This window comes from Apium graveolens, chromosome 5 (genome assembly GCF_009905375.1).
Source record: "Apium graveolens cultivar Ventura chromosome 5, ASM990537v1, whole genome shotgun sequence".
NCBI lineage: Eukaryota > Viridiplantae > Streptophyta > Magnoliopsida > Apiales > Apiaceae > Apium > Apium graveolens.
Window position 1 is genome coordinate 33,148,007 of NC_133651.1, and position 72,089 is coordinate 33,220,095.

The window sequence follows — 72,089 nt, forward strand, 5'->3', positions numbered from 1 at the left end:
ATAATAAATGAAAATCCAGCCAAGTCTAACATGGGAATAATATTCCTCACAATCAAGGGAACAAAATAACAATTATTTCAAACAATAGTCTTGCCCGTAGGCCTATGTAAATGAAATGATTCTACATCTTCAGCAGCAACTCTTGCTCCATTTCCATCAGTAGAATCACCTCCTCTTCCTCAAGAGTCCTACTTCTCTTGGTCCCTGCAACAAATTGCAGATTTGAGAACCACAGGCGGTATCTAATACCCAAGTAGAAATTTGATTTAATGACATATTCATTTCTATCATGAACATACCTGAATCAGAAGCGGTAGTCTCACTACCCTTCTTCTTCTTCAATTCTGCAAGGTAAACCTTGCAGTTCCTCTTCCAGTGCCCCACCTTGTTACAGTGAAAGCAAACAATTTTGCTCTTGGGGTCTTCAGCTTTTGGTGGAACTGGCATTTTCTCACCTACTTTCTTCTTCTTGGAAGAGTTCCTCTTCCTTTTCTTAGGATTGGAACCTTCACCAATTAGAAGAACAGAACTCTTCTTAGGGGGAAAATTCGATTCCGCAGTCTTCAACATGTTGTGGAGTTCAGGCAGGCTGACATCCAACTTATTCATGTGAAAGTTCACAACAAACTGCGAGAACAAACTCAGAAGCGATTGCAAGACCAGGTCTTGGCTCAGCTCCCCATCCATGGCAAAACCAAGTTGTCAAAGACGGTTCAATCAAATTGATCATCTTAAGTACATGTCATTCACAGATGATCCCTCAGACATCCTAAAACCGAACAGCTCCGTCGATATCTCATATCGAGCTGTCCTCCCCGCCACATCATACACTCTTGTAGGTGCATGAGGATAGTGTGAGCATCCATATGCCTCATGTTGCTTCTGTAGCTCATGTTTCATAGGAAGCTATCATGATGCATTGAGCAACATTTGCATCATCGAGCCACCTACGATACACAACATGTTCATCATTATGTGCATCACTAGCAGGTTCAGTAGGCTTAGGTGAGACAATCACGTATTCCAGCTTCTCAATCCTGAGAACATTCTCAAGTTTCGAAGCCAGTCAGTAAATAATTAGGACCAGTCAATTTGTGAGCATCTAGTATGCTCCTGAGGTGATGGTGCAGAAGGACATAACGTACAAAGTAAATCTGTAAATGATAAACACATAACAACACTTAGCAAATATCGATGTCCTTTCAAAACACTATATGAATCGGGTCTTTATTCATAAGTGGCTCCCACTAGTTTTCCTAATTATTCAATACCCCTACATGAAAAATTAAGCATTCATAATGCTAGTGGGAATAGGGATCCTACATTCCATTACACAACCCCGGCTGTGGCACGAAACGCCATGTAATGTTCAATAGGCAGACAAGTCTTGTCAATTACATCTAATGTTATTCCCTAATCAAACTTTAGCCTCTTGAATAATTGAGTCACGGCTGTGGCACAACAAACTCAATATTCTAAGTCAAGTCTAACCCAACATTCCGTACAATTGAATCAGTCCCCAAAGGCCCACGGCTGTGGCATGTAACGACCTTTAGATTCTTATTCAATGTACACATCTCTATGTAATAGACAAGTATTCTTATTTCGAAATCAAAGCCCTCGGCTGTGGCATGAAACGACAATGATTCAAAAATAAGAACTACTTTCTACCATGTTGGAAGGCTATGACCGACACAAGCCCGCTGTGTCATTGGCCAATTACGACTTGATATTAATTAATTTTAGAGGGATTATATTACGTTATAATCATAATCATATTATAAGAGATTCTTCCTTTTAAATTAAAAATTTCAAATCAATAATCAATAATCAGATGATTCCCAGATCGGGTGGAGCATTGTCAAGAGGCGTCACTTAATAACCCTTTCTTACAGATAGAAATCTGTTATTGACAGAATCATCCTTTCTCTCATATTGAAATTCATATTCAATTACGTGTTTCATAAACACAAGAATCTCATGATTGTATTCATAATATTATTATTAAGGTTATGAAACAATTTCACTATACTAGGTTGTCTAACAAACGCCTTATGTTTATTTAAGTTCACCTAAATCTATCATCGCATGATAAAATAAGCATATATCACATATATCAACAAGAATAAACATCAAGGTATGCATGTTACATCATCTAGCACATTATAACAAGCAATATACATCTCTATGTATCACAAGAAGCATTTAAAATCAATTCAAACGATCAAAAACAGCTTTAAAACACTTCATGGAATATAAACAGTTCAAATATTTTATATAAACTAAAATTGATCACTCCATTAGATCCGTCTCGGAAAAACGAATCCAACGGTATATTGCACGCCCAAAACGGAGTTACGAAACTCCCAGAAAATCAATTTTAAAATCAACAGACGGGCTGTAACGCATTACAGGAACGTGTTACAAGCCCTGTAACGCATTACGGTGATGCGTTACACACCTTTAATCCATTTAAGGGTGTAACGCATTCCGTGAATGTGCCACAGGTGTGTAACGCATTCCCAGAATGCGTGACACCCCTATTTTTTATTTTTTTATTTCAGCAGCCGCCGCTTTCTCGGTTGCCGTGCATGTCAGACCTTCTCTGTCAGCGTCTCCGTGCATTCAACAGACAACAGATGCATAACAGCAGATATACATATAACAGATGTATATACATACATACAATTCATATATATATATAATTATTTAATTACGAATTTAATTACAAGAACTTCAAAAATTCATAATAAAAAATCTATACATCCTAAAATTATGAAAAAAATACCCAGACGATCTACAACACTTGTAGAACCCAGATCAACATTCAAATTATTCTGAGAAACGATTTCTCATCAGACAAAATTAATCCATAATATAACTTGTAAAAATCATAATTAATTCATACAAGCACATAAAATTCTGAAATTTTTACCACAGATCTATATGCATACAACCTATGCTCTGAAACCATTGTTGGATTTTAAACGCAGCGGGGGCATGGCAAAACACTTTTACACATACAAAATCCAAATAAAAGCATATAAATCGTGAATAAAAATTTGAGGGATCGAATCTAACCTTTTAAAATAATTCGGAGACAACGATCAGAGATCCTTAGCAGTTGCTCCTCAAGTGTGAAGCACTCCACCGGTATCCACCAAGAAAACGATGTTAAGGAGGAGGAAGGAGGTGGAGAGAATTGGGTTTTCCAAACTTTTTGGGTTTTCGGGTTCGATGTGGTTTTTTAATAAAATAGGGTCTATAATAGTGTATTTATAGGCAAAATTTTCAGCTGAAATTTTCCCATAAATATTATTATTATTATCCCATTTATTATTCTCATTAATAATTAAAACACCTTTTAATCATTAATCCTTTTTCTAAACACTTTAGAAATAATTCTCTCTCTTGATTTAATTTCCAAAAATTAAATCCTTTAATTAATAATTTTCTTAATTAATTTATAATCAATTAAATCTCATTTAATCAATTATTAAATTTACCAATTAATTATTTATTTCACAAATAAATAATTATTTAGCCATTATTAATTAATTCCTCCACCATTAAATCATTCTCTTTTTATGGTGTGACCCTGTAGGTTCAATATTAAGCCGGTAGTAGAAATAAATAATAATAAAACTATTTTATCATTATTTATATAAATTCTCTAATTTATTATATATGATTAATTAATCACATTTATTCTACATCGTGAGGGATACTTCTCAGCATATCGCGACTATCCGGATAATATGAATTCACTTCTTAGAATACCAAGAACCTATTCAGTGAATAGTTACCATACAATAAACTCCTTCTACCCTACAATGTCCCGATTATATATAGGCATGGATCTCGTGTCAAGCTTATCTAATTCAATCACTTGCTTACCATTTACTATGCGTAGTTCTATGCAAATTAGAAACTCCTTTCTAATTTCATTCACTCTGGCCAGAGATTCCTGAACTAGCATAAGTGGATCAGCCTTGAACATTCGCTTCCTTCACTGGAAGGGGTAGATCCTTTATTGATCATACACTATCTTCGTGTACAAATTCCTATACCCAGAAGAGCCCTAATAATTGTCCCTGGAGACTAAGAACTAAACCAAAGCATAGTTCAGTGTACACAAGATGACTATGATGACCTCAAGTCTAAGGATACTTGTACAACTATCACTATGTGAACAACTGCTGACACGTGAGTGAACTCCATCAGTTGTTCAGCTGTGCGAGTCATGTTCAGTGAACTTATTCTATAATAAGCACCTACATACTAGCTATAGTGTCACCACACAAATGTCTATGAGAACAAACATCCTTCATAATGAAGCAAGCATAGTATGTACCGATCTTTGCAGATTATTAATTACCAGTTAGTAATCCTATGACCAGGAACTATTTAAGTTTAGAGTTATCATCTTTTTAGGTCTCACTATTATGATCTCATCATAATCCATAAAAAGCTTTACTCTAAACTATGGTATATCTTATTTAAACACTTAAATAGATAAAGCCCGTAATAAAAACAAAACAAGTCTTTTATTAATAGCAATGAAATCAAAACAGATTACATAAAAGTTATTCCTAAATCCTTATACATGATTGGACTTAGGACATATTCCTTTCAGGCTATCTATCTTAAAGGGTCATATCTTAAGATAAGCCAGGACCATGTTACGAAAGGACTAACTGAACCTTTGAGCTTCATGTCTCCTAATAAAGACATATGGTTAATAATGGTATTAACCTGCTATCGTTGCTTTCATTGAAACTCTTCTGCAATTTAATCTGCTTCACGTCATGAATGTACGTTAGGATCAGGAGTGTTCTTCATGAATCATGAATGGTGATCATGTTACCTCCTTTGAAGAATTCGATACGAGATGTATAGACTCCGTATGGTTAGCTATTAAGACTTCATGGAAAATGAATGACTACAGTAGGTCAATGGTGGACCCTAGTAGTGCAGGAATGATTCTGCGGGTAATGAGCCGATTAATTACAACTGTAAGAGTTGTATTGGAATGGATGTTGAGATTAAGTACCACTAATCGGGTTGTGGTGATGTATAAGTTATCATTGATAGACTAATTAAGTCGATTATCTACCTATTGAATACTTATTCCTTCTTACCAATAGAGAGTCGTATTACTATACGAGGAAGGTTGCAGTGCAAGCATAGAATTCTAGTAACGGTGATGTCTAGAATGAAATCCCAGATTCGATTTTCGATGTCGAGGGAGTTTCAAAGGTGATTGTGTATAAGCTTGAGCAAGAGCATGGGTCCATAGAATGATGGATGGAATAGTAAATATTTAAGCATGTGAAATGCGATGCGATAATACTTGATGTTGATATATATACGTATATGATTTGTTCTCCTATGACAAACCTCTATAGTTCAGAGGTAGATTCCAAGCCAGATATTTTGTGGCAGTATATTTTATATATATACAATTCTCTTCAATTCTTTCTTTTCTCTCCTTTTCATTTCATGTAAGCTGAGAAGAACAACCCTTCCAGAAGGGGAGGTATTGCCGAATGACTATCTATCTGTGTGATAGAAGCCTAGTAGGATACCACATGTTGTTTAATTGCTTGTCAAGTACTAAAGGCTGGCCACCTTCTGTACTAACTATGCAATAGAACAAGTGTTCATGATCATAGTGATCTCTCAACAAATTCCTTTATTCTATATGATTGATCAAATTTCGGAAAATAGAAACAGCTGAAAAAGGAGTAGTAAAGTTATGGTGGTATTCGGAATGGAAACACATTCGTGATACTAAGGTTGACGTGGTTATTAAAAGGTTATAGAACGCTAACGAGCAAAAGTATAACCAGTATAATATTAGGAATGGAAGGTAGTAGCGATTACGAACTGGAAAAGAATGGGTATTGAGAAGCAAAAGCTCTAATGCTAAAAGCTATAATGAGAGTCTGTGCAATAGACTTGAAAGAATTTGGAATGATCACTTAACGCGGATTGAGTTTTCTCACGACAATAGATCATATGTCATTATCGAGATGTCGTCTTATGAGATCCTTGAGGGAAGACAATGTCGATCTCCCTTATGTTAGGATGAAGTTGTAGAGTGCAAGATGCTCGGACCCACAGTAGTCCAAAGGACCAGGGATATAATAGATCTAATCAGAGGACGGCTGGTAGTAACCCAAGATGGACATAAGAGGTATGCTGATTTGACTCGAAAGGACAAAGAGTATGAAATAGGGGACCTAGTAATGTTATAGGTATCCCTTGGAAAGGATTGATGAGGTTCGGAAAGAAAGGAAAGCTAAGTCCACAAATTATTGGACCCTTGGATATATTAAGACGTATTGGGAAGTTAGCATATGAGCTAGCCCTACCCCCGAACATGTAGCAAGTCATAACGTGTTTCACGTATCAATGTTAAGGAAGTGTAATTCGGATGCCAGATAAATAGGGGCATATGAGCGCATAGACATGCAACCAGACGTAACCTATATGGAGCAACCAGGAAGGGTTATAGATTGAAAAAGGAACAATTGCTTAGGAGAAGGGTTATCAAACTATTCAGAGTTTGATGGAAGAACCACAATGTGGGAAAATTTACTTGAGAGTTAGAAAGTGCAATGCTAAGAAAGTATCCCTATTCATTTTCTATCTGATTCCGGAACGGAATCCTTTTAAGTAGGGGAGACTATAATAACCCCAATTTTTGGAATTTTTTTGAAACCCTTATGAATAGTGATTTTGCTGATTATGCTGAATAAGAAAAAAAACTTTTCATGCCACACTATGTAGGGGTTCTTTTATTGTTATTCAGAGATCTTATTAGTACTCTATATGATATATAAGTGTATGTAAAGATCGTCAGAATCCAAATTCGAACACTTTGATTTTTCCCGAAAATCTACCAGATACAGAAAGAATTGAGTATAAGGAAACATGATAAAAAGGATTTAAATTCAAGGATTTTAAGAGAGGATTATAAATGGAATATAAAATATTGAGAAAGGTTTAGGTGAAGCCCAAGTAATAAGATCCCGGATATGATCCCTCGAACGATAAACGCGAACGAAAGTTAAGCGAACCGTAAAACAAATAAGCGACCAAGAGACAAGCTTGTACAAGAAGCCAAAGATTGTGACATCATCAAACCACAAGATAAAGACATGTGGCAAATGGATGACATAAGAAAGATGACATAAGCATGACAAGTGAGATTGTTTTGTTGGTTGATTTGAAGCCAAGCATTATTTACCATGGTAAATTCTAAACTAACCAAGCTAACAAAACACCACACAAATACACCAAGCAAGCAAAAAAATTCATTTCCTCTCTTTTCTTCATGAAGCTCTCGGCTTCTTTCTTAGAAAAAGGGAAGTCCAAGCTCCTCCACTTGCTAATTTACAAGGTAATTATCCTAGCTTCTCCTAGTTAAGTTACATACTTCCTAGGAATCTTAGCTTCAAAATCCTTTCCTAGCATTTTCTATAAATCATTCAAGAAGATGGTGAATAGTACTTTCTTGAAATTATTTTTTGTGTTCTTGATTTCTTTGAAAGATCAAGCTTGTAGGAGGTTAGATTAAGGCTTCCATGGGCATTCCAAGGATCTTTCATGGATTAAAAGCTTCAAGGAAGGTATAACTCTTCATGATCTTAGTCTTAAGATTTGTTGTTTGGATTTCCTAATGTTTAGATGATGGTTTAGTGTAATGGGTGTGTAATCATGTTTACATCTTTGTTTAGTAAGTGGTTTTGTTGATTTTGGAGTTAGGAGTGATACTTGTTGGATTTAAAGTTCTTGGCCACATTTTTGACTTGGTTTAGATGAATAAGTTGAGATATTGAGTTATGGTTGAATGATATTGTATTGTGGTTGAATGATGGTGGAATGGTGATGATTGTGGGTTGTTTGTGAATTGAATTGGAGTTGTACGAAATTGGTAATCGCGTAAACATAGCTGTCGTAATGTCCGATTACCCTAGACTGTTTTTGTTCCTAACATTAGGACCCGTGAACTCACTGTTAGGTTTTGACCATTGCCATGATTAGATAGTTCATGTTACGAGCTTCGTTTTGATATGTGGTTCGTTTGAATCCGATGTACGGTTTAGGAGAAACGACCGTTTTAAGTAACGACGTTGCGCGACCGAACCATTACCCCTCCCCTTACTTTGAAACCTTGGTTAAGGACTTTAAATGACTAATTGGGGTATGAAACAATTATGTTAAGTGGATTAGGCAGTTGGTAAGGTACTCGCGAAAGAATCGCTTTAAAATTCTTAATGGTTAATTTATTAAAAATGGTGGAGCCGAGGGTACTCGAACGACTTAGGTGATTCGTTAAGCATAGGAGTGACCATAAGCGAACGTCAGGGTTCAATTGGTTAAAGTTTAGTTTCTTAAGCGACCGGGGTTTAATTTCAACTTATGTTGTTGTTCATAGGTTATCGGACCCACTCTAAGCTTAAGTCTATCCGGGAGCACTCAGGCAAGTTTTGTACCCGTTATACTGTTGTGGTGATGTATATATGTATATGCAAATTTTGCGATATATTGAAGCATGCTGAGATGGTATATATATCCATGTCTGTTTCGTAATCTGGTTATCTATCTGTTAATTTCAATGCTTATAAGTTGCATAATACCTATGCTAGAGATAAGCAGTAGTTGCGTATACCCTTAGGATAGGGGACCCAAAGGTGAACATTTTCTAAAACCGGGAGTCGATGTTCCCGAGTATATTATATATATATGTTTATATATATATATATTGATTTATAGTTTCAAAACTATTAATCGAATAAGTTTTATTCAATAGCTTTATTTATTTAATGAATATTACTTTGAGTATTCATTCGAGGACTTATGACTCCGCTTATTTATTTAATGAATATTAGTTTGAATATTCATTCGAGGACTTATGACTCGGTTTATTTTATTTAATGAATATAAGTTTGAATATTCATTCGAGGACTTATGACTCCGCTTATTTATTTAATGAATATTAGTTGAATATTTATTCGAGGACTTATGACTCAGTTTATTTTATTTAATGAATATTATTTTGAATATTCATTTGAGGACTTATAACTCCGCTTATTTATTAAATAATATTCTTTATTTTATTAAAGAATAATGTTTCAATAATCAAACTTATTTTCGATTATTCAAATAAAGATAGTACTTTCGTATAAGTATATCTTTGATTATTTAATATTCATTTCAAGTATGAGTTGTAAAACTTCTACTTCAAATTATTTATATAGAGATTATCCTTATAGGAATATTATTTAAATAATAATATTCAGATATTTCTAATATATCGGGACTGATTTATTTCATTAAATCAGCATTACTCCAAACATTCTTAAAAATGTTTTCGAGTCTTCAAAATAATTTTTAAAAGTTAGAGCGGATCCCAAAACTCATTTATATATTTAAGATCTTCCTTTTGAAGGGGATTTAAATACTCGCACAAAACCTGAGGGATCCGACTCAGTGGTGTGTTTTACATTCACAACGAGGTTGCTGTTTTGAGAAATATCTTGATTACTTGCCCATCGTTCGGGAAGTAAGTTCATCTATTTGAGTCGGCATAAGCAACATGGGTTCAGTGGGCGTCCATGAAAGTGTAAGTGGCTCAGTGAGAGTCCATCAAATGCGTAAGTGGCTGAGTGGCAGTCCAGCATAAGGTCCTATTACGGCCAGGGTGATGACCAGTGGGGAATTCGTCCATCTACTAGTAGAAAAGGTTACGTATTGGTATCTTTTCCTGATCAGCAAGATATCAGGTTTATGCCAAGGTTTTCTCCTTTCCAAATTCATTGGATATTACAACTTTGTTTATAATTTTCATAACAGAGGTTTTCAAGGAGTGTATGAAATGTATATATATAGGTGTGTATATATATATCAGGACTTAATGAAGTATCTCGTAACTTCATTATTTATAATGATATTTCAAAGATTGAATTTATTCAAGTCTTATCTTGTAGTCTCATCAGTGTGATGAACTTTTGAAACTAATTATAACTTGAACGGTGGTAGTTCAAGTAGTATTCGGAAAAGATATAAGTATATTGGAGTATCTTGTAACTTCATCTTTTCAACTTATATCTGGTTAATGATTATCTTATGCATGACAAAGATTTTCACAAAAATGTTGAGACAAGGTTAGATTATGAGATCACCTTGCAACGATATTTTCATACAGTTATAAACTGGAACTCTGTGTATATTATACATGGAAGAGGACTTCTAAGATTTTGAAAAGTATATATATATACATATATACTGAATATTTTGTGACTTGGTCGCGTTAAGATATCAACTTGGTTCATTTCTTCTTAACCAAGACTTTCTTGAGTACTATGAGAATGCTCATATATTGATTATTATACAAATTATTTCGGTGGGCTTGTTGCTCACCCTTGCTTTCTTCTTTCATCACACAATAACAGATAGACAAGATGAACACGATCAAGCTCCCAATTCGCGAGCGAATAGGAAATGTTCCGCAGTTTCCTGTAGGCGTTGATGCCGCCGTAGCTGAGGTAGGAACTACCAATAGGCTAGGTTTTCAACTATTGATGTACCAGATTTATGTATATTATGAATTGTAATAATGGCAAAGAATATGTAAATTTATTCAGAAACCCTTTTGAGGTGTAATGACTTATAATTGTGGAATAAAATGACTTGTGTTATTTTTGGTATTCATCTCTGAGACTATAACTTGTGGTGTGTGTGTATATTGTGGGCTCACAGTACGCAGTAGTTGGTTGACTGTTAAGATTAAGTATTGATAAGGGAAATGGAACTCGTGACAACCCGAATCTCCGACCCCGGATTTGGGGGTGTTACAGAAGTGGTATCAGAGCTAAGCATTATAAACCTCAGAGATGATATGACGTTAAAATAATAAGTTCACTAAGATAATAAGAACTCTTGCCAAGTTCATAGTCGGGCTACCTAACGTAGTACTGACAAATAAAACCCTTAGGGGAACCCTTATAAATATCGTGATAGAGGCGTAGTTTGTTATCGTATATGGTAGCGGGACTCCGAACCCTGAGGTTGAGGAGCAACAACGCGATGATATTTTATTAGGAATTGGAGATCAGATTGTGGATCCAATAGAGCATCCTAACACGGGACCGGATGATGTTCATATTGAGGATGTAGCGGTTAAGGATGTTGTCCTAGAAGGGATTATTGCTGAGAAGGATCCCGTGAAGGATCCTGACAAGAATGAATGAAGGACCACTGAGGAATTGATGACCATGGTTAGGGCGACTACCAGAGGTAGGATTGGTCGGTCACTACCGGAGGTTCGTTCAAGTTTGTAAAGATAGTAGCCCCTTTAATGCGGCTTACTCGTAAGACTGAGAAGTTCGAATGGATAGAGAAATGCGAGAACATCTCTTAAGAACTGAAGCAAAGGTTGGTGACGGCCTCTATGTTGGCATTGCTAGATCGAAAAAGGAGATTTTGTGATTTGTAGTGACGTTTCGCATAAGGAATTAGGGTGCTTCTTATACAGCACAACAAGGTAATCGCGTACGCGTCAAGACAATTAAGGGAATATAAAATTCGATATCCCCACCCATGAGCTTGGGCTCGTGGCAATAGTTTTGCCCTAAAGATGGGAGGCACTACTTGTATGGAGAGAAGTGCGAGATTTACACAAGCCATAAGTGCTCTAGTGCATTTTCACGCAGAAAGAGCTCAAAATGCGCCAGAGGAGGTGGTTAGAGCTGATCAAGGATTATGATTATGAGATTCTTTATCATCCAGCGAAAGCCAAAATGGTGGCTAATGCCCTTAGTATAAAGGAGAGACTCAAGATGAAAATGTCTTTGGGAAAGTTGATAAGAGATTTTGAGAAAATGGAAATAGAAGTGAAGGTAACCGGAGCCGGTACCGAAACGCTGTTTGAGATTGCAATACAGCCCGAATTATCGAAATAGATCATATTGTGCCAAGAAAAAGTGATGAATGAAGGCAGAAAGTCAATGACTGGAGAAGAGATTAATACCAAGAAAGATGATAAGGGAATAACGAGGCATTCCTACAGAATTTGGGTTCCAAATGTTTAAGAGCTTAAGGACTGGATCTTAGATGAAATCCATAGCTCGAGGAATAAGATTTAGGGCAAACCCCGAATGTGATAGTCAGGGAGGTTGCCATTAAGAAAGAAGGAGCCCATAACATAATGAAGTGGAAAATAAGGATTTTAACGCATAAGATAACCCCAAGTATGGGAGAAGGATGAAACATTTCATACTAAGGAAACAGAAAGTTGAGTAAGGAAAGGAGACCCGAGACGGTACTCCAATACGGCAATTCATGGACCTGTCTAAAAAGAACTTAGACTATTATCCCCAAGCACCGCACTGTCTCGAATTCTTTCAGGACCTTTAAGTCGCTAAGCTCTCAGAGTTCCAAGGAACAAGCGAACCCAGTAGAGGCGAGAGCCTGGCTAAAGAAAATATAGGAATCATTTGAGATTCTAAATGATGGACGAATCACAAAGACTGTTTTTGTCACTTACCCTCCTAAGAGAGAGGCCACCCGCTGGTGAAAGACCAAGAAAGGCACGGAGCCAGAGGTTAGAATAAACTGATTAAAAGTTAGTCAATTGTTTTCGGGAAAGTAATTCCCAATGTTATGGAGATAGTGTAAAAGCTTTAGAGCCAGAACAAAGGTGGACGAGTATGATGAAATATGAAGCTAAGTTGTAAAAGTTGTCAAGATTCGTTCTGATGACAAGAATCCCAGAACGATGTGATGTTTGAAGTCAATGATTAGTGGGTTCATGAAATAATGATAAGAGAAAGGAAAATAAAAAGAAACTGAAGTGGAAATGAATATAAAGGCAATAGAGTTTGAGGAATGATAAGGGAGTTGGGTATGAGGAAACCCTAAAGACTCGTAGCAATAGAAATAGAAAAGTATGTAATCGTCAGGATGAGGGTGATTCACCATGAGTTAAAGTTGATGATTGAAGAAATAAGAGATACATATATTTTATCCCCTGTAAGTTGGGAGGATTCGAGGAAACCTTGAGATAGTTCGAAGGATAAATAATGAGACGCGGATAGACTGAGGAGACAAGGAAGTAAGAAATTAGGAAAATTGGATGAAGGAAGTGACCTTCAAGAATGTGAAGTGTAAGACCGGTGGCTTGATACCCAGAAAGGGAGACGCCAGTTATGAAAGATATCCCAACATTGAGATGACTGCTGAGATAAACAACAAAAGTAAATAAGGAATTATTAAGAAGAAGTTCACGTTGAACACGACCAATATCTTCCAAAACATCCTTGTTATCATTACCAAATTAGGAAAGAAAAGCGGATAACCGTTGTTATCGTTTGGAGGCCATATTGATTAACCTCATTTTGAATACAGATGTTATTGTAAAATTAGGCATATACTATCGAGGTGGGAATGATTGAATAAGACACCCTCATCAGGGATATATGACTTGATTTATCCATGGAAGGATGCATGTACTTTTTCTAAAGGTGGAATTAAGGATAGAACATCGGTAACTTAAAATGAATCCTAGGGGAATACATAAAGGTTGGCATTTCACCCTTAATAGGGATAGTATGAGTTTGACAGTATGAATTGGAAAGGATTAAGGTAATAACAACCTTTAAGAATCAGTGGAGAAATTTTTCAGAAGTATATAGACAATGATTCTGGTATTAATAAATGGTATGTTGATATGCCCTGTATCTAGGGAATACAGGAGGAACGATTCAAGGATAACCTTAGAGGTTTTACAAGGAAAAGGGTAATATTCAAAATTCTCATGAATAGAAATGTTGATAAAGGAAATATGACGTAATTATAATGATGCCAAGTGGGGCACGTGATAAACCACGAGAAAGTATGGATCGAACCAGTAAAGGTCGAAATTGTTCAGGGCAATTAGGACCTAAGATAAAAGATGTTCTAAGTATGATCGAGAGTCAGTCGTGACAATGATTAACCTCTAAAGACTGAGGTAATAACTTATAGAAAAATGGTGATATTTTTTTTTACTCATCAGATTTTAAGGAAAACATCTTCACAAATGCAGTGATTGGAAATGAGGTAGAAAATTTAGTGAAGGTGGTTAAAATGACATTGATTGTAAGGAAATATTACTATCAAGAAAGGCCAAAGAGGTGGCCGACACTTTAAGTATAAGAGGACAATTATAGGCGCTCGTGTCAGAGGAATATAGTGATAATGGTTAAGGTCGTGAAGGTTGTATTATGGTGTGGAAGATTGACATTCCTTCTGATGATTGTGCGATACTCAACCGTAATAGTAGTTGGGTAAAGATTAATTTTTGTAATCACCGTGAGCGGGCTATCTATCTTAGAGGGTCATATCTTAAGATAAGCCAGGACCATGTTACGAAAGGACTAAATGAACCTTTGAGCTTCATGTCTCCTAATAAAGACATATGGTTAATAATGGTATTAACCTGCTATCGTTGCTTTCATTGAAACTCTTCTGCAATTTTATCTGCTTCACGTCATGAATGTACGTTAGGATCAGGAGTGTTCTTCATGAATCATGAACGGTGATCATGTTACCTCCTTTGAAGAATTCGATACGAGATGTATGGACTCCGTATGGTTAGCTATTAAGACTTCATGGAAAATGAATGACTACAGTAGGTCAACGGTGGACCCTAGTAGTGCAGGAATGATTCTGCGGGTAATGAGCCGATTAATTACAACCGTAAGAGTTGTATTGGAATGGATGTTGAGATTAAGTACCACTAATCGGGTTGTGGTGATGTATAAGTTATCATTGATAGACTAATTAAGTCGATTATCTACCTATTGAATACTTATTCCTTCTTATCAATAGAGAGTCGTATTACTATACGAGGAGGGTTGCAGTGCAAGCATAGAATTCTAGTAACGGTGATGTCTAGAATGAAATTCCAGATTCGATTTTCGATGTCGAGGGAGTTTCAAAGGTGATTGTGTATAAGCTTGAGCAAGAGCATGGGTCCATAGAATGATGGATGGAATAGTAAATATTTAAGCATGTGAAATGCGATGCGATAATACTTGATGTTGATATATATACGTATATAATTTGTTCCCCTATGACAAACCTCTATAGTTAAGAAGTAGATTCCAAGCCAGATATTTTGTGGCAGTATATTTTATATATATACAATTCTCTTCAATTCGTTCTTTTCTCTCCTTTTCATTTCATGTAAGCTGAGAAGAACAACCCTTCCAGAAGGGGAGGTATTGCCGAATGACTATCTATCTGTGTGATAGAAGCCTAGTAGGATACCACATGTTGTTTAATTGCTTGTCAAGTACTAAAGGCTGGCCACCTTCTGTACTAACTATGCAATAGAACAAGTGTTCATGATCATAGTGATCTCTCAATAAATTCCTTTACTTCTATATGATTGATCAAATTTCAAAAAATAGAAACAGCTGAAAAAGGAGTAGTAAAGTTATGGTGGTATTCGGAATGGAAACACATTCGTGATACTAAGGTTGACGGGTTATTAAAAGGTTATAAAACGCTAACGAGCAAAAGTATAACCTGTATAATATTAGGAATGGAAGGTAGTAGCGATTACAAACTGGAAAAGAATGGGTATTGAGAAGCAAAAGCTCTAATGCTAAAAGCTATAATGAGAGTCTGTGCAATAGACTTGAAAGAATTTGGAATGATCACTTAACGCGGATTGAGTTTTCTCATGACAATAGATCATATGTCATTATCGAGATGTCGCCTTATGAGATCCTTGAGGGAAGACAATGTCGATCTCCCTTATGTTAGGATGAAGTTGTAGAGCGCAAGATGCTCGGACCCACAGTAGTCCAAAGGACCAGGGATATAATAGATCTAATCAGAGGATGGCTGGTAGTAACCCAAGATGGACATAAGAGGTATGCTGATTTGACTCGAAAGGACAAAGAGTATGAAATAGGGGACCTAGTAATGTTATAGGTATCCCTTGGAAAGGATTGATGAGGTTCGGAAAGAAAGGAAAGCTAAGTCCACAAATTGTTGGACCCTTGGATATATTAAGACGTATTGGGAAGTTAGCATATAAGCTAGCCCTACCCCCGAACATGTAGCAAGTCATAACGTGTTTCACGTATCAATGTTAAGGAAGTGTAATTCGGATGCCAGATAAATAGGGGCATATGAGCGCATAGACATGCAACCAGACGTAACCTATATGGAGCAACCAGGAAGGGTTATAGATTGAAAAAGGAACAAGTGCTTAGGAGAAGGGTTATCAAACTATTCAGAGTTTGATGGAAGAACCACAATGTGGGAAAATTTACTTGAGAGTTAGAAAGTGCAATGCTAAGAAAGTATCCCTATTCATTTTCTATCTGATTCCGGGACGGAATCCTTTTAAGGAGGGGAGACTGTAATAACCCCAATTTTTGGAATTTTTTTGAAACCCTTATGAATAGTGATTTTGCTGATTATGCTGAATAAGAAAAAAAACTTTTCATGCCACACTATGTAGGGGTTCTTTTATTGTTATTCTGAGATCTTATTAGTACTCTATATGATATATAAGTGTATGTAAAGATCGTCAGAATCCAAATTCGAACACTTTGATTTTTCCCGAAAATCTACCAGATACAGAAAGAATTGAGTATAAGGTAACATGATAAAAAGGATTTAAATTCAAGGATTTTAAGAGAGGATTATAAATGGAATATAAAATATTGAGAAAGGTTTAGGGGAAGCCCAAGTAATAAGATCCCGGATATGATCCCTCGAACGATAAACGCGAACGAAAGTTAAGCGAACCGTAAAACAAATAAGCGACCAAGAGACAAGCTTGTACAAGAAGCCAAGGATTGTGACATCATCAAACCACAAGACAAAGACATGTGGCAAATGGATGACATAAGAATGGTGACATAAGCATGACAAGTGAGATTGTTTTGTTGGTTGATTTGTAGCCAAGCATTATTTACCATGGTAAATTCTAAACTAACCAAGCTAACAAAACACCACACAAATACACCAAGCAAGCAAAAAAATTCATTTCCTCTCTTTTTTTCATGAAGTTCTCGGCTTCTTTCTTAGAAAAAGGGAAGTCCAAGCTCCTCCACTTGCTAATTTATAAGGTAATTATCCTAGCTTCTCCTAGTTAAGTTACATACTTCCTAGGAATCTTAGCTTCAAAATCCTATCCTAGCATTTCCTATAAATCATTCAAGAAGATGGTGAATAGTACTTTCTTGAAATTAATTTTTGTGTTCTTGATTTCTTTGAAAGATCAAGCTTGTAGGAGGTTAGATTAAGGCTTCCATGGGCATTCCAAGGATCTTTCATGGATTAAAAGCTTCAAGGAAGGTATAACTCTTCATGATCTTAGTCTTAAGATTTGTTGTTTGGATTTCCTAATGTTTAGATGATGGGTTAGTGTAATGGGTGTGTAATCATGTTTAGAGCTTTGTTTAGTAAGTGGTTTTGTTGATTTTGGAGTTAGGAGTGATACTTGTTGGATTTAAAGTTCTTGGCCACATTTTTGACTTGGTTTAGATGAATAAGTTGAGATATTGAGTTATGGTTGAATGATATTGTATTGTGGTTGAATGATGGTGAAATGGTGATGATTGTGGGTTGTTTGTGAATTGAATTGGAGTTGTACGAAATTGGTAATCGCGTAAACATAGCTGTCATAATGTCCGAATACCCTAGACTGTTTTTGTTCTTAACATTAGGACCCGTGAACTCACTGTTAGGTTTTGACCATTTCCATGATTAGATAGTTCATGTTACGAGCTTTTTTTTGATATGTGGTTCGTTTGAATCCGATGTACGGTTTAGGAGAAACGACCGTTTTAAGTAACGACGTTTCGCGACCGAACCATTACCCCTCGCCTTACTTTGAAACCTTGGTTAAGGACTTTAAAAGACTAATTGGGGTATGAAACAATTATGTTAAGTGGATTAGGCAGTTGGTAAGGTACTCGCGAAAGAATCGCTTTAAAATTCATAATGGTTAAATTATTAAAAATGATGGAGCCAAAGGTACTCGAACGACTTAGGTGATTCGTTAAGCATAGGAGTGACCATAAGCGAACGTCAGGGTTCAATTGGTTAAAGTCTAGTTTCTTAAGCGACCGGGGTTTAATTCCAACTTATGTTGTTGTTCATAGGTTATCGGACCCACTCTAAGCTTAAGTCTATCCGGGAGCACTCAGGCAAGTTTTCTACCCGTTATACTGTTGTGGTGATGTATATATGTATATGCATTATCTTGTGATAGATGCATGTTGGTTAATTAGCAAATTTTGCGATATATTGAAGCATGCTGAGATGGTATATATATGCATGTCTGTTTCGTAATCTGGTTATCTATCTGTTAATTTCAATGCTTATAAGTTGCATAATACCTATGCTAGAGATAAACAGTAGTTGCGTATACCCTTAGGATTGGGGACCCAAAGGTGAACATTTTCTAAAACCGGGAGTCGATGTTCCCGATTATATTATATATATATATGTTTATATATGTTCCCGAGTATATTATATATATATATATATATATATATATGTTTATATATATATATTGATTTATAGTTTCAAAACTATTAATCGAATAAGTTTTATTCAATAGCTTTATTTATTTAATGAATATTACTTTGAGTATTCATTCGAGAACTTATGACTCCGCTTATTTATTTAATGAATATTAGTTTGAATATTCATTCGAGGACTTATGACTCGGTTTATTTTATTTAATGAATATTAGTTTGAATATTCATTCGAGGACTTATGACTCGGTTTATTTTATTTAATGAATATTAGTTGAATATTTATTCGAGGACTTATGACTTAGTTTATTTTATTTAATGAATATTATTTTGAATATTCATTTGAGGACTTATGACTCCGCTTATTTATTAAATAATATTCTTTATTTTATTAAAGAATAATGTTTCAATAATCAAACTTATTTTCGATTATTCAAATAAAGATAGTACTTTCGTATAAGTATATCTTTGATTATTTAATATTCATTTCAAGTATGAGTTGTAAAACTTCTACTTCAAAATATTTATATAGAGATTATCCATATGGGAATATTATTTAAATAATAATATTCAGATATTTCTAATATATCGGGACTGATTTATTTCAATAAATCAGCATTACTCCAAACATTCTTAAAAATGTTTTCGAGTCTTCAAAATGATTTTTAAAAGTTAGAGCGGATCCCAAAACTCATTTATATATTTAAGATCTTCCTTTCGAAGGGGATTTAAATACTCGCTCAAAACCTGAGGGATCCGGCTCAGTGGTGTATTTTACATTCGCAACGAGGTTGCTGTTTTGAGAAATATCTTGATTACTTGCCCATCGTTTGGGAAGTAAGTTCATCTATTTGAGTCGGCATAAGCAACATGGGCTCAGTGGGCGTCCATGAAAGTGTAAGTGGCTCAGTGGGAGTCCATCAAATGCGTAAGTGGCTGAGTGGCAGTCCAGCATAAGGTCCTATTACGGCCAGGGTGATGACCAGTGGGGAATTCGTCTATCTACTAGTAGAAAAGGTTACTTATTGGTATCTTTGCCTGATCAGCAAGATATCAGGTTTATGCCAAGGTTTTCTCCTTTCCAAATTCATTGGATATTACAAATCTGTTTATAATTTTCATAACAGAGGTTTTCAAGGAGTGTATGAAATGTATATATATATAGGTGTGTATATATATATCAGGACTTAATGAAGTATCTCGTAACTTCATTATTTATAATGATATTTCAAAGATTGAATCTATTCAAGTCTTATCTTGTAGTCTCATCAGTGTGATGAACTTTTGAAACTAATTATAACTTGAACGGTGGTAGTTCAAGTAGTATTCGGAAAAGATATAAGTATATTGGAGTATCTTGTAACTTCATCTTTTCAACTTATATCTGGTTAATGATTATCTTATGCATGACAAAGATTTTCACAAAAACGTTGAGACAAGGTTAGATTATGAGATCACCTTGCAATGATATTTTCATACAGTTATAAACTGGAACTCTGTGTATATTATGCATGGAAGAGGACTTCCAAGATTTTGAAAAGTATATATATATACATATATACTGAATATTTTGTGACTTGGTTGCGTTAAGATATCAACTTGGTTCATTTCTTCTTAACCAAGACTTTCTTGAGTACTATGAGAATGCTCATATATTATTTATTATACAAATTATTTCAGTGGGCTTGTTGCTCACCCTTGCTTTCTTCTTTCATCACACAATAACAGATAGACAAGATGAACAGGATCAAGCTCCCAATTCGCGAGCGGATAGGAAACGTTCCGCAGTTTCCTGTAGGCGTTGATGCCGCCGTAGCTGAGGTAGGAACTACCAATAGGCTAGGTTTTCAACTATTGATGTACTAGACTTATGTATATTATGAATTTTAATAATGGCAAAGAATATGTAAATTTATTCAGAAACCCTTTTGAGGTGTAATGACTTATAATTGTGGAATAAATGACTTGTGTTATTTTTGGTATTCATCTCTGAGACTATAACTTGTGGTGTGTGTGTATATTGTGGGGTCACAGTACGCAGTAGTTGGTTGACTGTTAAGATTAAGTATTGATAAGGGAAATGGAACTCGTGACAACCCGAATCCCCGACCCCGGATTTGGGGGTGTTACAGTTAAGCACTTGATACCTACTGATTTTAATCTCTTCTAGTCATTACATAATTAAAATATCATTTTAACACATAATTCGTGGTATGCACCTCATAAAAATCAAGTATCAAGGCTCAAAGCAAACAAGTATGGTTTCCTAGTCTAAATTCGCTTGTAAATCAACATGCAAGGGTAAATTTCAACATGCAAGGGCTATAACTAACATGCAAGTCTTAAAACTTAATATACTTGAAGAAATACATAGCATTCAAGAGTTTAAACATTATAATTCATCATTTTTTAGAAGCAAAAACGATTTATAAGTAACATGCAAAGTCATTTTCATAGAAATTTCTAAAGAACAATCCATATACATTCGGCTCTTTTAATAAATCATTGCTAAATGCTATAAACAAGATTATGACTTAGAAAGTTGAAGTAAAAATACTTCTCCAAGATCATATCAAGTCCATATCTTTAAGCCCTTATGATTTTTGTCCTTAAATCGATGAGAATTCAAGGCCTAAATCTTGGCTACAAGAACACATCAACACATAATAAAACATAACTTTTATGAGCCAAAATTTTCAAGTATAGATATGGGAATATGAGTGAATTAGCTCCTTGATCAAAGTGTTTGAGAAAATAAAAAAAAATGAAAGAAGAGGGGGAGGGGGAGCTTCAGCCGAGAGGGAGAGAAAGGGGAGGGGAGGGAGTGAAGTGGGTGTGCAAATGAGAGAGTGTAGCTTGTGTTTTTGGGTTTAGATGTGTTAAAATGGTAGTGGAATGGAGAAATGACTTCTATGCCCTTCCTACAAGCTTAAGACATTTTTGCATGCAAGGGTAGATGAGTATTTTACTTGGTCAAAGTGAGTGAGTGGGGTTGAAAATGACGGTCCTATCCTTAGTCTCTTTTATAAGGGATTTTGCATGCAAGGGTACATTAGTAATCTAGTAATCATTTTCTAGAATTAAAAATATGATTTAAAAGAATGAATTTTAATAAATAAAGTACAATTCCATAAATCACAAAAATTATACCATAATTTACTTTAAGATTTTAGAAATTTTATAAGAGTATTTTCAAGAAATTTGAATAAAAATTTTTTTTAAAAGAATTTTCTTTATAATAATACTTCTATAACAAGCCACATAAAATACTATTTAATTAGAGTTTAATGCAAATAAAGTTTTAAAAATATAATCTAGCATTATACCTGATAGGGATAAATAAATTATGATAGTATAATTAAATACTGCAAGGTGTGGGCTGCTAGGCCCAATAAAAAGATATATGATACTCATACCAGAAAGGTTAAACCTGATGGACCAGATCAGGCCTGATGGAATAAAGAAGGCCCAAAAGCCCAATTATTAATTAATTTCGTAATTAATTAATAAGGGAAAAATCAGCTATTGAGAAGAGTCCCGATAAGGATATAAATCCTTATAGATTAGCCTCAAGGGGACCTAAAAGGATAAGGAATCAGTTTCCTACTATCTAGGACTCCAAAGTCCATTCTAATTATGAGACTTGCCCACCAAGTCTCCTATACCAAGTCCAATTCAAGGACTCCCAACATCTATATAAGGGGCCTCACCCCACAAATCAGAACTACGTTTTTTGGCTTGATTCTCTAATTCACTGAGATACGTAGGCATCTCGTAAAGGCAGAATTAAGCTACGATACATGAGAGCAGCCATTAAAGGCCTTGAGCTCCCGAATCTTAGTAATAAATACAGCAAATAATAACCTTAGTTTTTTATTCATAACAATACCAATTTATCTAATCGTATAAGCATATAATTTCCATATCCAAATATTTGTATGAAGATTTGAATCGTCGCGAAAGAAAATATATTCGTATTTACTTAATTCACATAATCGTTGGAAAATAACATTTAGAAATTGATTTACTCACAACAATGCACAGAAATGCCACATCATAGAATTATAATATCATAGTATTTACAAAAGTTACAACCTTCCCCCCTTTAAGGATTCTGTCCCCAGAATCTAAGCAAACAGATGAGGATACTCATCTATAATATCACTTTCTAATTCCCATGTTGATTCTTCAACTTTGTGATTCCTCCATAAAACTTTAACTAAAGGAACTATCTTATTCCTTAAAACTTTATCCTTTCTATCTAGAATGCTAACAGGTTGCTCGATATAAGATAAATCTGGCTCAATCTCCACTGGTTCATTCTCTATGATACATTTGGTGTCGGGGTTGAACTTCTTAAGCAATGATACGTGAAAAACATTGTGAAGGTGCTGCATTTGAGGCCTTACGTGAAAAACGTTGTGAAGGTGCTGCATTTGAGGCGGTAAGGCCAACTCGTACGCCACTTTTCCAACTTTACCCAAAATCTCAAAAGGTCCGACAAATCTTGGACTCAACTTTCCTTTCTTTCCAAATCTAGTAATCCCTTTCCATGGTGACACTTTCAACAGAACGGTTTCTCCTATTTCATACTCTACATTCCTTCTGCGCGGATCAATCGATTTCGAATCAAATTCACCGCTTTTTTCGTTTGCTGAATCAGTTCGGGGCCAATTACCTTTCGCTCTCCGACTTCATCCCAACATATTAGTGATCTACACTTCCTTCCATAAAGAGCTTCGTATGGGGGCATTCCAATACTGGCATGAAAGCTATTATTATACGAAAACTTTACTAAAGGTAGGTGATCGTCCCAATTTCCTTTAAAGTCTAAGGCACAAGATCTCAACATATCTTCTATGGTCTGGATCGTGCACTCACTCTGTCCATCCGTCTGTGGGTGATAGGCAGTGCTCATCCTGAGTCGAGTTCCCAAATGTTCTTTGAATTGCTTCCAAAATCTAGAGTTGAAAAGAGGGTCTCTATCCGACACGATAGATACTGAAACTCCATGGCAAGTAACAATTTCCTTAAGATACATATGAATCAACTTGTCAATTGAGAATCTCTCGTTAATCGGTAGAAAATGAGCTAACTTAGTCAATCGATCGATTATTACCCTAATAGCATCATGATTAAATTTTTTTCCTTGGTAATCCAACTATAAAGTCCATTGCAATGTGATCCCACTTCCATTCAGGTATTTCTAAGGCTGAATTAGTCCACTCGGTTTTTGATGTTCGGATTTTACCCTTTGACAAGTGTAGCATCTACTAATCCATTAAGCAATCTCCTTCTTCATATCCGGCCACTAAAAGTTCTGTTTCAAATCTTGGTACATTTTTGTGTTTCCCGGGTGAATAGTAAATTTTGAGTTGTGAGCATCCTTCAAAATCTCGTTCTTCAATTCTTCCACATTCGGTATCCAAATTCTTGATGAGAATCTTAGAATTCCTTGGTTGTCTTTTTGAGTGCAAATCTCTTCTCCGGTCAACTCATTCATCTTTTGATTCATCATTTCTTCTTGACATTTCTTGATCTTTCCTAATAATTCTGGTTGAAAAGTCAATGTACAGATCAATTCTGTAGGTGCACTTGGAGCTCGAATCTCAATTTTCATCTTCTTAAATTCCTTTGATAACTCTTGGGCCATGGTCAACATATTCAGTCTCTCCTTGTGACTCAAAGCATCCGCTACTACGTTCGCTTTCCCGAGATGATAATTGATTGTGCAATCGTAGTCCTTAATCAACTCCAACCATCTTCGTTGCCTCACGTTTAATTCCTTCTAAGTGAAAATGTACTTCAGGCTCTTGTGATCCGTATATATCTCACGTTTCTCTCCATATAGATAATGTCTCCACAGCTTCAAGGCAAATACAATTGCAGCCAGTTCCAAGTCGTGAGTTGGGTACCTTTGCTCGTGAGGCTTAAGTTGTCTTGACGCGTAGGCTATCACCTTCCCGTGTTGTATTAAAACATAACCCAATCCTTTGTGTGACACATCACTGAATATCATAAAATCTCCTTTATCATCTAGCAAAGCTAAAACTGGAGCAGTAACCAACTTTTGCTTTAATTCTTGAAAACTCCTTTCACATTTCTCCATCCATTCAAACTTCTCATTCTTTCGAGTCAATTTTGTCAATGTTACCGCAATCTTAGAAAAATCCTTCACAAATCTTCAATAGTATCTGGCCAATCCCATGAAACTTCTAACTTCAGTCGGAATCTTTGGCCTTTCCCAGTTCATTACAGCTTCTATCTTTACTAGATCAACTCGAATCTCTTCCCTACTGACAATGTGCCCTAAAAACTGAACTTCTCGCAACCAAAATTCACACTTCGAAAACTTTGCATATAACTTCTCTTTTCTTAAAGTCTCCAAAGCTATTCTCAGATGTTCAGCATGTTCTTCCTCGATCTTTGAGTATATTAAAATGTCATCGATAAACACAATGACAAAATTATCCAAGTACTCCTTGAATACTCGATTCATCAAATCCATAAAGGCGGCTGGTGCATTTGTCAATCTGAATGCCATAACTAGAAACTCGTAATATCCGTATCTGGTTCTAAAAGCAGTCTTTGGTATGTCTTCCGGCTTAATCTTCAACTGATGATATCCCGATCGCAAGTCAATCTTTGAGAAATAAGTCGCTCCTTTAAGTTGATCAAACAAGTCATCAATACGAGGTAACAGGTGCCTATTCTTGATGGTCAATTTGTTCAACTCTCTATAGTCAATGCACAATCTCATACTTTCGTCCTTCTTTTTCACAAACAAAACTGGAGCACCCCATGGAGATAGACTCGGCCTTATAACTCCTTTATCCAATAATTCTTGTAGTTGCTTTGCCAATTCCTTCATTTTTTCTGGTGCCATACGATAAGGTGCCTTCGATACAGGTTCCACGCTGGGCGCTAAGTCGATAGAAAATTTGATTTGACGGTCAGGCGACAATCCAGGAAGTTCATCAGGAAATACATCGAGAAATTCGCTAACTATTGGAATACTTCCTATATTCGGCGTCTCCTTAGATCTATCAATTACGTGAGCTAAATACCCTTCACATCCTTGTCTTAACAGTCTTTTAGCTTGTATCATTGTCAAAAACGTCTTAACTTGCTTCTACCCTTTAAACTCTACTCTCTTTCCTTGAGGGGAATTAAGAATTACTTTCTTCTTCTTACAATCTATCTGAGCACCATGCTCTGCTAACCAATCAATTCCTAATATAACGTCAAATTCTCCTAATTAGAAAGGTATGAGGGAAGCAGGGAAACTAGAGCCTAAAATCTCTACTTTATACCGAGGGCAAACATCTTTAACAGATATTCGTTCTTGATTAGCCAAAATAATAGATAAGGGTTCAACTAACAGTTCAATTTCACAATTCAACTTGCCAATAAAAGATTCAAATATGAAATATCTAATAGCTCCGGAATCAAATAGCACTTTTGCATTGATGTTGTTGACAGAAAGCGCACCTGCCACAACTTCAGAACTCTGAACAGCATCCTTGATGTTCATGTTGAATGTTCAGGCCTGAGCAGGATAAGAGGGAGGAAACACTGGAGTTGCAGATTCAGAAGGTTGATTTGAAGGAAGTTGAAGAATTGGAACAGAAGATGTCATTGCTTGATTGAAAGGAGCGGCCGTCAATTGCATCAACTTGTTGTTTCCGGAAGCCTTGCAATCCCTCGACATGTGACCAGTCTTTCCACACTTAAAGCATGTAACAGAAGGCTTCGGGTTCCGTCACTCATTCGCGTAATGACCTTTCGTATTGCACTTGTAACAGATGATGTCAGTCTTATTGCAGTTGCCCGTATGTCTCTTGTTACAGAATTTACACTCCGGATTTGTTGCTTGCTGGAATCTCTGCCCTTAAATCCTATTCCTCTGACTCTTACTATCACTTTTCTTAAAGCTTCGGGGTCCTCCTTGGTTCTGGAATCCAAACTTCTTGGAATTCTTTCCACTTTGGCTTCCTTGAGCCGATCCTTCTCCACTACTTCCAAACTTTTTTTCTTACTCTCTTTCTCCTTTGAGTTTTGGTCACTTTCTCCTTCGATCACCATTGCCTTTTGGACCACTCCATCATATATGGCCGATTCAAAAGCAGCCACTCTACTTCGTAGCCAAGGCTTTAATCCTTGTTGAAATCTTTTCGCTCTCTTCTCATCTGTGTCCACATAATCTCCAACAAACCTAGCCAACTCGATAAATTTCTTCTCGTATTCTCCCACAATCATTCCTTCTTGCTTTAATTCAAAGAAATTCAATTCCATTTGAGTCTGCATATACCTCGGGAAATACTTGTCTAGGAAGATCTTCTTGAATCTATCCCAAAAAATAACTTATTTTGCTTCTAGAGCACGGGCTGACTCCCACCAAAAGTTCGCTTCGCCTTTCAGAAAATAAGATGCATAATCGACCTTTGTTTCTTCCCTAACAACAACTAGTGTGAAGGCTTTCTCCATCTCTTTAAGCCATGATTGAGCTTCTACCGGGTCTTGAGTTCCATAAAACTCTGGTGGTTTCACAACTTGGAACGATTTGAAAGTTGTAGGGTTTGGTGGTGGTAGAAGTGGTTGTTGAAGTTGTTGCTGAAGAAGTTGTTATTGTTGAGCAAGGGTAACAGATTGTTGGTGAAGTATTTACATAAGTTGAGCCAAGTTGGGTGGTGGATCATCATGATCCCTGATATTGGTGTTGCGAGCTCTATGAGGAGGCATGATTCTGAATGTAGACAAGAAAGGTTTATTCACAGTTCAATATTTGCATAGACAAGTCAAGGGTAAATATTAAGCACTGAGATTTTATTCAAGAGATATCTTAGGAAAGGATTAAAGATGATCAAGTTTTTAAAGAGGTCAACAGAATTTAATCAACAATTTTTATCTAAGCAAGTATATAACATGGTAATGAGATGGCAATATCATAGAGATAATCAAAGTGCGAATTTAACAGTAGTTCGAATGAAAAGTGCGAAATAGAGTACAAACAGGAAATAAAGTGCAAATAAAGTCTTCCCGAAATAATCCGGGTACAAGGTACAAATGGAAATCAAGTACTAATCAACAACAATGCTAGAGATAGGTAGACTATATGATAGTCTAAGGGGATGGTGATGGGGGAACAGGGGCACGGAGACGGCTAATCACTCGGCGGAGCTCGTCAGTAATGGCGGTAAGAGCAATCTGACTCTCTCTCTCACGGTGTGGAATCATCAATGCCAGTCGGTCCTCAGCCATCTGGATGATCTCCTCAAGTCTGGCTATCAGTCGGGGTCGGTTGGGCTCATCATCAAAGCTCTCGCAATACAACTGGTCCACCCTACGTCGAAGAGTCACATTCTCGCCTTCCAGTCTATCAACCATAATTACCATCTGCTCGTACAGGGAGAATGGCACAGTAGAAGGGAATCCGGGAGTCGATGAGGATGTTTCCTGACAATCAGTTATATATATACGCAGTTTTAAATAAAAGGGTCGGAAAACCTATAGATTCTAACGCCCCAAAACCCAAATGATCTAAGTTCATCCTATTCTCTAAATTCCTATTTTATATTCATTTATCCTATATTGTTCAGTGACTCAAACCCGTGGCTCTGATACCAAAATTATGATGGACCCACTAATACTAACTAGCAATAATAGAGATAAACAAAGCAGTAAAGGATTACAACTAGTTAATTATTATTACAGAACCATAAATCCAAGTCCCCGAATCCACAGGTAAGAGTTTGAACAACATCTAACAACTAATAATACCAAAGTCTAATATCCAAAGCCAAGTACATCTACCAATTTTAAATTCCCAAAAGTTCTTTAAACCTTAGGGAATAACCAGTTCCCTACCTGCTCCAACATCTGACGGTAGGCATACCCTGAACCATCACAATTCTTACGCGCGGTCTGCTTAAAATGAGGCATCTTCGGGCTTAACTGAAGGGATAACATCAATAACAATATTAATGAGCAAAACGCTCAGCAAGTGAATAATAGGGTACAACAGTTCATCACGTGCTCAATAAAACAATAACAGAAGGTAAATCAACAATATAAATTATTCAAGTAAAGTTCAGGATTTTAATAAGTGATTGGAATTGAAATCACACAACGCTATGAGCAATGAGGGGTGATCAGCCCACATTAAAGCTCCGAACCACACAACAAGTGATTCACAACCATTGAGGATCCTCGGAACACATTGGCCATATAAAACCATCAGGCTCCCTGCTACTGAGGTTTCAAAACTTTAACAGTGACTGGCGCCTCAGTCTTATTATTTCATTCAATTCCTTTTTTTAATAACTCATTTCAATTTAAAAAAAAGGGGTTCTTGATCAAGGATAATATAACAAAGGTTGGTATTGACAAAGTTCAAATGAGAGGATGATATTAGTGTTTGGGTTTCCAAAGGAAATGAATCTAATGTATGAGGGTTTTAGGTTTCACTGAATATATATTAAGGAACTATTTGTAGGGTATTCACAGGGATACGAGGTAATATGTGATGAGAAAAGGGATCAATTCAAGTATGGAAGCGATTAACTAAGTTCAAGATCCAATCATTGAGTGATGTCAGGGGCTAATCAATATTATTAAACGATAGTCAAGCATTCACAGGGTATTCAATCACAAGAAATGGAATTATAAAGATAAGTTAAGAGTTCACTTGCCTGAACTACGCTTACTGAGTACTTGAATGGAATCGTCTAGGGGCTCCTTTCCCGGCCTCCTACTTAAACCTATAATAAATAGTATCATCGTCACAACTCTTTCTAACTACCCTTTCACATATATTATATATATACACACATACATGTATTTATATATATACTTAACACATTTAATTTTAAGTAATATATGGTTCACATAATTCACATAACACATAGCAAGAAAAGGCATGACAATAGTACACTTAGATCATAATCACTCAAGCAATTATTCTTTTAACAAATAATTAACAAGACCATTACTCTTAATCCTCCTTTACAGACCTCAACACAATCTAAATTCAGTAAGGCACATTTGTGCCTCACCTCACAAGACTCACATAACTAATGCATACTCTAAACTCTTTCCGGATGCACGCCTTGGCACCACTTGTGTGCCTTGACACAATTGTACATTTATACCTTGGGCCTTCACTTAATTATGATTTCTACAGACTCTTATGACATAATGCAACTCCCAAACTTGACTTTACATCAAGGCGTCACTCATAAAGCACTTAAACACAATGCAATCCTTATAGGCTTCCTAATGCAACTCTTATGGTGACTCTCAGGTGTTTTGGTGGAAATGGGGTATCTCCACCTTGGGCCTTCACTCCAAACCAACTCTCTGAGGTTACTAAGACTCTAAACTAACTCTTAAAGTTGGAATGACTTAAAAACCTTGTTAGGAATATGTGTATTAGTTTGATGATAAGTTAAGCAAAACACTTAAGTAGAAATCTAGTGTTTGTAGCCTCAACGGATAAGACCATCTTGGCTATCCGTTGAAGGAGTAGCTCTACTTAGCAATAAGTTTAGTATTGTAGCACATTTCACTCTCTGGTTTCAAGCTGTAATTCTTAGATGTTGTTAGGAAATAATCAGTCATGTTGACTACTAATGGATGTACAAATAGGAGGGCTAATTGTAAATATTTCATGCCTTGTAATTTTGTATAAGTGAAGAAGTGTCAACGGATATTGAAGACTTTCAACGGATAAGAAACAAAGCTTCAACGGATGTCTCTAATACTTCAACGGATAATATCCATCAACGGATAAGTGTTTCAACGGATAAAGACTTCAACTGATAATGCATCAACGGATAAAGCTTCAACGGATAAAGCCTCAACGGATAAGGCATCAACGGATGAAAGCTTCAACGGATGCTTAGTTCATTAGCAGTTGATAGTGACAATTCACAAGCTGAGAGAGGCACATGGGTTGACAGAGACATACTGGAATGTGGAAGCAACATGTGAAGAATCTTTTCAATTGTATTTTACAGTTTGTCTTCACTTGTAAACTTGGTGATATATAAACCAAGTAGCAGCTAGTAATTAGATATGAATTTTCCTGAGCTGTTTAGAAATATCAAAAGAGAAAATCATCTAGTTTGTACTAGGAAGCAACTGTGATTTAATTCTTTGAATCACAGATTTTCTGAAATAACACATCTCTGGTGGAACAACAAATCCACCAGAAAAGTTTTTAAGTTCTTTGTGCTCATTACATTTGTGTTTGAATATATATCTGTCTGCATCAGCTTCAAGCAATTCACACACATTTGATCACTCAAACACTTAGCCTTAGAAACTGCTCAAAACTTGAAAAAGTTTTGAGATTTACATTCAACCCCCCTTCTGTAAATCTCATTGTTAGTCCACTGGGAATAACAATTGGTATCAGAGCAAGCTCTTAACATACAAAAAGTTTAAAGATTTATTCTGCTAACATCATGAGTGCACAGAAGAATCCTCCTGCTACCAGCATGAGTAGGAAGGATATTGGTGTAAAGTTCCCAGTCCTGGAAAAAGATAATTATCATCACTGGAAAGTGAAGATGTATTTACATCTTCTTTCTCAAGATGAAAGCTACATCAACTGTATTAAAAATGGTCCTCACATCCCTCACAAAGTAGCCACAGCTGCTACTGCAACAGTTGCTGTTGGACAGTCCATTCCCAAGCCAAAAGCAGAATGGACCATTGAAGACATGGAAGAAATCCGCAAGGATAAGAGAGCCATGAACATTTTGTTTAATGGCTTAGATCAAGATATGTTTGACAATGTCATCAATAGCCAAACTGCAAAGGAAGTTTGGGATACTGTACAAATCATCTGTGAAGGTACTGAGCAGGTCAGAGAGAACAAGATGCAGCTTCTTATTCAACAGTATATATATTTTCAGTTTGAAGAAGGTGAATCATTAAATGATACCTTCAATAGGTTTCAGAAACTGTTGAATGGATTGAAGCTGTATGGTAGAGTGTACCAAGTCAAGGATTCCAACTCAAAATTTCTTAGGTCTCTGCCAAAGGAATGGAAGCCCATGACTGTCTCTTTGAGAAATTCTCAAGATTATAAGAACTTCACACTTGAAAGATTATATGGAATTCTGAAGACTTATGAACTTGAAATGGAGCAGGATGAGCTGTTGGAAAAGGGAAAGAGAAAAAGAGGAACAGTTGCTCTTGTAGCTGACAGTGAGAAGATGAAAGCCAAGAATGAGGAGAAGACAATGCCAAGTCTCAAAATTGGCACAAGCAAATCAGAATCAAGCAAGGGTAAAGAGCAAGTTGCTGAGGATGAAGACAATTCCAGTCAGGATGAATCTGATGATATTGAAGAACATTTGGCCTTTCTGTCCAGGAGGTTTGCAAAAATGAAGTTCAGGAAAAACACAAAGTTCACTAAGCCAAACAAAAACATGGTGGACAAATCAAAATTCAAATGTTACAACTGTGGCATTAGTGGACACTTTGCAAGTGAGTGTAGGAAGCCAAATTCTGAGAAAAAGAAATTTGAGCAAGTTGATTACAAAAAGAAGTATTTTGATTTGCTCAAACAAAAGGAAAGAGCTTTTCTCACTCAAGATGATTGGGCAGCAGATGGGGTAAATGAAGATGATGATGTGGAATATGTCAACCTAGCCCTGATGGCTAATTCTGATGAAAATGAAACTAGTTCATCAAGCAACCAGGTAATTACTACTGATCTCTCTCAGCTTTCTAAACATGAATGCAATGAAGCCATAAATGATATGACCAATGAATTATATCATTTGCGTGTTTCCCTTAAATCACTAGCAAAAGAAAACACTAGGATCAAGGAGAATAATGTGTTTTTAAGTGATAGGAATGCTGTGTTAGAGGATCAGGTAATTGAGCTTGAAAAGATAAAACTTAAATGCTTGACTGTTGAGAGTGAACTAGCAGAAGCTGTTAAGAAAGTAAAAATTCTTTCTAAACAGTTAGAAAGTGAGCAAGAGGTAATTAAGGCCTGGAAAACATCTAGGGATGTTAGTGTTCAGATTGCAAAGGTTCAGGGAATTGAATCATTCTGTGAGGATGCCTGGAAGAAAAACAAAAAGGAGTTAGAATTAATTGATGGATTGTCAACGGATGTGGAATCAACAGATGATGAAAGTTATCCGTTGAAGGAAGAAAAGGAGCATCCGTTGAAGGCTCATCAATTAAAACAGGCAAATTCTTTTAAAAATAAAAATCTCAATAAAAAGAATGATTCAACTCTCAAGAACTTTGTCAAAGAAGGAGCTAGCACATCCAGAGATGTCAGTAAGGTGAATATAGGACACATGACTTTAGATCAGCTAAAAGATAGGCTTAAGTTGGTTGAGGATAAGAAGGAAACTAAAAGAAATGGGAAGGTAGGGATTAATAAACATAACAATTACACACCTGATAGGTATGCTCCTAGAAAAAGCTGTGTGCATTGTAAAAGTGTTAATCACCTATCTGATAATTACAAATCTGTTAAAAATGCTCCCATGCCTTCAAATCCCTCCATGCCTAACATGTCTATGTCACCTCTGCATGCTATGCCTGTTATGTCTCATCAGAATCCCCATACACATTTTGCAAACATGCCATATATTAATAATCCTTATTTTACTGCATTTAGTATGCCACAAATGCCATACAATATGCCTATGTGGAATAAAATGTTTGCACAACCTAAGCCTTATCAAATTCAATCAAATGTGTTAAATGATTCTGTGACTAACCCTACACTTCAACCAACCACATCTGAGACCAAGGTTGACCCAAAATTACCTAAGTCAAAAGATGCAGGAGGAATGAAGTCTAGGAAAAAGACTAACAAGGCTTGACCCAAGGAAACTTGGGTACCAAAATCAACTAATGATTTTGTTGTGTGCAGGGACAAAGAAGGAATCTATGGTACTTGGACAGTGGTTGTTCAAGACACATGACAGGAGATTTCACTCTGCTCACAGAGTTTAAGGAGAGAGCTGGCCCTAGCATAACCTTTGGAGATGACAGCAAAGGATTCACTATGGGATATGGCTTGATTTCAAAAGAAAATGTCATCATTGATGAAGTTGCATTGGTTGATGGTCTCAAACACAATTTATTGAGCATCAGTCAACTATGTGACAGAGGGAATACTGTTTCCTTCAATTCTGAAGCCTGTATTGTCACAAGTAAAAAGGATAATAAAGTGGTTCTAACTGGAGTTAGAAAAGGGAATGTGTACTTAGCTGATTTCAACTCTACAGATGCAGAATCCATTACTTGTCTTCTCAGCAAAGCAAGTCCAGTTGAAAGTTGGCTATGGCACAAGAAGCTGTCCCATTTGAATTTCAAGACAATGAATGATCTAGTCAAAAAGGACTTAGTTAGAGGAATGCCTCTAGTGGAATTCACAAGGGATGGACTGTGTGATGCTTGTCAGAAAGGAAAGCAAAAGAAAGTATCATTCAGTCAGAAGCTTGAATCTGCAATTGATGAACCACTACAACTTCTACACATGGATCTTTTTGGACCAGTCAATGTATTGTCAATTTCAAGGAAAAGATACTGCCTAGTGATTGTAGATGATTTCTCAAAGTTTTCATGGGTTTATTTTCTTGGATCAAAGGATGAAGCTAGTGAAATCATCATCAATCATATCAAGCAAGTCAACAATCATCCTGATTTCAAAGTAATGAATATTAGGAGTGACAATGGAACTGAGTTCAAGAATTCAACCATGAAGTTGTTCTGTGAAGAAAGTGGGATCATGCATGAGTTCTCAGCTCCAAGAACTCCACAACAATATGGTGTGGTGGAAAGGAAGAACAGATCACTAATTGAAGCTGCAAGGACAATGCTTGAAGAGTCAAAACTCCCAACTTATTTTTGGGCTGAGGCTGTTAACTGTGCATGTTACACTCAGAATATTTCTCTAATCAATCAGGCAAAATGCATGACTCCCTATCAATTATTCAAGAGAAGAAAACCAACTTTAAACTTTCTACATGTCTTTGGTAGCAAATGCTACATCTTAAGGAATCAATCTGATCACAAAGGGAAGTTTGATGCAAAGGATGATGAAGGAATATTTGTTGGTTATTCTGCTGGAAAATCATATAGGGTCTACAATCTAAGAACCAACATTGTCATGAAATCTGTACATGTTGTGTTTGATGATAAAAAGATTGATGGACTAACAGATGAGGGACATCATGAAGGACTCAAATTTGACAACATTGAGATATACTGTGATGATAGTGAAGATGAGAATGATGAAGAAGGCATCTCAAGAAGAATTCAGAATCTGCCTTTGGATAATGCACAGAATGCTGCATCCGTTGAAAGTCATAATTCAGCTTCCGTTGAAAGAAGCAATGCAGCATCCGTTGAAAGACAAAGTGCATCATCCGTTGAAGTTAATAATGAAGCATCCGTTGATCACAGTCTGTCAATGGATAATCAATTCACTTCATCAGTTGATAGAGCTCCCAATTCTTTTCAAAGGATCAGCAACTCAGGGGGAGTTTCAACAAATCAACATTCTATCTCACATCATGACAATACTGAGGCAACCTCATCTAGGGCTAATCTACCACCTCAAAGGAAATGGACCAAGAATCACCCTTTTGAACTGATCATTGGTGATGCTACATCAAAAGTACAAACTAGAAGGGCTACTCAAGATGAATGTCTGTATAGTAGCTTTCTATCACAGGAGGAACCTAAGCGAGTGGAAGAAGCTCTATTGGATCCAGATTGGATTTTAGCAATACAAGAGGAACTAAACCAATTTGAGAGGAACAAAGTATGGAAGCTGGTACCCAAGCCAAAGAACAAGAGTTCTATTGACACAAAATGGGTATTCAGAAACAAGATGGATGAAAATGGCATTGTCATAAGGAATAAAGCCAGATTGGTTGCTAAAGGCTATTCTCAATAAGAGGGAATAGATTTTGATGAAACATTTGCTCCAGTTGCCAGACTTGAAGCCATCAGAATCTTTCTAGCCTATGCAGCTAATGCCAATTTCAAAGTCTATCAAATGGATGTCAAGAGTGCATTTCTAAATGGGGAATTGGAGGAAGAAGTTTATGTAAGCCAACCTCCAGGTTTTGAAGATCCAAATTTTCCAGACTATGTGTATTATCTGTTGAAAGCACTCTATGGACTAAAGCAAGCACCTAGATCCTGGTATGAGACTTTGTCAAAGTTCCTTCTAGATAATCACTTCACAAGAGGTACTGTTGACAAAACTCTCTTCTTTAGAAATGTTAATGGCTCTAAGATACTTGTACAAATTTATGTAGATGATATTATATTTGGATCTACAGATGATAAGCTTTGTAAAAAGTTTGCTAAATTAATGCAAAGTAAATATAAAATGAGCATGATGGGAGAGCTAACTTACTTTCTTGGTTTACAAGTTAAACAAGTTAGTGGTGGAATTTTCATTAGTCAAACTAAATATATTTATGATCTTTTAAAGAAGTTTGACTTAATGGATTGTTCACCTGCAAAAACTCCCATGGCCACTGCCACTAAGCTTGAATTAAACAAGGCTGAAAAGTCTGTGGATATTACAAGTTATAGAGGCATGGTTGGCTCACTTTTATATTTAACTGCTAGTAGACCTGATATAATGTTTTCTACATGTCTCTGTGCTAGATTTCAAGCTGACCCTAAAGAATCTCACTTAGTGGCTATTAAAAGAATTTTCAGATATCTCAAGGGGACTCCAAATCTAGGAATTTGGTACCCTAGAGAGTCTGGTTTTGATCTAATTGGCTACTCAGATGCAGATTATGCAGGTTGCAAAATAGACAGGAAAAGCACAACAAGCACCTGTCAATTTCTAGGGAACAAGCTTGTATTATGGTTCAGCAAGAAGCAGAATTCTGTTTCCACATCAACAGCTGAAGCTGAGTACATTGTTGCTGGTAGTTGCTGTGCACAGATACTGTGGATGAGGAATCAACTATTTGACTATGGTCTGACTGTTAACAAAATTCTAATATTCTGTGACAACACAAGTGCCATTGCCATTACTGAAAATCCAGTGCAGCACTCAAGAACCAAGCACATTGATATCAAGTACCACTTCATTAGGGAAGATGTGATGAAAGGTACAGTGGAACTTCATTTTGTTCCAAGTGAAAAGCAGATTGCAGACATATTTACCAAGCCACTTGATGAATCAACATTCACAAGATTAGTAAGTGAGTTAGGTATGCTAAATTATTTATAATCTATGTCATCTATATAATCTGTCTTGAAGCCTGAAATGAATTTGCTGCAAGAACAAAGATGGCTTTAATTAAGACTTATCCTATCAACGGATATTCTCTATCCGTTGAAAGCCAAAATTGTTCTATCAACGGATGTTCATTATCCGTTGAAAGACAAATACATTTCTGGTAATTTTATCCTTCAACGGATAAAATGGTGTTGTTCATCAACGGATAACTATTTCCCTTATCCGTTGAAGTGTCACGTCAGTTACTATAAGTGAGTCACAGCCTTTGATTCTTTTACTCAACCGTTGATACAGATATACAGTGTTGTATGCATTTGTATTTAAGGTAGTTTTCAGAATTTCTACAGTTTTAGTTATTCTTGAACGACTGTAACTTACTTAAAAGTATCATTTAATCATTTTATTTACGTTTTAATTCAAGAAAGTATAAAAGCCCAATTGAACTCTTATTCTCACTTTACGCTTTCTTGCAATTCTTATTCTCTTTCTCTCTAAATTCTCAAGTTTTTCTCTGCAACCTCTACTCACAACAATGGCACCAGTAGTCAAAATTATGTCTCAAACAGGATTTGTTTATGAAAAGAATAATTTCATAGCTTTGGTTGAAAAGAATGAAGCCCATTCTGATTATCACAAGATGATGGACTTCATCAAAAACTGCAAACTAAGCTATGCAATGCTGGAAGCCCCAACCATCTACTGTGAGGTGATTGAGGAGATTTGGACAACTGCAGAGTTCAACTCCACAGATATGACTATTGCCTTCTCTCTCAAAGGTAAGGACTATTGCATTAATTGTGATGATATACAATCTTGCTTTAAGTTGCCTGAGAATAATGCCATGACACCACACACTGATAAAGATGTCTCTGCTATGCTAGATTCCATAGGCTATGCTTTTGATTCTGCTAGTTTAGGTAGTATTAGAAGGAAAGGCCTTAGGAAAGAATGGAGTTTTCTTGGAGATGCCTTTATTAAGGTTTTCTCTGGGAAGATTAGCAATTTTGATGCTATCACTTCATCTCTTGTTAATATGCTCTATATGCTAGTTTCTGATAGGTACTTTAATTTTAGCAACTGTGTTATGCTAGAATTAGGTTCCAGATTGGGTAACAAAGCTAATAGACCACATAACATCTACTATGCTAGATTCTTTATGTTATTGGCTAACCATGTTGCTGAAGGTTTGGTTATATCCAATGAGAATAATAAACTCAAATGCTGGGCACAAGAGAAAAGGGTCCTTGCAGACCTTTTGAGAATGAACCTCAACAGCCAAGTGCCATTGGTATACTTGCCAATCATGAATGCACCACAGGTAAGTGAGGTAAATACTTCTATAACTCCTACTATTTCCAACCCCAATGTTTCTTTGCCTTCTAGTGTGGCTATGGAACCTATGTCTTTGTCCAAACAGGCTCCTACCAAAGCCACCAAATCTAAAGTTTCCAAAGTCAATTCAAAGAAACCTACCTCTGTTGTTTCTCAAAAGACAACAGTTGTAACAACTACCATAAACCCTGAAGGGAGTGAACAGGGTGTGAGTGGTGAGGGGAGGGGTGAACATCAAAAAGCCCCCCAGGATAAGGTGGAGAGGTGAGTGGTACCCAAACCAGCCAAGCCACAGTCTCTCAAAAGACTGTGGTGGTTCAAAAGGAGTCCAACACATCCCTAGTTGCATCCTCACAAAAGGTTATAACTATTGAAAATAGTCCCCAACCAGGGACACAGAACAAAAGAAGGAGGGACACTGAAGCCACACATTCACCATTTAAAGCCTTTTCAAGGAAGAAGAAGGCCAAGACCCTAGTTTCCACACAAGGGACACACACAGCACAAATACATCCACCTGTATCTGTGCCTTCTCAAATCCAGCTTGATGTGATTCCAGCAAATATGGAATCACAGCCCCATTCTCTCAATATAGAAACACACCATTCATCAAACTCTCCAACACCCTCTCTGGATGTGGATATGATATTCACATCAATTCCTGATTCTCCCTCATTAAAACTCAGGGAGGAGCCCCACTCAAAACCTGGTGATCATCATCTTTTAGATGATTTGTTGGATCATCAGCCAATTATTTCAGATGTAGTTACAGAATCTGTGTCACCACACTTAAAATCAATCCACACAGATTCAACAATTATGTCACTTTCTATATCTACATCTTTTCCTTCTTCAACGTATATCTCTCATCCGTTGACAAGTGGTTGTTCTTCAACGGATAAGCTTAACAACAGTTATCCGTTGATACCATCAGTTTCCACTTCAACGGATATTCTCTATCCGTTGATGGCCTCTACACACTTAACAGAAACAATTCCAACTGTAGAGGACATGGCAACTGTACAATCACTTTTAGGTTTGAGGGAAGGGAGTGATCTTTTGAGTGAGAGGCTGGGTTGCTCCCAGTAAAAAGGAGAGGTTGAGAGTCACCATATGCATGCTATTTCTTCCAGCATGGCAAAAGTGAGTGAGAGGAGTGCCACCTTAGAAGGTGAGGGTGAAGGTATGAGGGTGTGTGTGAGCCAGGGGAGCCCCTGATGCAAGAACAGAGAGAAATTGAGAGAAAGGCAGGTACAGAAGCTATAAGGGTGGATCCAGCCATTGCTAGTGAGTTAATGAAAGTGGATGATGCAGAAAAGGGAAGACAATTTCAGCAACATTACAAAGCTGTCATTGATAACATTTCCTTGGATGCTGACACTTTTACTCACCCTGTTTCAACCTATCAATTATTGGCTGCACAGGGCAATGTGGAGGCAGAACAGACACTACACATTGTACACACTTCAGAATCTCTTCTCAGAGACAAAGCTGCTGTCAACAGGCTGCCTTCTCAAGCTGGTGAGCCATCTGAAGAATTTGGAGTAAATTCTAATGATGATGACTCTAATTCTTTGAATGAGAGCATGAACTTAGGGGGAGTAGTAGGCCCAAGTTCTGTTCCTGATCTTCCTGAATGGGCATGGACAAAACCATCAACATCAGGAGAGTTTGGTGTCACTTTGGTCAGACAAGTCATGACAATTCAGAAGGCCCTTCAGGAGACTCAAGATGCTGGTACCAAGGCAATTCTACAAGCTCATCTGGAATCTCTGCATCTCTTGCAGTTGCAGCATTACCAACAAAATCTAAGTGTGGATGAGCTCAAGCAGGAAATTGCTGATCTGAAATCCTACAATACTGAGAAATTGGATTCAGTTATACCCTATGGTACTATGCAAGATTTGTTGGGGAGACTGAGGAAAGCATCTGATGCTGACAAGAGGCTGGCCAGATTGGAAGATAGGGTTCAAATCATTGAAGACTCTATGGTCACCATTCTTCAGAATCAACAAACTCAAACAAATCTACTCATGCAGCTGGCCAAAGCACAAGGCTTGACCCCTACCCTTGATGATAACAAAAAGGGGGAGAATAAAGGGGAAGGGGAAGGAGAGCCATCTACAACAGTTCAGATTTCTCAAGTGCTAGTTCCTGTCATCACAACTTCTCCAACTATTCAAGTCAAAGGAAAGCTAGATGGAATTGATCTAATCCAGATAGCAGCAGCTGAATTGCAAGTCAAAGAGCAAAGGAAGAAGATTGATGAAAAGATGCAACTAATATTTGGTTCTACAACTTCTCAATCACAATCTGTGAAGCATAGCACAAAAGTGGAATCAATTATTATGGAACTCAAGCCAGTACGGAGGCATAAGGATGGAGAAACTTCTTCCAAAGATCTGTAACCTATGGTTCTCAAGCCCAACAACAGATCCAATAAGGACTCTACAAAGAATCCTCTAAAAGAGGTGGATTTTCCTCTTCCAAAAGCTGATGAGGACAAGCTTTTAGGTAGAAGTATTGTATATCTCAAAGAGACCATGGATGAGGCTGTAAGGAGAAACATGGTTATTATCTTCAGAGAGGGAAAGAGCATATGTGTGATGCAAGGACATCCCAAATTCTCAATAGCCAAGAGGGAAGAAACCAAAAGGTTGAAGGAAGAAGCCAAACAGCTAAAGGCTGACAAAAGAGCACAAGCAAAGCTTGAAAAATAGCTTAAGTCAAGTCAGGCTGAAGAACAGAAAGAAATTGAAGGCAAAGGTGAAGATGAAGCTATGGGGGACATGGTTGGTACTGAGATGGAGGAAAGAAGTAAGGAAGAATGGCAGAAAGGGAAAAGAAAGAAGGTCAATGCAAAGAGAAAGAAGGTAGATAAGACTGAAGAAACCCAATCAATATCCAAACCACTACCCTCTATTCCTGAACCCATTGTACCTTACCCCTTCATGAACATTCATGGTGAAACAATCATTCCCAAGGAGGAACCAATTGATTGGGACACCATCAAATTGCCCACCTTCCTAACCTCTTCTCCACCATCAAAGAAGCAGAAAAGAAGAATCAAATCAACACCCTCTAAAGCCTCAATCAAATTCACACAGAAGCCTAAGCCTAAACCTCAAACCTCTAAAGATGATTATGTTCACATCTATGACATAAAAGAATTTTCAGACATTGAACTCTATCTGGATGAGCTGGAGGATGTAAGGGGAATAACTGCCTACAGACAGCTACCAGAAAGACTAGTGTTCAAATACAAAGGAGCTGGGGAAAGAACATGGCCTCTTCACAGAATTCTGAATGAAGGCTACTCTACCTTGATCAGAGTCTACTCAGCCATACAAAGGGATTCTGGCTTTACCAGGACTGCCAAGACTGAGATTCTCAACAAGATTGCCAACATAAGGAAAACTTGGAGGGAGCCCAATGCTTTGCCTAGAACTTTACTCATTCAAGAAAGAGGAATTACAATTCACAAATCACCTCATTGGTTGATGGAGTTTAGAGACAACAAAGGAGTCAGAAGATTTTTCAGAATTGAAGATCAGCTAAAGATTGCCAGTAATGAAACTCTCAAGGATATGCAATCTAAGTTAGATATCAATGAAGAAGATGAAGCTGAATTCTACAGACAACTTCAACTTCAAATAGAGGAGAATGACAGGAGGCTAGGAAAGAAAACCAGGGATCAAAGGAAAAGAAAGTAAATTGCTCAGGCTAAAGGATCACCCTTGGAAACAATGTAATTCTTCAATTCCATCTCAGCATATACATTTTTGTAGCACTTTTGAATTTCTGCTTTATTACAGTTTATATATTTGTTAAGTGTTTTGTTATCATCAAGCTAAACCCAAATTTATGCCTACAGTTCTAGTAGACATAAATAGGGGGAGATTGTTAGGAATATGTGTATTAGTTTGATGATAAGTTAAGCAAAACACTTAAGTAGAAATCTAGTGTTTGTAGCCTCAACGGATAAGACCATCTTGGCTATCCGTTGAAGGAGTAGCTCTACTTAGCAATAAGTTTAGTATTGTAGCACATTTTACTCTCTGGTTTCAAGCTGTAATTCTTAGATGTTGTTAGGAAATAATCAGTCATGTTGACTACTAATGGATGTACAAATAGGAGGGCTAATTATAAATATTTCATGCCTTGTAATTTTGTATAAGTGAAGAAGTGTCAACGGATATTGAAGACTTTCAACGGATAAGAAACAAAGCTTCAACGGATGTCTCTAATGCTTCAACGGATAATATCCATCAACGGATAAGTGCTTCAACGGATAAAGACTTCAACTGATAATGCATCAACGGATAAAGCTTCAACGGATAAAGCCTCAACGGATAAGGCATCAACGGATGAAAGCTTCAACGGATGCTTAGTTCATTAGCAGTTGATAGTGATAATTCACAAGCTGACAGAGGCACATGGGTTGACAGAGACATACTGGAATGTGGAAGCCTCTAGGAGGAATCAAGAAAATGCAGCATTTCCATTCCGATGCAAACAAGGAAGTATTCAAAGATTTACAGATTATCCTAGATTGCATTGGATAGAGAAATGAAGAAGAAACATATGAAGAATCTTTTCAATTATATTTTACAGTTTGTCTTCACTTGTAAACTTGGTGATATATAAACCAAGTAGCAGCTAGTAATTAGATATGAATTTTCCTGAGCTGTTTAGAAATATCAAAAGAGAAAATCATCTAGTTTGTACTAGGAAGCAGCTGAAATTTAATTCTTTGAATCACATATTTTCTGAAATAACACATCTCTGGTGGAACAACAAATCCACCAGAAAAGTTTTTAAGTTCTTTGTGCTCATTACATTTGTGTTTGAATATATATCTGTCTGCATCAGCTTCAAGCAATTCACACACATTTGATCACTCAAACACTTAGCCTTAGAAACTGCTCAAAACTTGAAAAAGTTTTGAGATTTACATTCAACCCCCCTTCTGTAAATCTCATTGTTAGTCCACTGGGAATAACAAACCTTACTTGGGCCTCCCTAGGCCTCAAGTGGAAGTTGACATAAATCTGCCTTCCTTGATTTCCAAACTGCCTTATTTTTACCAACTTAAAACTCACTTAAATTGTTCAATTATTGATTTTAATGACTTTTTAAGCTTCCTAGGACTTCTTTATACTATTATAAACCAAGTCCCAATGAATGTCTATCCTAAAACATGGTTATAATGGGTCAAATATGGACTTGTACCAAATCTGCCCTGTTTTGAGTTCCTCTCAGTTTTGTGCTTATGCACCTAACCAAATGCATGATTTTATCCAATCTAAAGCTTCTGGACTCAATTACATACCAAGTCCTAACTCCACTGAACTTGGGCCTAACAAGGCCTCACAAATGCATACCTAAAATGACCTAAACTTCTAGTGCTAAAATCTGTCCAAATAGGACTAATGCATCCCTTCCACATTAACTCCCTTCTTAACCATCAACACCAATGAACAAACCAACAACCATGCCTAATATCATGCTAACACCTACTTACCTATAGTGCACAAGGTTGATTTATAACTTTATTTAGCAAGCAATCAATTATAAGGACAAGCAAAGTAACACCTCACAAGACAAGCCATTACTTAGTCATTTTTAAAGCAACAATTCGAACTACACATGCATGAAGACATCACGACACCTACTAACCTTAAGCTCCTATCATCATATACATTTTGAAAGAGAATTTAATCAAAAGAAACATGGCATGCAACTTATTAAAATCAAGTATCAAGATGTTAAAAGATCAACTACAATAGTACTATCATGATCTCGAGTTTTTAGCAAAAAATTCGAACTATACACTTAGGTTAAGCACTTGATACCTATTGATTTTAATCTCTTCTAGTCATGACATAATTAAACTATCATTTTAACACATAATTCGTGGCATGCACCTCATAAAAATCAAGTATCAAGGCTCAAAGCAAACAAGTATGGTTTCCAAGTCTAAATTCACTTGTAAATCAATATGCAAGGGTAAATTTCAACATGCAAGGGCTATAACTAACATGCAAGTCTTAAAACTTAATATACTTGAAGAAATACATAGCATTCAAGAGTTTAAACATTATAATTCATCATTTTTTTGAAGCAAAAACGGTTTATAAGTAACATGCAAAGTCATTTTCATAGAAATTTCTAAAGAACAATCCATATATATTTGGCTCTTTTAATAAATCATTGCCAAATACTATGAACAAGATTATGACTTAAAAGTTGAAGTAAAAATACTTCTCCAAGATCATATCAAGTCCATATCTTTAAGCCCTTATGATTTTAGTCCTTAAATCCATGAGAATTCAAGGCCTAAATCTTGGCTACAACAAGAACACATCAACACATAATAAAACATACCTTTTATGAGCCAAAATTTTCAAGTATAAATGTGAGAATATGAGCGAATTAGCTCCTTGATCAAAGTGTTTGAGAAAATAAAAAAAATGAAAGAAGAGGGGGAGGGGGAGCTTCGGCCGAGAGGGAGAGAAAAGGGAGGGGAGGGAGTGAAGTGGGTGTGCAAATGAGAGAGTGTAGCTTGTGTTTTTGGGTTTTGATGTGTTAAAAAGGTAGTGGAATGGAGAAATGGCTTCTATGCCCTTCTTACAAGCTTAAGACATTTTTGCATGCAAGGGTAGATGAGTATTTTACTTGGTCAAAGTGAGTGAGTGTTGGAAATGACGGTCCTATCCTTAGTCTCTTTTATAAGGGATTTTGCATGCAAGGGTACATTAGTAATCTAGTAACCATTTTCTAGAATTAAAAATATGCTTTAAAAGAATGAATTTTAATAAATAAAGTACAATTCCATAAATCACAAAAATTATACCATAATTTACTTTAAGATTTTAGAAATTTTATAAGAGTATTTTCAAGAAATTTGAATAAAAATAATTTTTAAAAGAATTTTCTTTATAATAATACTTCTATAACAAGCCACATAAAAATACAATTTAATTAGATTTTAATGCAAATAAAGTTTTAAAAATATAATCTAGCATTATACCAATTTATCTAATCGTATAAGCACAAAATTTCCATATCCAAATATTTGTACGAAGATTCGAATCGTTACGAAAGAAAATATATTCGTATTTATTTAATTCACATAATCACTGGAAATCAATATTTAGAAACTGATGTACTCACAACAATGCACAGAAATGCCACATCATAGAATTATAATATCATAATATTTACAGACGTTACAAAAATAACCATTTAAAAATAAAGTAAACTGTAGAAATTCCAAAAATATTATATTAACGTATACTCACAAACCTGTAAGTATATTTTGACGCATAAAGATTTGGATTCAACGGTTACGATTGTTCAACGTATATTCAATATATCATCATCCGTTGAAGGATAATGTGCCCATAAATATATTTTACTTTTAACGGATAATTCTTATCCGTTGAATTCCATCAGTATTTATCCTTAGCAAATCCTGATTTTGGTGTCGGGATTTCTCAACTTGCAAATCCTGATTTTGGTGTCAGGATTTGACAACTTACAAATCCTAATTTTGGTGTCAGGATTTGACAACTTATAAATCCTGATTTTAACTTTAATAAAGTCAAACTTATTTCTAGCTGCATAACAAATTGCAAAGACATCAACAATATTAAATTAAGAGTAATTAAACATACCTAACTCACTTACCAACCTAGTAAAAGTTGATTCATCAAGTGGCTCGGTAAAGATGTCTGCAAGTTGTTGCTCACTTGGAATAAAATGAAGTTCCACAGTACCATTCATAACATGCTCTCTTATGAAGTGGTATTTGATGTCAATGTGCTTTGTCCTTGAATGCTGCACGAGGATTTCAGTTATGGCAATGGCACTTGTGTTGTCACAGAAAATTGGAATCTTGTCCACATATAGACCATAATCCAATAATTGATTTTTCATCCATAAAATCTGTGCACAACAGCTACCAACAACAATATATTCATCCTCAGTTGTGGAAGTAGAAACTGAATTATGTTTCTTACTAAACCAGGACACAAGCTTGTTTCCTAGAAATTGACATGTGCGAGTTGTGCTTTTCCTGTCTATTTTGCACCCTGCATAATATACATCTGAATAACCAATTATATCAAAGCCAGAATCTCCAGGGTACCAAATGCCAAGTTTTGGTATACCCTTGAGATATCTGGAAATTCTCTTAATAGCTACTAAGTGAGATTCTCTAGAATCAACCTCAAATCTAGCACAAAGACAAGTAGCAAACATTATATCTGGCCTACTAGCTGTCAAATATAAAAGTGAGCCAACCATGCCTCTATAGTTTGAAATGTCCACAGATATTTGAATAGTGTTCAATTCAAGTTTAGTGGCAGTGGTCATGGGAGTTTTTGCAAATGTGCAATCCATTAAGTCAAACTTCTTTAAAAGATCATGAATATATTTAGTTTGACTAATGAATATTCCATCACTAATTTGCTTAACTTGTAAACCAAGAAAGTAGGTTAAATCTCCCATCATGCTCATTTCATATTTACTTTGCATCCATTTGGAAAGCATTTTCAAAGTTTCTCATCTGTAGAGCCAAATATCATATCATCTACATAAATCTGAACAAGTATACTAGAGCCATTAACATTTTTAAAGAAAAGAGTTTTGTCAATAGTAACTCTTATGAAATGATTTTCCAAAAGGAACTTTGACAAAGTATTATACCAGGATCTATGTGCTTGCTTATATCCATAAAGTGTTTTCAAAAGTTTCCAGATTGTGTCTTTAAAACCAGAAGGCTGACTCACATAGACTTCCTCCTCCAAATCTTTATTCAGGAATGCACTTTTGACATTCATTTAATAGACTTTGAAATTGGCATGGGCTGCATAGGCTAGAAAGATTCTGATTGCTTCAAGTCTTGCAACTCGAGCAAATATTTCTTCAAAATTTATTCCTCCTTGTTGACAGTAGTTCTTAGCAATCAGTCTAGCTTTATTTCTTATGACTATGCCATTCTCATCTATCTTGTTTCTGAATACCAATTTGGTGTCAATAGAATTCTTGCCTTTGGGTTTGGGTACCAGCTTCCATATTTTATTATTTTAAAATTTGTTTAGCTCTTTTTACATGGATATAACCCAATCAAGATCCATCAAAGCTTCTTCTATCTTCTTTGGTTCTTCCTATGACAGAAAGCTGATATACAAACATTCATCTTGAGTTGCTTTTCTTGTTTGCACTCTAGATGTTGCATCACCAATGATCAGTTCAAATGGGTGATCTCTTGTCCATTTTCTTTGAGGTGGTAGAATTGCTCTAGATGAAGTGGCCTCATTAGTGTCTTGACGTGTAACTGAGTGTTGACTAGTTGACACTCCCCTTGAGTTTATGGATCTTTGATTTGAAGATGGGTTCTGTCAAATAATGATCTAGAGTTATTTTCAACTGAATTTGAATTTTGCCTTTCAACGGATGATACATTATGTCTCTCAACGGATGTGACACTTTGTCTCTCAATGGATGAAGTATCTTGTATTACAACGGATATTGCATTATGTTTTTCCATGAATGCAGCACTCTATGCATCAACTGTTGTTCCTTCATTTGAAGATAATTTAGAATATTCTTTTGTCATTGTTTCTAGATCACTTTCATCACAATATATCTCAACATTATCAAATTTGAGACTTTCATGGAAACCTTCATTGTTAGTCCTTCAATCTTTTTATCATCAAACACAACATGTACAGATTCCATTATAATTTTGGTTCTTAGATTGTAGACCCTATATGCTTTCTCAACAGCATATCCAACAAAGATGTCTTCATCAGCTTTGACATCAAACCTTCCATGTTGATCAGTTTGATTCCTTAGAATATAACACTTGCATCCAAAGACATGAAGAAAGTTCATTGTTGGCTTCCTATTCTTGAATAGTTGATAATGAGTCATGCATTTGTCTTGATTAATCAAAGAAATATTCAGAGTGTAACATGCAGTGTTTACAGCCTTAGCCCAAAAATAAGTTGGTAACTTTGATTCTTCTAGCATTGTTCTAGCTGCTTCAATCAATGATCTATTCTTTCTCTCAACCACTCCATTTTGTTGTGGTGTCCTTGCAGCTGAGAAATCATGCATGATTCCATTTTATTCACAGAATAACCTTATGGTAGAATTTTTGAACTCGGTTCCATTATCACTCTTAATTCTTCTTACTTTGAGATCAGGATGATTGTTGACTTGCCTTATATGATTGATGATGATTTCACTAGCTTCATCTTTGGATCCAAGAAAATATGTCCATGAGAACTTTGAAAAATCATCCACAATCACTAGGCAATACTTCTTCTTTGAGATTGACAATACAATGACTGGTCCAAACAAATCCATGTGAAATAGTTGTAGAGGTTCATCAATTGTTGATTCAAGCATCCTTCTGAATGATGCTTTCACTTGTTTTCCTTTCTGAAAAGCACCATACAGTCCATCTTTTGAGAACTCAACTTGAGAATTGCCTTTAACAAGGTCTTTCCTAACCAATTCATTCATAGTCTTGAAGTTAAAATGGGACAACTTCTTGTGCCATAGCCAACTTTCATCCTGACTTGCATTGCTGAAAAGAAAAGTGATGGAATCTGCATTTGTTGAGTTCAAATCAGCTAGGTACACCTTTCATTTCCTCACTCCAGTAAGGACCACATTGTTGTTTTTCTTGCAGGTAACAACACATGCTTCAGTTGTGAAAGTAACAGAGTAGCCTTTATAACATAGTTGGTTGATGAAAGGAATATGTCCTAAGTCCAATCATGTATTAGGATTTAGGAATAACTCTTTATGTAATCTGTTTTGATTTCATTGATTTTAATAAAAGACTTGTTTTGTTTTTATTATGGGCTCTATCTATTTAAGTGTTTAAATAAGATATACCATAGTTTAGAGTAAAGCTTTTTATGGATTATGATGAGATCATAATAGTGAGACCTAAAAGATGATAACTCTAAACTTAAATAGTTCCTGGTCGTAGGATTACTAACTGGTAATTAATAATCCGCAAAGATCGGTACATACTATGTTTGCTTCATTATGACGGATGTCTGTTCTCATAGACATTTGTGTGGTGACACTATAGCTAGTATGTAGGTGCTTATTATAGAATAAGTTCACTGAACATGACTCGCACAGCTGAATAACTGATGGAGTTCACTCACGTGTCAGTAGTTGTTCACATAGTGATAGTTGTACAAGTATCCTTAGACTTGAGGTCATCATAGTCATCTTGTGTACACTGAACTATGCTTTGGTTTAGTTCTTAGTCTCCAGGGACAATTATTAGGGCTCTACTGGGTATAGGAATTTGTACACGAAGATAGTGTATGATCAATATAGGATCTACCCCTTCCAGTGAAGGAAGTGAATGTTCAAGGCTGATCCACTTATGCTAGTTCAGGAATCTCTAGCTAGAGTGAATGAAATTAGAAAGGAGTTTCTAATTTGCATAGAACTAAGCATAGTAAATGGTAAGCAAGTGGTTAAATTAGATAGGCTTGACACGAGATCCATGCCTTGTATTTAATCAGGACATTGTAGGGTAGAAGAAGTTTATTATACGGTAACTATTCACTGAATAGGTTCTTGGTATTCTAAGCAGTGAATTCATATTATCCGGATAGTCGCGATATGTTGAGAAGTATCCCTCACGATGTAGAATAAATATGATTAATTAATTAATCATATTTAATAAATTAGAGAATTTATATAAATAATGATAAAATAGTTTTATTATTATTTATTTCTACTATGGGCTTAATATTGAACCTACAGGGTCACACCATAAAAAGAGAATGATTTAATGGTGGATGAATTAATTAATAATGGCTAATAATTATTTATTTATGAAATAAATAATTAATTGGCAAATTTAATAATTGATTAAATGAGATTTAATTGATTATAAATTAATTAAGAAAAGTTCTTAATATTATTAATTAAGGATTTAATTTTTGGAAAATTAAATCAAGAGAAAAAATTATTTCTAAAGTGTTTAGAAAAATGATTAATAATTAAAAGGTGTTTTAATTATTAATAAGAATAATAAATGGGATAATAATAATAATATTTATGGGAAAATTTCAGCTGAAAATTTTGCCTATAAATATACTATTATAAACCCTATTTTTATTCGAACCCAAAAAAACCCAAAAGTTTTAGAAAAACCCAATTCTCTCCACCTCCTCCTCCTCCTCCTTAACGTCATTTTCTTGGTGGATACCGGTGGAGTGCTTCACGTTTGAGGAGCAACTGCTAAGGATCTCCGATCGTTGCTGTTGGATCGCATATTAAAGGTTAGTAATCGATCCATATATTTTTACCACGATTTATATGCTTTTATTTGGATTTTATGTGTGTAAAAGTGTTTTGCAATGCCTCCGCTGTGATTAAAATCCAACAATGGTATCAGAGCATAGGTTGTATGCATATAGATCTGTGGTAAAAATTTCAGAATTTTATATGCTTGTATGAATTAATTATGATTTTTACAAGTTATATCATGGATTAATTTTGTCTGATGAGAAATCGTTTCTCAGAATAATTTTGAATGTTGATCTGGGTTCTACAAGTGTTGTAGATCGTCTGGGTATTTTTCTTTTATTTTTATGATGTATAGATTTTTTATTATGAATTTTTGAAGTTGTTTCAATTAAAATTCGTAATTAAATAAGTAAATATATGTATATAAAGTATATATATATATGTTTATATTTGTATTGTTGTTATCTGCTTGTCTGCACATTCTGTTGATTGCACGGAGACGAAGTATAGAGAATGACAGATCAGGCAGCACGTTGTTCGAGGAGGGAAAAAGACAGTGGCTGCTGCAAGAAAAGAAAAGAAAAAAAAGGGTGTCGCGCATTCCGGGAATGCGTTACACCCTGTGGCGCATTCACGGAATGCGTTACACCTTTTAATGGCTTAAAAGGGTTGTAACGCATTACCGGAATGCATTACAGGGCTTGTAACGCGTTCCTGTAATGCGTTACATCCCAACTGTCCACATTAAAATTGATTTTCTGGGAGTTTCGTAACTCCGTTTTAGGCGTGCAATATACCGTTGGATTCATTTTTCCGAGACGGATCTAATGGAGTGATCAATTTTAGTTTATATAAAATTTTTGAACCGTTTATATTTCTGAAAGTGTTTTAAAGCTGTTTTTAAATATTTTAACTGCTTTTAAATGCTTCATGTGATACATAGAGATGTATAATGCTTAGACTAATGTGCTAGATGATATAACATGCCTACCTTGATGTTTATTCATGTTTATATATGTGATATATGCTTAGTTTATCATGTGATGATAGATTTAGGTGAACTTGAATGAACATAAGGCGTTTGTTAGACAACCTAGTATAGTGAAATTGTTTCATAACCTTAATAACAATATTATCAATACAATCATGAGATTCATTGTGTTTATGAAACACGTAATTGAATATGAATTTTTGATATAAGAGAAAGGATGATTCTGTCAACAACAGATTTCTATCTGTAAGAAAGGGTTATTAAGTGACGCCTCTTGACAATGCTCCACCCGATCTGGGAATCATCTGATTATCGATTATTGATTTGAAATATTTAATTTAAAAGGAAGAATCTCTTTATAATATGATTATGATTGTAACGTAATATAATCCCTCTAAAATTAAATAATATCAAGTAGTAATGGGCCAATGATACAACGGGCTTGTGTCGGTCATAGCCTTCCAACATGATAGAAAGTAGTTCTTATTTTTGAATCATTGTCGGTTCGTGCTACAGCCGAGGGCTTTGATTTCGAAATAAGAAATACTTGTCTATTACATAGAGATGTGTACATTGAATAAGAATCTAAAGGTCGGTACATGCCACAGCCGTGGGCCTTTGAGGACTGATTCAACTGTACGGAATGTTGGGTTAGACTTGACTTAGAATATTGAGTTTGTCGTGCCACAGCCGAGACTCAATTATTCAAGAGGCTAAAGTTTGATTAGGGAATAACATAAGATATAATTGACAAGAGTTATCTGCCTATTGAACATTACATGGCGGTTCGTGCCACAGCCGGGGTTGTGTAATGGAATGTAGGATCCCTATTCCCACTAGCATTATGAATGCTTAATTTTTCACGTAGGGGGTTGAATAAATTAGGTAAACTAGTGGGAGCCACTTATGAATAAAGACCCGATTTATATAGTGTTTTTAAAATGAAATCGAATATTTGCTAAGTGTTGTTATGTGTTTATCATTTACAGATTTACAATATACATTATGTCTTCTGCACTATTACTAAGGAGCATACTGGATGCTCATAAATTGACTGGTCCTAATTATGCTGACTGGCTTCGAAACTTGAGAATTGTTCTCAGGATTGAGAAGCTAGAATACGTGATTGACTCACCTAAGCCTACTGAACCTGCTAGTGATGCACATAATGATGAACATGTTGTGTATCGTAAGTGGGTAGATGATGCAAATGTTGCTCAATGCATCATGCTAGCTTCCATGAACATTGAGCTACAGAAGCAACATCAGCATATGGATGCTCACACTATCCTCATGCATCTACAAGAGTTGTATGATATGGCAGGGAGGACAGCTCGATATGAGATATCGAAGGAGCTGTTCGGTTGTAGGATGTCTGAGGGATCATCTGTGAATGACCATGTACTTAAGATGATCAATTTGATTGAACGTCTTGGACAACTTGGTTTTGCCATTGATGGGGAGTTGAGCCAAGACTTGGTCTTGCAATCGCTTCCGAGTTCGTTCTCGCAGTTTGTTGTGAACTTTCACATGAATAAGTTGGATGTCAGCCGGCCTGAACTCCACAACATGTTGAAGACTGCAGAATCAAATTTTCCCCCTAAGAAGAGTTCTGTTCTTCTAATTGGTGAAGGTTCCAATCCTAAGAAAAGAAAGAGGAACTCTTCCAAGAAGAAGAAAGTAGGTGAAGAAAAGCCGGTTCCACCAAAAGCTAAAGACCCCAAGAGCAAAGTTGTTTGCTTTCACTGTAACAAGGTGGGGCACTGGAAGAGGAACTGCAAGGTTTACCTTGCAGAATTGAAGAAGAAGAAGGGTAGTGAGACTACCGCTTCTGATTCAGGTATGTTCATGATAGAAGTGAATATGTCATTAAATCAAATTTCTACTTGGGTATTAGATACCGCCTGTGGTTCTCATATCTGTAATTTGTTGTAGGGACCAAGGAGAAGTAGGACTCTTGAGGAAGAGGAGGTGATTCTACTGATGGGAAATGGAGCAAGAGTTGCTGCTGAAGATGTAGAATCATTTCATTTACATATGCCTATGGGCAAGACTATTGTTTTAAATAATTGTTATTTTGTTCCCTCGATTGTGAGGAATATTATTCCCACGTTAGACTTGGCTGGAATTTCATTTATTATTGAGAATAATGAATGTTCTATTCTTAGAGATAATATTCTTTATGGACGTGGTGCTTTAAATAATGGTCTGTATATATGTGACATAATTTACTTCAGATTGAACAAACTAATAAAAGAAAAGGGATGATGAAAATCTCACTTCATAGTGGCACTGCAGTCTCCATTTAGTAGACATGGAGAGAGGACTGCAAATTTGCTAGGAATGGTACACACAGATGTATGTGGACCAATGTCTAAGCAAGCCATGGGTGGATTTTCATACTTCATTACTTTCATAGATGATAGATCTAGATTCGGATATGTGTTTGATGAAACACAAGTCTGAAGCCTTTGAAAAGTTCAAAGAGTATAAGTATGAAGTGGAGAAACAAACCAAACATAGTATTATAATTCTTCGATTAGATCGAGGTGGTGAATACTTTAATGGAGTGTTTCTAGATTATCTCAAAGTAAATGGTATAGTCTCCCAGTGGACTCCTACAGATTGGTATCTGAAAGGAGAAATCGAACTTTGTTAGACATAGTTCGGTCCATGATGAGCTATGAGAATCTTCCAGTATTCTTATGGGGTTATGCATTGGAAACCTCAGCATATTTACTTAATAAGGTGCCTTCCAAATCTGTTCCTCAAACTCCGTATGAGATATGGAAAGAAAGGAAACCGAGTCTTAAACACGTTAAGATTTGGGGATGTCCAGCTTATGTCATGTAAGTTGACCCAGATAAGCTGGAATATCGATCCGTAAAATGTAGTTTTGTGGGATATCCTAAAGAGACTTTAGGGTATTACTTTTACACCAATCATCGGGTGTTTGTCTCCAGACATGCTACCTTCTTGGAAAAGGAGTTTATCTTTGAAGGAAACAGTGGGAGTAAAATTGAACTTGACGAAGTTCAAGAAGCACAAACTACTACGTATCAAGTGGAAACACATGTTCTGACTGAACAACCTTTTGTGGAACAGCCCATTCATAGAACAGGGAGAGTGTCTCGCCAACCTGAGAGGTAATATGGCCTTGTCATTGAGAATGACAATGAGTTATCGATCATTGATGATGACGACCCTGTGACCTATAATGAGGCTATGAGTAGTGTTGACTCAGAGAAATGGCATAGTGCCATGAAATCCGGAATGTAATCTATGTATACGGTATACGAAAGAATTATTAGAGCAGATGGCCAGGTGGAGACCTTTAAGGCCAGGCTTTTGGGAAAAGGATTCAGACAAAGGCAATGGATTGACTTTGATGAAACTTTTTACCTATAGCCCTGTTAAAATCAGTTCAGATTTTGCTTGCGATTGCTGATTACTACGACTATAAGATCTGGCATATAGCCAGATGGTTTTCTTTCCAAGGGAAATGAAATCCTAGTGTGTAAGCTACTGCGAACCATATGTGGTTTAAAGCAAGCTTCTCGAAAGATGGAACATTCGTTTTGATGAGACAATCAAAGAGTTTGATTTTATCAAAAACGTAGATGAACCATGCATTTACAAAAGGGTTAGTGGGAGCGCGATAACATTTCTTGTGTTGTATTGAATTAGAGTTGACACACATAACAACATAGCAGACCCACTCACAAAGCTACTTTATGAAAGTCACTTTGATCGTCATAAAGACAAGATGGGTATTAGATACCAGAGTGATTGGCTTTAGTACAAGTGGGAGATTGAAAGGAATATGTCCTAAGTCCAATCATGTATTAGGATTTAGGAATAACTCTTTATGTAATCTGTTTTAATTTCATTGATTTTAATAAAAGACTTGTTTTGTTTTTATTACGGGCTCTATCTATTTAAGTGTTTAAATAAGATATACCATAGTTTAGAGTAAAGCTTTTAATGGATTATGATGAGATCATAATAGTGAGACCTAAAAGATGATAACTCTAAACTTAAATAGTTCCTGGTCGTAGGATTACTAACTGGTAATTAATAATCCGCAAAGATCGGTACATACTATGCTTGCTTCATTATGAAGGATGTCTGTTCTCATAGACATTTTTGTGGTGACACTATAGCTAGTATGTAGGTGCTTATTATAGAATAAGTTCACTGAACATGACTCGCACAGTTGAACAACTGATGGAGTTCACTCACGTGTCAGCAGTTGTTCACATAGTGATAGTTGTACAAGTATCCTTAGACTTGAGGTCATCATAGTCATCTTGTGTACACTGAACTATGCTTTAGTTTAGTTCTTAGTCTCCAGGGACAATTATTAGGGCTCTACTGGGTATAGGAATTTGTACACGAAGATAGTGTATGATCAATATAGGATCTACCCCTTCCAGTGAAGGAAGCGAATGTTCAAGGCTGATCCACTTATGCTAGTTCAGGAATCTCTGGCCAGAGTGAATGAAATTAGAAAGGAGTTTCTAATTTGCATAGAACTAAGCATAGTAAATGGTAAGCAAGTGATTAAATTAGATAGACTTGACACGAGATACATGCCTTGTATTTAATCGGGACATTGTAGGGTAGAAGGAGTTTATTGTACGGTAACTATTCACTGAATAGGTTCTTGGTATTCTAAGCAGTGAATTCATATTATCCAGATAGTCGCGATATGCTGAGAAGTATCCCTCACGATGTAGAATAAATATGATTAATTAATTAATCATATTTAATAAATTAGAGAATTTATATAAATAATGATAAAATAGTTTTATTATTATTTATTTCTACTACCGACTTAATATTGAACCTACAGGGTCATACCATAAAAAGAGAATGATTTAATGGTGGAGGAATTAATTAATAATGGCTAATAATTATTTATTTATGAAATAAATAATTAATTGGCAAATTTAATAATTGATTAAATGAGATTTAATTGATTATAAATTAATTAAGAAAAGTTGTTAATATTATTAATTAAAGATTTAATTTTTGGAAAATTAAATCAAGAGAGAAAATTATTTCTAAAGTGTTTAGAAAAAGGATTAATAATTAAAAGGTGTTTTAATTATTAATAAGAATAATAAATGGGATAATAATAATAATATTTATGGGAAAATTTCAGCTGAAAATTTTGCCTATAAATATACTATTATAAACCCTATTTTTATTTGAACCCAAAAAAACCCAAAAGTTTTAGAAAAACCCAATTCTCTCCACCTCCTTCTTAACGTCATTTTCTTGGTGGATACCGGTGGAGTGCTTCACGTTTGAGGAGCAGCTGCTAAGGATCTCCCATCGTTGCTGTTGGATCACATATTAAAGGTTAGTAATCGATCCATATGTTTTTACCACGATTTATATGCTTTTATTTGGATTTTATGTGTGTAAAAGTGTTTTGCCATGCCTCCGCTGCGATTAAAATCCAACAGTTGACACTCAAAAGATTGTATTTTAGTCCATTGACTAAGGCAACTTCTTCAATGATGAAATTCTCTCTTGTAATCAAGCCATATCCCATAGTATATCCTTTGCTATCATCTTCAAAGGTAATACTGGGGCCAACTCTGTCCTTGAACTCGGTGAGCATGGTAGAATCTCAATTCATGTGCCTTGAGCAACCACTGTCTAGATACCAAAGATTCTTTCTGTTTTCCTGCACACATCAAAACCAAATCAAGTTGATTTTGGTACCCAAGTTTCCTTGGGTCCAGACTTGTTAGCCTTTTTCTTAGGTTTCTTAATCTTTCCATCATTAAACTTAGGTGACTGTAAATCAACCTTTGTCATAGGAGTGGGACTTTAAAACCCTTGATCAGTTATACAATTATCAGGCACATTTGGATTAACATGATATGGCAAAAATTGTGCAAAGATGTTATTCCAGTAAGGCATGCTAAATGGCATTTGGGGCATATTAAATGCAGCATAATAAGGATTGTGCGCAATTGGCATATTAGCATAATATGTAGATAATTTTGTGCAGGCATAATAGGCAAAGCATGCATGGGTGAAATGGGCATATTAGGCAAAGATGGAGGTGCGGACATGGGTGCATGTATCACAGACTTGCAATTGGTAGATAGATGGTTAACACTACCACACTTAACACATGTCTTTCTAGGTGCATACATATCAGATGTGTAATTATTGTATTTGTTAATCCCTACTTTCCTATTTCTATTATTTTTCCTTTTGAATCTGCCTTGACCTCAATCTTCTCTAATCTATCACTCAACCGCTTCATTGACAGATGCCCTACATTCACTTTTCTTGCATCTTTGGCTTTGCTTGATTCTCCCGGAACAAAGTGCTTATTTACTGAAACATAATTCTCATTTAGATTTTCTAGTTTTCCTTTGCTAATGGTCATTTTCTCATTCAACGGATAAGAATTAACTTTCAATGGATGAGCTTTGTCTTTTGACGGATAATTTTCATCATCTGTTGATTCAACATCCGTTGAAAGACCATCAACCAAGTCTTGGTCCAGTTCCTTTTTACTCTTTTTCCAGGCTTCTTCACAAAAAGATTCAATTCCTTGAACTTTGGCAATTTGGACACTCACATCTCTTGATGATTTCCAGGCCTTGATCACCTCTTACTCACGTTCAAGCTGCTTTCTCAAAATCTCTTCTTTCTTCAAAGGTTCAGTTAATTCATGCTTGGCAATCTTACACTCTATTTTCAATTTCTCAAACTCAATGAATTGAGTTTCTAACACAACATTTCTATCACTCAAAAACAAATTATTCTCTTTAATTCTATTGTTTTCTTTAGTGAGTGATTTTAGTGTGACACGCAAGTGATACAATTCAGTAGATATATCATTTTTAGCATCATTGCATTCATCTTTAGAAAGGTGTGCTAGGTTTGTAGTGATTACATAATTGCTTGATAAACTGACTTCTGTCTCATCTGACTTGGCCATTAGGGCTATGTTAAAATAATTCATGTTTTCATCTGCATCCTCACCATCAGCTGCCTAGTCACTTTGTTGAGTGGTAAAAGCCTTTTCCTTTTATTTGGGCAATTCAAAGTATTTCTTATTATAATCCACATGATCAAACTTTCTCTTTTCTGAGCTAGGCTTTCTGTATTCATTGGAAAAGTGACTAATCATCCCATATTTGAAACATTTGAATTTAGCTTTATCAACCATGTTTCTGTTCAATTTTGCAGCTCCAAAGTTTCTCTTGAATTTGAGTATGGGAAATCTCTTTGACAGAAAAGCCAAATGCTCATCAATATAATCCATTTCATCCTGGCTTGTGCAGTACTCATCTTCAGCTACCAATCATTTTCCCTTGCCTTCACAAATACTTGTGTTTGGAGCAGATTCAATAGCTTCAACCATTACCTCTTTTCCTCTCTCTCTCTCTCTCTTGTTCAGCTACTAATGCAACAGATCCACCCTTCTTTCTTCCTTTCTCCAACAGCTCATCCTGCTCCATTTCGAGCTCATAGGTTTTTAAGATACCATACAATCTTTTTAGAGTAAATTCTTTATACTCTTGAGAATTTCTGAGAGAGACTGTTATTGGTTTCCATTCTTTTGGTAAAAACCCCAGGAATTTCAGATTTGAATCTTTATTTTGGTAGATCCTCCCATATAACTTTAAACCATTCAATAGTTTGTGAAATCTACTGAAAATGTCACTTAGTGACTCACCATCTTAAAGTAAAAATATTTATATTATTTTATAAGGAGTTGTATCTTGTTTTCTCTAACTTGCCCAGTTCCCTCACATAGCACATGAATTTGGTCCCAAATTTCCTTAGCAGTATTGCAGTTAATAACATTGTCAAACATATCTCCATCAAGACCATTGAACAGAATATTCATGGCCTTTTGTCTTTATGAACTTGCCCAATGTCTTCATCTGTCCATTCTAACCTTGGTTTTGGGACTGTTTGCTCATTTCCAACAGCTCTTTCAACATCTGTTGCAGCCCTTCGAGGAACATGAGGTCCTTTCTCTATACAGTCGACATATCTTTCATCTTGAGAGAGTAGATGAAGGTGCATCTTCACTTTTCAGTGATGATAGTTGTCTTTGTACATAATTGGGATCTTCACTCCAACATCCTTTCTACTCATGTTGTTAGATTGCTTGATATTTAAACTCTTTGTATGTCAGAAGCTTGCTCCGATACCAATTGTTATTACCTAATAAACAACAAAATTACAGAAGGGGGGATGAATGGAATTTCTGGTTACTTTTGAAATTCTGAAAAACTTCTTACAAAATATATATCAGTGTTTTAATATGCTTGTGTGTGGATAAACGAAGATAGTATTCAAGAATAAAAAATAAATAAATAAGTGTTTAAAAACTTTTGGGTGGATTGATTTTTTCCACCATATATATAAATGTGAAGAAATCTCTTTGATGCAAAACAGACAGCTGCTTACAAGTGTTTACAACTTAGAACACTAGAGACTAAGAATATAGCTTGCCTTGCTCTTTTGTTCTAAATCAAAAATTATATTTCTTACTTCTAAACACTTGCTACTCTTGGTTTATATATATATATATATAAGAAAAAATGTAAAATCTATTAGCTAGGTCCAATCACATGTTTCTTCATTTCTCTATCCAATGCAATCCAGTTAGATACTGCATATTTGAACGTCCCTGTTTTGCATGGAAATGGAAATGCTTCATTTTCTTCTAAATCCTGATTCCAGACTGCCATATTCCTTTTGTATACAATCAACCCGTGTGACTGTCAAGTCACTGTCAAGTCCCTTTCAACTTCTAATTGAATTGATTATTCATTGAGGCTTCATAAGTGTTATCCGTTGAAGCTTCATCTGTCATCCGTTAAAACTTGACTAGCTCATTAGTTGAAAGTATTCTGAATTATCTGTTGAGCTTTATAGGGTCATCCCTTGAAGCTTTGTAGATAAACAGTTGAAGTAGGTTCCATAGCAATTGATACTCTTTTACATATACAAAATTACAAGACATCTTCTATATACAATTAGACCACATATTTTGTATATCTTGCTAGTAGTCAATATGACTTAGAAATAACTAAAACTCCAGAAACCCCAAACTAATCTAGTATACATAATACGTTACAAACTTTTTTAATATAAGATACTCTTTCAACGAATAAATAATGTGATTATCCGTTGAAAGCTACAAGTTCATTTAACTTATCTACTTAGAGTGTTTTTGGTATGTTATCATCAAGCCTACAACATATTTCTTACAGCGGTTTTGAATAAGTTTATGATTTAGTACATAATTACTGTTTCATATTGTTGGTTACAATATTCGTGTAAACACTATTTTACAATTTCTGATACTTAATGGATTCAATGTATTGCTGAAGCATTTTCGCTTAAAAAATCAAAAAGGGTTTTGAATACAGTTGAGGAAACAATTATTGGACTCCTCAACTAAATTTTCTGGTTCAGCAATTATGATTTTAAATTTTTTTCTTCATTTCAAATATCGATTTTATATCAAAAGAATGTAACAAGTATATATATGTTGGAAACATATATATGTTGAAAGGCATATGTCATAGCCTATTTGTTTACTCGAGGATTTAACTCAACTCAAATAAGAATGTAACAAGTAAATAGTGGTTCTATCATCAAAGAGATCTCTCAAAGTAACATCTGTCAAAGGATTCAGAAACAATGTTCATCTACAGACTTGAGGAATTACTTCACTGGAAGAAGTTCAAGAAATTGATCAAGCCTCAGTGATATAAATCAAGATTGTGGATTTAATCAAGTGATAGAGATCTTGACAGAGATCTAGTAGTCAATAAGACTTGTGCACATTAATCAAGACAAATTAAAAGAACAAGTATCTTTTCTAGAGAATAGAGTTAACTGTTATAGACAACTCGAAACTATTCTCAAAGACAAGATCACCGGTCTTGAGACGAAGGTTAAAGCTTACTTTAATTCTTGTTTGAAGGCTAAAGAGTTCTACAGTAAGCAAGCTGTTAATCAAACATCTGGAATAGGTTTTGATTACAATGCTGCTATTGTAGAATTAGGCATAAACTCCCCTCCTCATGTCTGTGCTAAAGGTAGGGAAGTACCGCATGTGCTTAAGGGTGTTGATAAACCCCTCTATAAAGGATCAATTGCTGAACCATTTGATGAGACCTCCTTTATTATTCAAGAAGAAATACGTGCTAAAGATCGTGCTAATGAGAAGGTTGTTTCCAAGCCAAGTGTGTCGAAAGTTCCAGTCAAAGTTGTGAAAGCAACTGAGACTAAGTCAGACACACATGAGTTGGATAACAAAAATGCCATGTCTACCATGCATAATTTGCCTGTTGTTAATTCCTCTCATAAAGTATGTGGTGTTCCTAATTGCATGTCTTGTGCTTTTAATTTGATGTATGCTTATTTTAATGGTAAGCATGTTTCTAATGGTAAGACTACTCCTCGTCAGCATGTGAATAATAAGAAGCATGATAGGTCTAAGACTGCTAGTCCTTCTAAGGCTAGAAAGGAGACATTTGTGCCTAAGCCTAAATAGAAATTTGTTAAGGCTGTTTACAAGGTCAAATGTCCAGTCATTGAGAAAGTTGAGAACATTAAAGTTAAGAATGTTGTTTTTCCTGACAAAGGTCAATTCTACAAGTATGCCGGACCCAACCAAGTTTGGGTTCCGAAGAAGGTTTAATCCATTTTATATTGCAAGGCATTAAATAGGTGGAACCGGCAGTGTGGATTCTTGACAGTGGATCGTCAAGACATATGACCGGAGATAGAGCCCTGCTATCAAATGTGGTTGAGAAAGCTGGCCCAGTGGTTACCTTTGGAGATAACAGCAAAGGTTTAACTGAGGGATATGGCTGTTTGCAAGCTGGTAATGCTATCATTGAACTTGTAAATATTTTCTGTATTTTTGCTATATTAATATAAGTTTTTATTTTTACTTTCTGTAATTGTAAATATTGTTTGTGATATTACAGTTGTTAGGAGTTAACAATTGTATGATATATGAAATTGAATGCTGATATCTCTTTGATAGATATTTGGTATTCAATTCATTGATATTATTTTTAATTATATTAAAATAATATGCAAAATAATTATTGGTATCTAAAGTACTTGACAAGTATCGGTCAATGATATATTGTTAATATTTTGTTGCAAATAGTTGTGAGATTTTAAGTTCTAGTGAATTTATATAAGTTGTTAGATCTGAAAGATTCACTATAATTTGAAATCAGCAGCATAGTCATTCTTATTAATATTATTTTTCAACAAACAATGTTGTTGATTATAATTTTATTAAGATAGATTATGGAGCTTTTGACGTGAATGAGAATTACTTAGACTTTACCTTAAGTGATCAATGCTTTAACAAAAACTCATTCATATTGAAAGATAAATCTTTCTTTCTCTTCTTAATACTGCTAGGTCATCAGTCTGTGTCTTATCAAATCATTTATCTTTTTAGGCATAAAAACAGACTTGTGCACTCTAACAGTTTTAGGAGAAAATCAAACTTTTTTCTACATTAGTGATTTCTTATTTCATTTTAAAATCTTTTGAAATCACTATTGTACATCATTTCTCTCAACAGGTTAAATGTATGATTTTCATTCATTATAGATCTTAAGTACATTTTATCTCTATTGCCATATGCTCTGTGATACAGGTTCAGCCTCCGATGGCCTTCTTTCATTGACAGTCATGAGATTGAAAACTCACAACATCTATCCCAGACTGTAAAGATAAACATAGAAACAGAACCAACAAACACTCTCTTACCACTAAAATGTAGTATGAATGAGTGTGAGGGACATAGTGCCTTAGTGCACCATATAAGGAAGGTTCTAAAGTCAATCCAGCAGCTCTGTCTCCTACAAAGATGAGTAGTATTTAAACCGAGACAACTGCTAGCCCCCATACATCTTCTCAAAAAGATGTAATGGCTGAAAAGGCACAAAAACAGTTACTAGATTCATTCTCTCAATAGGGTGCATTTATTGAAATTTGCCTGTCGGCCAGGGTATCCGATGTAGTGTCACCACCTCAAACACAAACAATTCTTGATGCACAAGGAAAGATTACACACACAAAGGAGAAGTTGACAAAAACAAGAGTTTCGACCATTTTAAGGTTAGATTCGATTGTTCAAGGTTCTTTAATGGACCAATTGCCTTTACAGGTGTTAGGAGAGGATACTGATCCAAAAGCCATATGTCAGTGGTCAGTGTCTACCTCCCCAGGATTAAATCCCCTGGATGCATCTGCGGATAATGGATCTGACATAGGTGCAGATCGGCAGCTTGTTGACAATGATTCAGATATTACCTGATGAGTCACAAGGAAATGTCTTCACAGACATTAGAAGGGAACTTTGATCTTTGTGCTAAATTCGTTGGATCATTGTTTACCTTCCCAAAATTCAAATCTGGAACCCTAAAAGGGAAACTAGCAACTTGTAGATTATGACTCAGATTCATCTGACGAGTTTAAAAAGGACGGGGATTTGCGAACTCCCATTGCACCACCTGTGACCTCCTTAAGGATGGCTAAGGTGATTTTCCTTGCAGGTACAGTTGAATTTTGGAGCTATGAGAGGAGTGATACACTTATGAGAATGAGTGTAAACACGAGTGAAGAAAAGAGTGAAACACATGTGAGGTACACTAAACAGAATCACACACTCACAGTGTGGAAGAAAGAGAAACTACTTGGTATTTCTTTTCCAACCAAGTGAAACATGAGAACTCCTTCAGACAACCGCATACATTCCTTCTCTAAGGGGGAGATAAAAGCTTAAGTAATAGTTTGGAGGATTCCTCAACTAAGGGGGAGAAATAGCAGGGAGGATAGAAAAAGAAAAAGGTAAAGCATATGTACACTACACCACACCATTGTTGTTTGTAACTACAGATCCTATTGTACGGGAGAGGTGGTAAACACAAGGTGATCTCCTTTAAGCAGTTGATTCTCATAGGGGAGAAGCAAGAGAGATATGCGCTTCTCAACAGGAAATGTGGTTGTACAAAAGAAGATGAAACTACTTGAAGATATGTTCAGTCTAGAGGAACATCTATTTAGAATCTGGAAAATGTTAAATATTATCCTGAACTTTTCTGCTATTTACTTTGCATTTCTGTTTATATCTTTTTCTTATTTGTTAGTTGAGTTATCCTCTAGGTATTTGTTGTTATTGTCTAACAAACAAATAGGGGGAGATTGAAAGGCATATGTCATAGCCTATTTGTTTACTCGAGGATTTAACTCAACTCAAATAAGAATGTAACAAGTAAATAGTGATTCTATCGTCAAAGAGATCTCTCAAAGTAACATTTGTCAAAGGATTCAGAAACAATGTTCATTTACAGACTTGAGGAATTACTTCACTGGAAGAAGTTCAAGAAATTGATCAAGCCTGAGTGATATAAATCAAGATTGTGGATTTAATCAAGTGACAGAGATCTTGTCAGGGTATCAGATAAGTACAGGGATTTAATCTGAAGAAAATTAAGTTATCAAAGTCAAGACATGAAGAAATGTCACAAAAGTTAGTCACTCATGAACCAGATAGTACATCGAGTGTCAACATTGAAGTGGTGGAATTGATTCATAATTGACAGTGATTTTCAGAAGTTTTTCAGAAGAATGGTTACTGTTGAAGAGTAGTATTAATTCTCAATAATTAATTAAGTCATATAGTTTAATTAAGAAAATAAATTATATCTGCAAAGATTAATTTATTTATTAATTAAATTAATTGATTAATTAATTCTGAATTAATATTATGAATTTTCAGAATTGGTTTTGAATTTATATTCAATATTAATTCAGCATGACAATCAATTGAACTAGTATGACAATCAGATTATCATACCAAAAGTCATACTAATTTAAATTGATTGTCATACCGAAAGTTCTACCAGCTATGGGATTGTCTTGCTAGTTCAAAAGATTGTCTCACCGAAAGTCATGCCAACTATCAGATTGTCTTGCCAGTTCAATGAAGTTATGTTGATCAAATCATTTAAAAGACAAAAAGAGCAGCAGACAATTAATATCACAGAATACACTTAACCAACTCAAGAACAGAACAGAAGCAGCCACCCAAAACATTTCATCTCTCTGCTGAATTCAAGATCATCAATTTCTAGTTTTAAAGTTAAATCCAAACCACTAGAAATCATTCTCATGTTCTTGTGTAACTATCTAGCGGATCAAAATCCGTAGAACTTAATCTCAAATTGCTTTAGCATTTGATCTTTTTATTGTAAAAATAGAAAAAGTTCATGTCGAATTTATTCTAGATTTGTAATAATTTATTTGAGATTAATCCCTTGTAAACGATACCGTTGTTGTAGCACCTTTCAAGTTTAATAATAGTTTTATTTAACTTGAATTTTTTTCACTTTTTTATACAGCATTAAATTCGATTAAACGGTATAGTTTGTATTCAACCCCCCTTCTACAAACATATTGGGACCTAACATATGTTATACCGAACTTGGTGAGCATTTCTTTCGCTCATACTTGTCTATTTTAAATTTAACCTTCTAGTGAGAGGTTGATTGATGTTGTTTAGCCGCGTAATCGAGAAAGGCAGAGAAAGATACAATTGTGAAGATAGTTAATTCATTGTTTGCGGAACTAGTATAAATTTTATTGTGTAAAGCTATTTCTATATCTATTATAGTTGTGTTATTGTATAGTTGGGCCTAGTATACTTTTTTTCGAAGTTATACTAGCGGGTTTAGTTTTTGAGATTTGGAATAGTTGAAAAGAGTTTCAAAGAAAAGAAAGGGAAAATTTATTTGTAGAATTTTGAATATCTTTTTTTTAGAACTGTAACCTAAAAAAATATTGGTATAGTTTGGGGTCACAAATGCTATATTTCAATTGCTGACATTTGTTTATTGATTAAACAGGTTCTTTTGGATTGAGATTTTAGTGTGACATCCAAATCCTCTGATCCCGGATTTGGGGGCGTTACATTCAAACATAATATTCCTTATAAAATAGTGACTATGAGATCCGAGAAAGAATTAAGGTTGAATTAAAAATGATTTTATCCTGATAAATAGGGATTTATGGTCATTTCCCAATAAAATCTATTTTTGTCTATCAGCATCTCTTTTGACATTGTAAATTTGAACACAAATATTCATTAAATAAGTTCAAATATATTTGAGAGTAAAAAATTTGAGCGTGACTCAGTTTTAAATAATCGGATCAGTCTTGACACATGAAAGCGGTGTTTAATTTTCTAGGAAAATGTCTAGTTCATAACCAACCTAGTAGAGAATATATCCTTTGGTTGATATATCTATCCCAAGTCATGTCTAATAAAATGTGTCAGATTTTTTTTTTGAGCGGTTTCACCTGATAATCTCAGTTTGACTCAATTCCGGCAAGTGTCACACAGAAGACCTTAATGGAGGATTATAAGTGACTTAGAATCTAATTTAATTCTCACTTTTATTTTGACAAATCACTAAAACCTAAAGGTAAAAGTATTGACCTCTCATCATGAATATGAGTGATATGTTTTATTTTAAATTGATCTTGGAAACTCTTTCACTCCTCTAAAGTGATAACAACAACAAAAAATCAGCACACAACCATAAGCAACATAGATAAGATCAAGTCTCAAATTCAATAAGATAATATCCAATTCAATAACAAAAGACAAAATTTCATGCATATAATGTTCATTGTTCGGTGACAAAAACACAAGTAGGTAGCACAATAACGGGTAGAATAAAAACTCCCAATAATTTTTATTGTCTTTATCTCTACACCTCCATGATAACCTTTCCTTCTTTCTCTCTCTTACTTGTAAACTTATGATTTAGTCACTGAAAACGATTTTCGCGACAAATTCAGTAAGAATGTAATATACAATTTTGAATTAATATTGTATTTATCCTTTAAATTTTAATATAATACACACACACACTATTAAATATTAAATAATACATACACACACACAATTTATAATTAACTATAAAAGTTGTAGAGTACTGAATAAAAAAAATCTTAGATGGTAGCAGAAAAAAGAAAATGAACATGTGAAATGAGCTTTATAATTAAGTATTTTGTGATTATCTATTGTCTGTATAGGAAAGTTGCAGAGTGTTTAAAAATATGTTATTTATTACATATAAATGTACAGTAATGATTAAACAAATCTTAATTTATAGCAATAAAAGGAAAAAATGATGACTTATTTTTTAAAGAGAATAAACAAATGTTGGGCGAAAATATATCAATTGAAAAAAATTTATTCAATTACGTAACACTATTATATATGTATATATCTATGAATGTTACCCGTGTAACTATTAATTTTTATTCAGTTGATAGATTTTTGTCCAACATTATTTTATTCTAATTAAAAAATAACTCTTGTCCACAAGTGCGACGAAGTTATTCTTCTCATAAATGAACCCAGACTGAGACATTATTTTAACTACAGGTGGCATTGTTACTAAGTATGCAGTTACAGGGAGAGAAAAGGTTTTAGGGATGAAGAGAGTAAAAGTTGATAAGTAATTCAGAGAGAGATTTAAGTGAAATACGTAAATGAATTGGGTTTTTATACTAACTCTGAAAAAGATGAATGAATAATTAAAAATAAAATAAAGTATCCAATGAAATTTGCCACAAATAACCGTTTAAAAATAAAGCAGACTATAGAAATTCCAAAACTTATCCATCGATATATACATACACACTGTAAGTAAAGTCGGCAACAAGGGTTTGGAATTAACGTCTAAGATTGAATCAACTCAACAGATACATGATGTGCCTTTATCCGCCGAGAGATAAAGTAACCAGAAATATTTTGACTTTCAGCGGATAATCCTTATCCGTTGAATGCTATCAGTATTTACCTTTAGCAAATCCTGATTTTAGTGTTAGGGTCTGATAGCTGGCAAATCTAGATTTTTAATGTCAGGATATGATAACTTGCAAATCCTGACACCAAAATTTCTTAGAACAAAGTCAAACTTGTTTCAGGCTATATTACAAATTGCTTAGACATCAAAATAACTTAGGAATAATTAAGCATACCTAACTCACTTACCAACCTAGTGAAAGTTAACTCATCAAGTGGCTTGGTAAAGATGTTTGTAAGTTGCTGCTCACTTGGAACAAAATGAAGTTCCACAGTACAATTCATGACATGTTCTCGAATGAAATGATACTTGATGTCAATGTGCTTTATCCTTGAATGCTGTACAGGATTTTCAGTAATGGCAATGGCACTTGTGTTGTCACAAAAAAATTGGAATCTTGTCCACATGTAGACCATAATTCAATAGCTAATTTTTCATCCATAGAATCTGTGCACAACAGCTACCAGCAGCAATGTATTCAGCCTCAGTTGTGGAAGTAGAAACTGAGTTTTGTTTCTTACTAAACCAGGATACTAGCTTGTTTCCTAGAATCCGACATGTTCCTGTTGTACTTTTTCTATCTATTCTACAACCTGCATAATCTGCATCTGAATAACCAATTAGATCAAAACAAGAATCTCTAGGATACCAAATACCAAGTTTTGGTGTTCCTTTGAGATATCTGAAAATTCTCTTAATAGCTACTAAATGAGATTCTCTAATATCAGCTTGAAATCTAGTACAAAGATAGGTAGCAAACATTATCTGGCGTACTGGCTGTTAAATATAAAAGTGAACCTACTATGCCTCTATAATTTGAAATATCTATAGACTTTTCAGTTATATTTATTTCAAGTTTAGTGGCAGTGGCCATGAGAGTTTTTGCAGATGTGCAATCCATTAAGTCAAACTTTTTCAAAAGATCATAAATATATTTCATTTGACTAATGAATATTCCATCACTAACTTGCTTAACTTGTAAACCAAGAAAGTAAGTTAGTTTTCCCATCATGCTTATTTCATATTCTTTGCATCAATTTGGCAAACTTTTTGCAAAAAAATTCATCTGTAGAGCCAAATATAATATTATCTACATAAATGTGAACAAGTAAACTAGAACCATTAATATTTCTAAAGAAAAGAGTTTTGTCAACAGTACCTCTTGTGAAATTATTTTCTAAAAGGAACTTTGAGAAAGTGTCATATCAGGCTCTAGGTGCTTGCTTCAATCTCAAAAGATAGTAGACATTTTCTGGAAAGTTGGGGTCTTCAAAACCAGGAGGCTGACTGACATAGACTTCCTCCTCCAAATATCCATTTAGAAAGACACTCTTTACATCAATTTGATAGACTTTGAAATTGGCATAGACTGTATAGGCTAGAAAAATTCTGATGGCTTCAAGTCTTGCAAAAGGAGCAAAGGTTTCATTCAAATCTATCCCTTCTTGTTGACAATAGCCTTTACCAACCAATCTGGCTTTGTTCCTTATGACTACGCCATTCTCATCCATCTTTTTTCTGAATACCCATTTGGTGTCAATAGAATTTTTGCCTTTTAGTTTGGGGACCAACTTTCATATTCGATTCCTTTCAAATTGGTCTAGCTCTTCTTGCATAGCTAAAACCCAATCAGGATCTGGCAAAGCTTTTTCTACCTTCTTTGGCTCTTCCTAAGACAGGAAGCTGCTATATAGACATTCATCTTGAGTTGCCTACCTTGTTTGCACTCTTGAAGATACATCACCAATAATTAGTTCAAATGGGTGATCTCTAGTCCATTTCCTTTGTTATGGTAGATTAGCTCTATATGAAGATGCCTCAAAGTTATCTTGATGTGTGACTGAGTTTTGATTAAAAGAAACTGCCCCTGAGTTTATCGATCTTTGACTTGAGGTTGGGGTCATTTCTATATGTGATCTAGAATGACTTTCAACTCTTATTAATGGTTCAACGGATGTTGAATTTTTCCTTTCGATGGATGATGCAGTTTGTTTGTCAATTGATGATGCACCACGTATTTCGACAGATGTAGAATTTTGTGCTTCATTTGTTGCTGATTCCTCTGCATTTTCCTTCAAAATAATATCTTGATCACTTTCCAGTTCTTGAACAATTGATAAGGAGTCATGCATTTTTCTTAATTGACCAAAGAAATATTCGAAGTGTAGCATGCAGTATTTACATCTTTTGCCTAAAAATAAGTTGGTAACTTCGATTCTTCTAGCATTATCCTTGCAGCTTCAATAAGAGATCTATTCTTTCTTTACACTACTCCATTTTGTTGTGGAGTCCTTGCTGCTGAAAACTCATGCATGATCCCATTTTCTTCACAGAACAAGTTCATTGTAGAATTCTTGAACTCAATTCCATTGTCACTCCTGATTCTTCTAACTTTGAGATCAGGATGATTGTTGACTTGCCTTATATGATTGATAATGATTTTACTAGCTTCATCATTAGATTTGAGGAAATATGTCCAAGTGAACTTTGAGAAATCATCCACAATCACTAGGCAATATCTTTTCTTTGAGATTGACAACACATTGACTGGTCCAAATAAGTCAATGTGCAATAGTTGTAGTGATTCTTCAATTGTAGATTCAAGATTCCTTTTGAATGATGCTTTTATTTGTTTTCCTTTTTGACAAGCATCACACAGTCCATTCTTTAAGAACTCAACTTGAGGAATCCCTCTTACTAGATCTTTCATGACTAATTCATTCATAGTCTTGAAGTTCAGATGTGACAGCTTCTTGTGCCACAACCAAATTTTATCTTGACTTGCTTTTATCAGAGGACAAGTATTAGAATTTTTATTGGATGAGTTGAAGTCGGCTAGATACACATTTTCCTTTCTCACTCCAGTGAGAACCACTTTGTTGTCCTTCTTGTTTGTAATAACACAGGCTTTTGAATTGAAGGTTACAGAGTTGCCCTTGTCACAGAGCTAGCTGACACTCAGAAGGTTGTGTTTGAGTCCATCCACTAGAGCAACTTCTTCAATGATGACATTTTCCTTAGAAATTAAGCCATATCCCACAGTATACCCTTTTTCTGTCATCTCCAAAAGTAATACTTGGGCCAGCTCTCTCCTTGAACTTAGTGAGCAAGGTAGAGTCTCCAGTCATGTGTCTTGAGCATCCACTATCGAGATACCACAAACTCTTTCTTTTTCCCTACATACATCAAAATAAAATTAAGTTGATTTTGGTAGCCAAGTATCCTTGGGTCCTGCCTCGTTAGCCTTCTTTTTAGATTTCTTGGGCTTTTCCTCATCTGACTTAGGTGATTGAGATCCAACCTTGGTCATTAGAGTAGGGCTTTGAAAACCATTCATAATTGTACAATTATCATGCACAGGTTGGTTAACATGAAATGGCATACTATGTGTAAACATGTTATTCCAGTATGGCATGCTAAATGGCATTTGAGGCATATTGAATGCAGCATAGTAAGGATTTTGTGCAAATAGCATATTAGCAAATTGTGCATTCAAATTTCGTGCAGGCATAACATTTATAGGCATGTTGGGAAATGAGGGAAGTGCAGACATGGATAGCAGATTTGCAATTAACAGACAAATGATTAACACTACCACACTTAACACAGATTTTTCTAGATGCATATTTATCAGGTGTGTAGTTGTTATGTTTGTTAACCCATACTTTCCCATTCCTATTGTTTTTCCTTTTGGAGTCTGCCTTGACCTTAACTTTCTCTAATCTGTCATTCAG